At 42.6% G+C, this 60,948-nt stretch overlaps 1 protein-coding gene across 1 annotated transcript; it reads right to left on the bottom strand.

Annotated features, from left to right (window-relative positions):
- Positions 1 to 6,397: 6,397 nt before the first annotated feature.
- On the bottom strand, positions 6,398 to 29,555 carry LOC146073304 (uncharacterized). Its single transcript, XM_083180482.1, has 3 exons — positions 29,158 to 29,555; positions 28,587 to 29,101; positions 6,398 to 7,188 (listed from the first exon to the last, which is right to left on the bottom strand). Exons 1-3 carry the CDS (start codon positions 29,553 to 29,555, stop codon positions 6,398 to 6,400), a joined length of 1,704 nt encoding a protein of 567 aa, XP_083036608.1.
- Positions 29,556 to 60,948: the final 31,393 nt, after the last annotated feature.

The following is a 60,948-nucleotide window of genomic DNA, read 5'->3' as shown; positions in this document are numbered from 1 at the left end:
CACATTCACTACAACACGCACCAAAAAACAGTACAATACAAAGAACACACACAAACATTGCACAGATACAAACAGCACACTACACACACACACATTTATACGTAACACACCTTACGCACTTACACATTGGGCAGATACACACAACACACACATAACATACCTCTAACAGCACAACACACACCCACATTCACCACACTCGCACACCCAAAAAATAGTACAACACACAAAACACATACTTAAACACTGCACAGATACACAAATGCACAACACACACATACACATACTGTATATACATAGCACACCTCACACACTAACGCATTGGACAGATACATACAACACAACACACAACCACATACACTGCAACACACACACAAAAACAGTTACACACACAAACACATAAAAAATGAATTTGCCATTTATTTAACAGTCTGTACCGGCTAATAAAAACTGTACCTAATGTACCAGCTTTTCTTTTTTCCCCATATCCATCTCTGCGCACCCCGGCCAGTTGCACTGAGAAATCTTTGTCCTGGCCAATGCACCCGTTGATCAATACAAAGTGGGTACACTGCACTCACCCTGTTAATCAGTTGGATGTTAGGCACTGCTCTGCCTTAAGGGTTTCCCAGACTCTTTTGGTTCATAGATAATGTTTGGTCGATGGGCATGAGCGCTGCATGTATTTGTTTGAAGTTATGAGTGTAAGAAGTTGAAGAATAAGACTGAGATGAAGATTTTTCACGTTATAGTGTACAATTTACTCAATAAATCGTGAAATAAATATGTTTACATAGAAGTACAATCAAGAAATGAAAGTAGAATTAAAAAATAAATTCTGATTCAAACTGATAATTGTTTGGATGGGGTGGGTTGCAAAACAAATCTATAGGTGGAGGGGGTATGGATGTTTTATACACCCACAGGGGGTCCCCAGTTGATGAGAAATTTTCACTTCAGTGTCACCATAGGGGTATTTCCAATTGGGGTTCAGGTGGTCTTTTAGGGGTCCCTTTACAATCCCGTTGGTGTCTTCTCCTGGAGCCTACAGTCTCCCTCAGTGATTGACTATCATTAAGGGAGACAGTAGGCTCAATTAGGAGAGACCTATGGGATTGTAAATGGTCCCTAAAAGACCACCTGGACCCCAATTGGAAATCCTGCTATGGTGACACTGTGACCGTGACACTGTACTGAAAATCCCATCAATTGAGGACCCCCTGTAGGTGTACCAAACACCAATTATGCCCACAATATCCATACCCCCCACCTATAGATTTGTTTCGAAACCCACCCCCATCCAAACAATTATCAGTTTGAATCACAACTTATTTTATAATCCTACTGTCATTTTTTAATTGTACTTCTATGTACACGTATATATTTTTTCACAATTTATCGAGTAAATTGTACACTTTAACATGGCAAATCTTTATCTCAGTCTTATTCTTCAACTTATTACACTCCAAACCTTATCAATGCATCCATTTATGATTGTGATGGCTGGATCGGTGTATTGGCCCGTGGGTGTAGGGAAGAATTTGGCCCATTGCACCCGTTCCCAGTGGTGCATTGCAGTGGTGCGGTTAGCGTGCATCGCGTCATGATGTCATGTGGCCAGGCCCGCGCACCTGCTCCCACACTCAGTGGCTGCCCCACTGGTAGAGATGCCCGGTGCATGTGCTTTACAGATCTCCAGACCTCAGAGACTGTTGCAGGCAGGATCAGTGAGGGGAGCGGCACTGGCAGGGAGCGGTGAATTTTTTATTAATTATGGCACGGTAAGTAACCCCCACCCCGGTCTCCACGCACTCAGCGCCTTTAATTACACACCCTAGAAACTGTACCATTGATAGTATAGCTATGGAGGTGTGGCCATGTCCCTTTCTGATTTTGTACCAATTTCTGACCCTCGGATGTTGGAGGCTATGTCATAGGTGCTAAATCTCAGGAGTGGATGTGGAATTCATCAACACATACAAGTTATCAACTCAGGAACGTTGTGTTTCAAACAACACCACCACACCTGAATTCATTGCCATCATTGAGTATCAATGCAAACACATTCTAATATTATGGTGGAATCTATAACAAATTACAATCTTAGGTCTTTGGCACAGCATACTGTAAAATTACATTTTTCAGCAATTTTGGAAATAAAAAAAACCAAAGGTTTTCCCGGGCAACGCCGGGCGGGTCAGCTAGTAGTTATATATGTGTATATATATATATATATATATATATATATATATATATATATATATATATATATATATATATATATACACACACACCTGTTACGGTGCATGTTTAAAAAGAAGGTTTGATTATGTTAAATGTATGCATGAATATCATTAGTCATTTTTCAATTTGAATTTCCTCCACAGATGAGCCTGCCCAAGCAGAGGAGGGTCGCCGTAGGGCCCTCCTTAGACTGAGAGGCCTGATGAGGCAAATGCTGGTGGAAATGGACCGCATCATTGATGGCGAAATTTAATTTTTTTGTTGTGGACAGTTGTGTTCTAATAAATATTTATTGAAAGTTCAAAGTTGTCAGTGTTTTTTTCTAACATGCTAAAGTATATGTGTAACTTGTTTAAAATCTTTAAAATAAGCAAAATGTACATAGTGTATATAGATGTATGTTAGGGTCACATGCTGTAAGGGTTAATGTGTGTCATGAATGTAGTAGGAATGTGGGTCAGTATAGATGAGCATTTAATTGATTGAAATTGATAACAATCCCTTTTTTAGGAGGTTGGCTAATTGCCTAAGTGGGTCATGTGATCGCTGTGTGTACTCAGTAAAAAAGTGTGGGATTGAGCGTAAATAATCCGCATCGGGGCGTACGGACAGCTTCCCGTACGTTCTGACGCGGTAAGACCGTGCTTGTGCGGGAAGACCGTGCAAGAATCTGTACGTTTCCACCGCACACGCACGGTTTGTATGTCGTCCGTACACACGCCCTGTTCTTAAAGAGTGAGTCCATCCGAATGCGGAGGACACGTGGGCGTTTCTACGGACGAAGCCCGCACGCCGCCGCACACGTGGCGTGCGGACCGCACCGTAAGAATTTGGGAAAGTACGCACCGATCAGAATAAGGGACATGGACTGGTTATATGTTATCTGATGTAGAATTTCTTCCCCAATTCTTAAAAGTTTATAAAAAAATTTTATTGTGACTATTTGATGCTCAATATCCTGAACATGGAATGAGAGGTAGAACAAGGTTTTGATCTTCCAATGTATCTCCTTATGGTCTCTCTTCCACTCTTCAACTATAAATCTAAAACACAATTTGTGCAATTTAAGAGACATAAGGACCTTATCTAACCCTTTACCTAATAGACAAATGATCTGCATCTATCACCCAGAACACTTCCTTCTGGCCCCAAATCTCGGATTTACTATATAACCAACTCCTAGCACACACTTGTTTTCCAACATTAAGGACATCCCTCTCTGCTTGGACCAGACCAGGACCAGTGTGGATGCAGTTTCTATTGGGACTCCGATATTGGCATTGGGACTGTTATTATAATATATAATTATAGGATCGACCATCATTTACATCACAAACATCACTAAACTTATCCCCACGTGGTTAGATACTGTAACAACATATGCTTGGACTGTGCTTCTAGGAGTCAGACACCATCGGTTGTCCCATAAAATCGGTCTGGTGAGAATCACTTGGACAAGCAGAGACATTTCCTAATATACATCTGTGTGCAGAAACCTGTGTGTCATTTTATCTTTATTGTTTTAATACTTGTTTTAATAAAAACTATTTAGATATGATATACAGGCAATCTATTCTATACAATCAGTGTCTGAATTACAGGGTAGCAGCCCCTCTATTGTCTGTATCACTGGGTGATCACGTGTTGTAATATCATGTATATCTTTCCTCCTGTTGTCGGCCATGGATCAGACTATGGAACAGGAGCGTCCATGTACTATCAGTGACAGCAGTAGCGCTGATTCCAATTCTAATATCAAAAGAAAATCTGTGGGAAAGTGTAATATGGGACAATACAGGATCAGTGTTGGATAATCTCATAGAAGCCCTAAGCTCTACCTATAAGTAGTCAGGTGATGGTGAGATGTCTGATGATTATACTCATTGGTGCCCTGAGAGCCAAAAATCTCCTGTTTTATATGGGACTGGTCTTGCTGGTATATAATGCCATATGCCATATACCATGCTGTGCTACTTATGGCGGGACAAACGCCATAGGCAGGCTAGATGATGGTGGCTCCATCTGTATCTCCCCTGGTCCCATCTTCTAATATGTAGAACAATGTACAAAAGGATTTAATACTTATAAAATATTTTAGATCAGCAGCCAAAAACAGAATCATATCATTTATAAGGATCATTTTTTATTCAACAACAAGTATTATGGGGATAACTGTCAGTAACATAAATAGTAGTTGCTGATATTGTTTGAATATAGTCACTAAGTCACTTTATTTAAGTTCTTGATCATAAACATGGTAAACAATGTGTTATCAATGGGATTTTATTCATAACATGGTGTAAAAACAAAATATGTGCTGTTACCTACAGCAACCAGATATCAACTTTCATCACCTAGTGCCAGCAAGCAAACAACTGTATAATCATTGATTAATATGGGATACAGGGGACTGATGTCTTAGTTGCACCATTATACAATATAATACATAGTATATGAATCAGAGGGAGGTAAGACAGCAATAGGAATGTATGAGGGACAGAATCAGGAGGTATAATAGGGACTGGGAGGAGCTGCTGGAACTCTGTAATGGATATACAACTCTTTCCTGTACTATCCCCAGCACCAGTGTGAGCAGAACAGCTGTATATTACAGGGCACAGTAATGGCAGCCACATCGTCATTGTCTGTTATACTGCAGCTCTATTTCCTAACAGAGAGATTGTCCCAAGGGAAAAGCAGCCCTCAGCTTACTGGTCACAGCTCTCCTGTCTTTAGCAAGATGGATTTATATCAACTTATTGCCATATTCATACTGTAACATTAAAGTTACCTTCCTGAAACACATAATGTGTGATACAACGTACTTATGAAACACCTGCAACATTCAGACCCTCAGAGTGACTATGTATGTGATGAACCACTTGAGTGGTGTGCCCGGATATTTTCCGGCTCAGCTGTGCTGCCGCAAAATGAAGGTGTGCGCCAGTGGTGTCCAGGTGTGCACCACTGGTGCATCACCTCTCCGGGCACCCTTCCCCCTTCCATCCATTAAGCTCACCTCAGCTCCAGCGATTGTACACTGGAGCTCCCCTGACCCAACCACCATTAGTTCTAGTAAATAGCAGGTGGCAGGCTCGGGATGTTCAGCGCGGCTCGGGGGGACTCGGGATTTCAGGTGCCCGGGTCCTCCCAAGCCGTCCTGAGCAACCCGAGCCAGGCACATATTATGATCGGTGGCTGGGGCAGCGGCAGGGCACAGGAGCGTAAGGTTCCGGAGGAGACATGAGGTGGGGGGGAGAGATGCAGAAGAGTGGCCCACAACTCTGTGGTGGGTTTTGCTGGGGCAGGACAATCCTGCCCGGTAGGTTTGTCTTGCCCCAGAAAAACCCACCACTCAAGGGGTTAACAAGGTTTATATCTTTAGTAAAACACTTGCTGCATTAAGAGCATGGATATGGCTGATCCCCTGTGTGATTCATTTTTTTTACAAGTTACAAGTTTTGGGGTTTATTCTAATTGCCTCACACAGTTGCGAATTTGCAGCCTTGTGAGTCCACCAAACCTCACCTGCAAATGCCGGGCTGCTCTCCCCAACTTGCAGAAGGTGTTCCCACGCACAAGATGCAAATGGATGTTTAACATAAACATCCATTTGCAGGCTGTGGGGAAACACCTACATCATTCGATGGTCACCAACCATCGAATGATGTGGAAGGCACACGCACATCTAATGTTACTCAGAGCAACCTAAGACATGTGTGTGCATTCTGAAGGAAGTGGGCGGGGAGCTGACATCTAGTGATTTCAGACGCCCGCACCCACACCCACGTCATTGGCACATTAGCATGAGAACACCCAGTGTTCTCATGGGATCACCCATGAAGCGCTAAGTGTTCCCATATGACAATGGACCAGTTTTGTGCCCCCTGTCCCCCCCCCTGCCCTCTGCGTGCAAGGTTGGGTGTGAGCACATGGTTGCACGCAGCCAGCATCTGCACATGAGCAGAAATGACCCTGCACATGTGCAGATAAATAATATCAGAGCCATCTGGCTTTTCTTTAAAATGTCATCTTATGCTGTGCCAAAAGCCCAACATCGGACCATTGCAAACGAAAGGGTCCAAACGAACGGACTGGAATATGGTCCCTTGTTTCTTAGTGAAACACGTGCTACATTTATAGCATTAATGTGTTTTTATCCTGTGTGAATCCTCTGGTGAAGAAGAAGATTTCTCTTTTCTGTAAAACACTTCCTGCATTCATGGCATTGAAATGGTTTCTCTCCTGTGTGACTCCTCTGATGTTGAGAAAGAGTTGACTGCTGAGAAAAGCATTTACTACATTCGGAGCATTTATATGGTTTCTCTCCTGTGTGACTCCTCTGATGTTTAACAAGTTCTTGCCTGGTGATAAAACACTTGCTACATTCGGCACATTTATATGGTTTCTCTCCTGTGTGAATCATCTGATGTCTGAGAAGATGTGATTTACGTGTAAAGCGTTTGTCACACTCAGAGCACAGATGTGGTCTCTCTCCTGTGTGACTCCCCTGATGGATGAGAAGCTGTGATTTACGTGTAAAGCGTTTGTCACACTCAGAGCACAGATGTGGTCTCTCTCCTGTGTGACTCCCCTGATGGATGAGAAGCTGTGATTTACATGTAAAGCGTTTGTCACACTCAGAGCACAGATATGGTCTCTCTCCTGTGTGACTCCTCTGATGTGTAAGAAGCTGTGATTTACATGTAAAGTGTTTGTCACACTCAGAGCACAGATATGGTCTCTCTCCTGTGTGACTCCTCTGATGGATGAGAAGATTTAATTTATATGTAAAGCTTTTGTCACATTCAGAGCAATTAAATGGTCTCTCTCCTGTGTGACTCCTCTGATGTATAATAAGAGTTGACTTACGGGTAAAACTCTTGCTACACTCAGAACATGTAAATGGCTCCTCTCCTGTATGAATCCTCTGATGGATGAGAAGCTGTAATTTATATGTAAAGAGTTTGTCACACTCAGAACACTGATATGGTCTCTCTCCTGTGTGAATCCTCTGATGGATGAGAAGCGCTGATTTGTATGTAAAGCGTTTGTCACACTCAGAGCACAGATGTTGTCTCTCTCTTGTCAGACTCATCATGTCATAGATAAGATACAAGTTAGCTGTGGAAGGTTTCTCCCATGCAGAAAATGAGAATGTCTTTAGTGAATCCTTCAGAGGTGTATAGAAGAACACTATCTATAGTTGGCTTTATCAGAGAATAATGTCCTTTCAGCGATGTCTTCTAATGTTCTTAGAAGAATTTCTGTAACATAAAAAAATCAATATGTAAAATATAGAAATGACCGGTGTAGATCTAGATATTTTTATTTTCAAATAAATTTGTATCGCATAAAGCATGACAAGTAATCATAGATTATTCAATGCATGTGAGACTGATATATATCCATGGCAATAGGCAAACATCCAAATGGTATATCATAGCAAATACAGTGGTCAAGAAATAGCACAATATAATAGTCAGTAATGTCATTCCATTAATATACCAAATAAATATGATAGTTTGTCATAATTGAGGAATTAATACATGAAAACTCTTCCAAGAAACCTTTGTGTAGATAATAGCAGTATTGCTGCCCATAAATATATCATATCCCAACCCTGGTCCTCAAGTACCCCCAACAGTGCACGTTTTCCAGGTCACCCGGCAGGGGCACTCCTAATTCAGGCACATTTGTAAAGATCCACATGTGGAGCTTATTATGTCACTTGTGATTCTGTGTGGAGACCTGGAAAAAGTGCAATGTTGGGGTGACTTGTGGACCAGGGTTGGGAACCACTGCATTAGACGTTAAGAAAAGGGCAGGGGGTGAGAGGAACTGCACATGAGAAGGCTAAAATTACCCCCTGTCATATGTTGTAGGGAATATTTCCCAAGACACTCTGTTGTTCATACCACGTGGAATATTTTAGAGTATCTGCTATTCTACACTGGATTTCCCTTGGTAGAGTGGGAACATAACCTTCCTACATATCAAACACACCTGGTGCTAAGTGTTCTCCATTCAGAGAAGTTTCTATCCAGGCCCAGACAGATATTGGCCCCAGGATTATAGTCTATAAAGTGTAATTTGTCATAAACATAGTTCACATTTCCCATGTAGCAATGTATAGATTGAGAAGTGCGGCCAGTGCTGCTGACTGTCTGAGAAATGGAAGGGGCCCTGTCTATTATGTCAGTCCGGGGTCCCACATATTCTGATGGCAGCCCTGATCCCAATGATTGCCCATCAGCTGTGAATGGATTATAATCAAAAGCCAAAATTGACATAGTAAAGGGCAAATATAGAAGCAATGGAGGAAATATATCCTCTACAAGGACTATTTGGATACTCAAATATTGAATAGGTTGTATACCAAACCAGTAATCCAGAATCTCACAAATCAGGAGTAAATACCAAACCAGTAATCCAGAATCTCACAAATCAGGAGTAAATAGCCGTGGAATAGAGTGCTTCTATGAAGATAATTAGCTCAAAATGAGCTAAAAATGTATGGCCTTTAGTCCAGCCATCAACCATATATAAATGGTGTGTATCAGTTGAATCCCAAAGCTGAAGTCTTCTGAAGTATTTTTATGTTCTCATAATTTAACCTATACATTGAGTATTGTCAAAATAAATACATCCTTATATAGTGCCCTCTGAAACCTTCTTTTCTTTTCATTCATATATATGTATGTATACATCTGACTCTATTTTTTTGATGTAAAGTCCATTTCCATAATGTCTATTTCCATGATGCGTATATATTTGTTTACTTCAGCGTGTATTGACACGCATGTTTATGCTTGACTAACTGTCCGCCTGTTTCTCTCCTTAGCGTTGCTGGTCACCATGGTGATGGTATGTTGATATCACTTTATCGCGGTCGGCGCGATGATGTCATTGTACGGCGCCACTGCCGGTTGTACGTCCCGCCCGGCCCACACTGCACATGGGTGTCTAAGCACTATAAAGGTATGTTTGTTTGTATTATGCTTTATGTGACTTGAAAAAAGTTGTGACAATACAACTGAAACATTGTCCTAAGCCACTGTTGTTGGTCTTTATTTTCTTCTGCACCGAGTGCCGCACCATCTACAATTTGTACATTCTACATATGTGCAGGCACCGGCCCCAGCTATATCTGTATTTTTGGGAGTGCCGGACCCTTTGGATATTATATATATATATATATATATATATATATATATATATATATATATATACACACACACACACACATACACACACTTATATGTATATATATATATATATATATATATATATATATATATAAATACAAGAGGTGAAAAAATTATTTTTTATTCGAAAATTATTTTTATCTACAGTTACAAGGGACTGCGATGGGGTCGAACATGGCCCCATCGTACGCTAATTTATTTATGTATGATTATGAGTTGACCAATATTCTGCATAATTTACGATTTTCAAAATTTATTTCTCTTTACGTTCGATTTATCGATGATTTATTTTCTGTGTGGACCGGTGGGATTCAGCAGCTTGATATATTTATAGAACAGCTTAACAGCATCACAGGAACCATTAGATTTACATCTGTCAGCAGCCCTACATCGGTTAATTTCCTAGATGTGTGTGTATCTATTAATAATGGACATTTTCAAACAACCATTTATAAAAAGCCTACGGATCAGAACTCTGTCTTACTGGCAGAGAGCTTTCACCCTCAACCCCTCAAGCGGGGATTACCATTTTCTCAGATGGTTAGAATTGTGAGAATTACCTCAGACAAAGAAGATCTTATGCCAGCATTACAAAAAATGGGACTGGACTTCATACAAAGAGGGTACCACAAGGGTGAAATAGAGGAGTCAATTAACAGATGCCTGACCCTAGAGAGAGAGAGCACTTTATCCAAGGCCATTGATACTAACCCACAGGAACGCTTAATCTTCCCGACTACATTTTCGATTTCCTCACCTAAATTAAGGGAGGTAATCAATAAAAATTGGTATATCCTGGAGTCCGATCCAATCATCGGGAAGTTCTGCAAGGAAAGACCTATGTTCGCATACAAGAGAAGCAGTAACCTTAAGGACCGAGTTACCACTGCGGACATTAGCCCTATAGGCAGTAGCACGAACTGGCTATCCATGAGAACGGGAGCTTTCAGATGCAGCGGCTGTGTAAACTGTTCCCACATCATCACAGGGGAGCATTTTACGCATCCAATTACTGGTACCAGATACCCTATCAAGCATAGGCTGAACTGCGAGAGCAAGTACGTCGTTTATGTTTTAGTTTGCCCGTGTCAAAAATTATATGTCGGCAAAATGATAAGGATGGTGAAGGAGAGAGTAGCCATGCATCGTTCCAGCATTAAAAAGGCCCTGACCACCAGGGATGCCAGCACACCACCAGTAGCCCAACACTTTTTTGAGGCAGGCCATAATGTACGTGACTTTAAATTCATGCCACTGGACACCATTAAACCACTCAAAAGAGGTGGTGATCGCCATCTTTTGTTATTGAGAAAGGAGAGCGAATATATTTACAAATTGAACTCTCTTTTTCCAACAGGCCTAAATGAAGAATTGAATATGAACGTTTTCTTGTAATTTTGATAGGGGAAATGAGGGCTGCTGACATTGAGTTCGTTTACTTACCTTGGCAATACCTATAATCAACTGACCCCCATGACTGTATCATATGTAAAGTAGTTCTCCTATAGGTCTTGAACTGACCAGCATAATATATGTGTCTTATTTTTTATAGGAATGATATTATGTTACAAGACGGAGCTGTGGGGAAGTTGATGTCAGTATTCCTTACTTTGACTAGAATAGTCTAGCGACACCAGTTGTCTTATTCTAGCGTGTTGTTTGTTAGTCTTTTTTGAATACCCTTATGGGTTCACATGCATCTTTTTCCTTTTATTTAATTTGGATAGGGGAATGTGGGTGCCTGTGAAACGGCATACTGCATTTTTATGCCCACCAGAGAAATTCACTAACTGCATGCCAACAGCATTATCCCCTTTCTTACCGTGCGCTACACGTACTTCAGCCATATAGTCCTGCAGACAGTGTGGTAACGCAAATAGTTAGCTGTCATTAGCTTGTATAATATATTGATTAAGGGTATTGGCTAATAGGACACCCGGAGCAGGCGAGCGGCCAGCAGTGTTAAGACGTGACTCGTCTGTCAGTCTCCAACCTACCACCCCCAATTATTTACCCAGCACCATCATCACTGTAAGGTTTTCTACTTATTCTACTCACGAATTTATCACTATTTTATTTTTCACTCAATTTATTTGTAATTTTTCACCATTTATCACTTTGCTTAACACAGTAGAACTTTCCTCCAAAACATTAGTAGTCACCCAAGATAAGCACCAGACGGATACCTACGACAATACGATCAAACCAGTGCTGGATCGCCCAATCTCTGCCGACCTTGGAAGCTAAGCAGCAAAGTGCCTGGTAAGTACTAGGATGGGAGACCACCTAGGAACACCAGGTATCATATAATGTGTATAGGACCTCCTGGCAATTATATAATCACCAATAATAAAGATATATCACTCAGCGTAGTCTGGCTATTTTTTATTCACAGCCCCTATCACCTCATCATTCTTTTACCACTGTATATATGTATATCTACACCATATAACACTAACACAGTCACTATCATATTCAGCAGGTGCACATTATAAGGAGACCTGTGAGACACATAAATATGTAAATAATCTTATGTGTTCAACCCACTTAAACATTTAAAACTTGTGAGAATAACTTCTTCTTTTAACAAAAACTCCTTTTTAATTATCCTTTTAACTACCCTCATCTAAGCAATTCCCTATTTTAAACTTTAACCCTTTCGTCCAACTACCACAGGACGGCAAAGAACAACATGGTATATTTCAAACCACATGTGAAAATCTTAAAAGGTGTCCGAACTATGTGGGGTTAACAATATAACCATCACAGACAACTTAAACATTGAATCCTCAAACTCTCTGCATAAAACAGCATATCGCAACTCAGAATGACAGCTAGTAAACAAACTCATGCTGCAAGCATAGCCACTGATTCCATCATGCAGCACGAGTGATAATAACATTGGCTGAGGCAACCAAGCCCCCACTCCTCAATGGCTAATCATCGTAGCCATGACAGTGGACAACAACAGCCATCAATCAACAAAAAAGACTTCTGATTGGCTGTTACGTACCATATCTAAGAGGATTCCCCCACACACAGCCACACCTCCCGTGAACAAGCATCCAGCGAAACGTACGTCGGGACTGCCGATCACGTGGTGCACTCACGTGACCGGCGCACAGCTGACAGACGGGGACGGACCAGCCCGGCGGCTACTCGTGGCTCCCAGCTCGTAACAGCGATCTCCGGTAGCAAGGTAACCGCTGGATACGTCCAGCGGAACCCTTTTCACTATAATAACAGATCATACCTGCTTATTAAGTACACAGTATATGAGCTATTTTCTATGTAGGAGGGCTGGGAGACCAGGCTATACATTGATATCCACCGGCTTTATCGTGGTCATACCTGTCAAGGAAAGAGAATCTATTTTGACTTGTAAATACAATTTTGTGTCGACACTTGTGTCATCATCATTTTTTCTATATTCTTTTCAATTTTTTCATTTATTTCATGCGATCCCCATAAAGTGACCAATGATTATCACTCCCTAACCATTACCAACACAGTGGTAGGAAACTATGGGATGTATGAGGATCACAATAATTTCAAATGCATGAAATTTATCTCTCTTTCCACAGCTATCAGACAATCAGAGTCTGACATACACCCAATATCATTATTTTTGCACAGCGCTGTAAGGAGTAGGAATATTAAATCATGGGTCATAATTTTAAAATAATGAAAATAAAAGCTATATTTTAACCGAGCAATAACAGTTCAACCTCTGTCTACAAGATAAGAGTGTCCCCACCAAGAGTATATCTTTCCTCTTCTTTCCTCCCTTGGAATCTGTGTTCACATCAATACCTATAATCAGCTGACCCCCATGACTGTATCATATGTAAAGTAGTTCTATTATAGGTCTTGAACTGACCAGCATAATATATGTGTCTTATTTTTTATAGGAATGATATTATGTTACAAGACGGAGCTGTGGGGAAGTTGATGTCAGTATTCCTTACTTTGACTAGAATAGTCTAGCGACACCAGTTGTCTTATTCTAGCGTGTTGTTTGTTAGTCTTTTTTGAATACCCTTATGGGTTCACATGCATCTTTTTCCTTTTATTTAATTTGGATAGGGGAATGTGGGTGCCTGTGAAACGGCATACTGCATTTTTATGCCCACCAGAGAAATTCACTAACTGCATGCCAACAGCATTATCCCCTTTCTTACCGTGCGCTACACGTACTTCAGCCATATAGTCCTGCAGACAGTGTGGTAACGCAAATAGTTAGCTGTCATTAGCTTGTATAATATATTGATTAAGGGTATTGGCTAATAGGACACCCGGAGCAGGCGAGCGGCCAGCAGTGTTAAGACGTGACTCGTCTGTCAGTCTCCAACCTACCACCCCCAATTATTTACCCAGCACCATCATCACTGTAAGGTTTTCTACTTATTCTACTCACGAATTTATCACTATTTTATTTTTCACTCAATTTATTTGTAATTTTTCACCATTTATCACTTTGCTTAACACAGTAGAACTTTCCTCCAAAACATTAGTAGTCACCCAAGATAAGCACCAGACGGATACCTACGACAATACGATCAAACCAGTGCTGGATCGCCCAATCTCTGCCGACCTTGGAAGCTAAGCAGCAAAGTGCCTGGTAAGTACTAGGATGGGAGACCACCTTGGAACACCAGGTATCATATAATGTGTATAGGACCTCCTGGCAATTATATAATCACCAATAATAAAGATATATCACTCAGCGTAGTCTGGCTATTTTTTATTCACAGCCCCTATCACCTCATCATTCTTTTACCACTGTATATATGTATATCTACACCATATAACACTAACACAGTCACTATCATATTCAGCAGGTGCACATTATAAGGAGACCTGTGAGACACATAAATATGTAAATAATCTTATGTGTTCAACCCACTTAAACATTTAAAACTTGTGAGAATAACTTCTTCTTTTAACAAAAACTCCTTTTTAATTATCCTTTTAACTACCCTCATCTAAGCAATTCCCTATTTTAAACTTTAACCCTTTCGTCCAACTACCACAGGACGGCAAAGAACAACATGGTATATTTCAAACCACATGTGAAAATCTTAAAAGGTGTCCGAACTATGTGGGGTTAACAATATAACCATCACAGACAACTTAAACATTGAATCCTCAAACTCTCTGCATAAAACAGCATATCGCAACTCAGAATGACAGCTAGTAAACAAACTCATGCTGCAAGCATAGCCACTGATTCCATCATGCAGCACGAGTGATAATAACATTGGCTGAGGCAACCAAGCCCCCACTCCTCAATGGCTAATCATCGTAGCCATGACAGTGGACAACAACAGCCATCAATCAACAAAAAAGACTTCTGATTGGCTGTTACGTACCATATCTAAGAGGATTCCCCCACACACAGCCACACCTCCCGTGAACAAGCATCCAGCGAAACGTACGTCGGGACTGCCGATCACGTGGTGCACTCACGTGACCGGCGCACAGCTGACAGACGGGGACGGACCAGCCCGGCGGCTACTCGTGGCTCCCAGCTCGTAACAGCGATCTCCGGTAGCAAGGTAACCGCTGGATACGTCCAGCGGAACCCTTTTCACTATAATAACAGATCATACCTGCTTATTAAGTACACAGTATATGAGCTATTTTCTCTGTAGGAGGGCTGGGAGACCAGGCTATACATTGATATCCACCGGCTTTATCGTGGTCATACCTGTCAAGGAAAGAGAATCTATTTTGACTTGTAAATACAATTTTGTGTCGACACTTGTGTCATCATCATTTTTTCTATATTCTTTTCAATTTTTTCATTTATTTCATGCGATCCCCATAAAGTGACCAATGATTATCACACCCTAACCATTACCAACACAGTGGTAGGAAACTATGGGATGTATGAGGATCACAATAATTTCAAATGCATGAAATTTATCTCTCTTTCCACAGCTATCAGACAATCAGAGTCTGACATACACCCAATATCATTATTTTTGCACAGCGCTGTAAGGAGTAGGAATATTAAATCATGGGTCATAATTTTAAAATAATGAAAATAAAAGCTATATTTTAACCGAGCAATAACAGTTCAACCTCTGTCTACAAGATAAGAGTGTCCCCACCAAGAGTATATCTTTCCTCTTCTTTCCTCCCTTGGAATCTGTGTTCACATCAATACCTATAATCAGCTGACCCCCATGACTGTATCATATGTAAAGTAGTTCTATTATAGGTCTTGAACTGACCAGCATAATATATGTGTCTTATTTTTTATAGGAATGATATTATGTTACAAGACGGAGCTGTGGGGAAGTTGATGTCAGTATTCCTTACTTTGACTAGAATAGTCTAGCGACACCAGTTGTCTTATTCTAGCGTGTTGTTTGTTAGTCTTTTTTGAATACCCTTATGGGTTCACATGCATCTTTTTCCTTTTATTTAATTTGGATAGGGGAATGTGGGTGCCTGTGAAACGGCATACTGCATTTTTATGCCCACCAGAGAAATTCACTAACTGCATGCCAACAGCATTATCCCCTTTCTTACCGTGCGCTACACGTACTTCAGCCATATAGTCCTGCAGACAGTGTGGTAACGCAAATAGTTAGCTGTCATTAGCTTGTATAATATATTGATTAAGGGTATTGGCTAATAGGACACCCGGAGCAGGCGAGCGGCCAGCAGTGTTAAGACGTGACTCATCTGTCATTTGCTGTAGCTACAGCTTTGCCCGGAGCCGAGTGACGTCGGGTGGGCGGTAACTCCGTCCACTCCGACAGTTGCTATGGCAATCCTGAGCCGCCGTAAGACCCAGGTAATAGCGGAAGCGCACTACAGGATATGACGCGTGCGTGTCACGCCGCGACTTCCGGGTATGGAGACGGACAGCCGGGAATCGGGAGCAAGGGCATCGCAGGTGATCACAGGTGAGGTAAGGTGTAGTTTAATTTTGGCGGGCATCCCATCCCCTACATATACGCAGGTCAGCTTAGTATGCTGCATGCCCTTGATGAAGGAGGTAGCACTCCGAAACAGCTGTCGGGCGGATCTAGCTCATGGATAGGGATATGCTGCTTGGACTTCCATTTACAGCTCCCTCTGAAAAATTCTGATGAGTATCCATGAATTACTTTTTTGGATATGCTAAACCTGTGACCAAATTGATGTCTTCCTCTCACTAAAGAATTTTTTTTTTTTATATTTACTAAACGGTGGTGTGCTGGTTCGTTTGTCCTGGCTTGGATAAAGTTTGTGGCTATATGAAAGTGTATGCTCCAGCACCTGCACCATTTAAAACTTGAGTGTGCGGTTTCTCCACTATATGATATATGTATACATATATATATATATATATAGAAAGAGCTGGAGACCGGCACACTCACTTGCACAGACGCTTTTATCTTGCTAGGCTGGGTGCCCCCACTATAGTAATCATATAGACAGTTGTTTGGAGGTGCGGCACTCCCCGCAAATTAACAGGACATGAAGCAGTTTAAAGGCCACACTTATGTTAGTACCATTTGCAGTGGTATCCCACCACTGTTTATTGAGCTTGATACGTTTTAAAAATGGCAACCCAGGTATAACTTCTCATCCACAGAATTCTCCCCAAAATCTCCTCCTCAGCAACCCATACCGGGGTAGTGGAATAGATGGGAAAAACAGAGAACACAATAGTATAATATTGCAAACACAGTTTATTGTCACCGCAAATAATGACAATTATAATGCGTACAATGTGGTAAAATAAATGACGCTTATCTGATGCTGTTTCCACGGCAGTTCAGGTGGGCATCCAAGGCAGTTATAAAGGTCCCTTTTTAACTGCCTTGGACGCCCACCTGAACTGCTCAGGGTTACTGAGGAGGAGATTTCGGGGAGAATTCTGTGGATGAGAAGTTATACCTGGGTTGCCATTTTAAAACGTATCAAGCTCAATAAACAGTGGTGGGATACCACTGCAAACGGTACTAACATAAGTGTGGGGTGCCGTTGTGTCCATTTGTGGTGAAGGGGAAACCAATATACTCGAGATACTGCACTAGGAGGCGCTCTTCTCACCTCTTGTATTTCTAGACTTAAAAAACGGTTTCCAAGAACAGAAACCAACAGGAGATGAGCTGCCGCCCAAGAAGCAAGGGACTGTGCAACCTAAACACAGGACTGTGTTTTTGGAGACAGACATTAGGATAAGCCAGCGCTAGTACCACAAAACATACAATATATATATATATATATACATACATATACTGTATGTACATACAGGGGCGTCAACAGCAGTGTAGACCCCTGGGCATAGCAATGTATTGGGGCCGCTACCGATCCTCCAGCGGTAGAGGTGGGGGGAGCTTTGATGGCCCGCGGGTGGTAGGGGGTATTATATCAACCACTCAGCATGTAGGGCCTGGATCAGTAATTTCCACTAATTACCCCTTTACTGCACAGATGGTGGGAAATGGGGTAAGAGAAGGGACATTGGGCTGAATCAAGGGGCCCTGAGACATAATTTCCAGGGTGGTAGAGGTTGTTTAATATGCAGAGGAGGGGTGTATAGTGGAGTGGGCTTATTATTCATAATTTACTGGTGGGAGTACAGCTTGCTTGACTGCAGATATCTCCAGTTCCCAGAAATAGATTTCTTAGATTTTAATGGAAAACTCTAAGTCAAACAGAACCTAAAATATCTGACTGGGAAGAGCAATTAACAGGCTTGGATGGGGACCACTGTTTGAAGTTAGATATCTCCGGTTTCCAAGGGCTGATTTTTAAAATTCTTGTACCCATGGGAAGAGGGGACCCTCAGCTTTCAGCGTTGCCCACTTAGACTCCTGGGGGGGTTCTGGTACTCAGGAACCCCCCTGCGTGCACCACGTGAAGCTCCATTGGGCGCCATCTAGTGACAGCCAGCATGCACAACACTCCAATTCCCCCATAAAGGTGAGGAGTAGCATTAGCCTTTTATTATGTCAGATATATTATACAAATTATCCCACAGTATGATAGAGAAAATATACAGTAGATATTTTGATGAAAAATTTAATGAAATAAAGTCCCTTTATTTTTTTTATAGGAATAGCAATTTACTAAAGGAAATTTGTAAAAAAATAGGTGTATTTGTATCCAGAAATACACTCATTTTTGACATTTACTATCCCGAAAATACGCAATTCGTATTCGTATTGATGTGCTATCAATACGAATACGAATTGTCGTATCTTCGGGATAGTAAGGGGGAAATTTACTAAAGGAAATTTGTAAAAAATAGGTGTATTTGTATCCAGAAATACACATATTTGACATTTACTATCCCGAAATAATGGCAATTCGTATTCGTATTGATAACGCATCAATACGAATACGAATTGCCGTATTTTCAGGATAGTAAATGTCAAAAATGAGTGTATTTCTGGATACAAATACACCTATTTTTTTTACAAATTTCCCCCATTACCTCAATCCATAAAGGATCCTTATTTCCTTGTAAGGATATCAATATGCCTATTTCAAGCATGTTTAAATTGCTCTACTGCAGAGGTTCTCAAACTGTGGGTCCTGACCCCAAATTTCCCCCTAAATGTCAAAAATAAGTGTTTTTCTGGATACAAATACACCTATTTTTTTACAAATTTCCTTTAGTAAATTTCCCCCATAATGTGAACTTTAATGAACTTGTATATTGATTTATGAAAACTTAACTGCAATGTCACGATTAGAATAAGGCCATATTATTCTATTATATAGTAATAATAACTAATTATATATTGGTCAAATAAAATGTAATTACTAATAACAATGCAATATTCACAATAGAATAGTAAAATTGATTGTGTAATTATCAGCATAATCTTATGTATAATATAATTACCTTACTCTGGGGATTCTTCCTCTGTCTCTTTCTTACTCCTCCGTCCTCCCAGCTCTCCAACCAGTAACTGATCCAGCAGCTCCTCCATCAGCTCCCAGTGGCCTGATACAGCCTATTTATAGTCACTCCTCCCCAGCTCTCCCCAGTAGTTCCCAGGATGCCCTGCAGGAATTCTTACACTGAGAGGTGACATGTAAATTAGGGCCACATAACATTAGTATACAGTCATTCACCACAGCAGCTCCTCCTGCCCAGCTCCTTGTCTTGAAAATGAAGTGTAAATATAGCTAAAGTGACTCAATACAATGGGAAATGCTAATTACACCCTGGCAGGGTAACACCTTGTATAGTAATTAGATCACAGCAGCCTCCGACCTCCTGTTATGTCACCAAAGGGACCTTTTGTTTAGGAGTCACCTATTGTCTGGTCAGAGTTTCAGCAGAAAGACTTGTTCTACATATCAGTAATAGAAGGAAAATCACTCTCTTTTTATTGTCGCACTGTTTTAAATTTATCTCCTCTATTCACATAATAGAAGATATTAATTGAAAATAGTATTAGTGGCTATCTACATTAGGACAGCGATTATAGCCCCTATCGCCCCCGTGTACACAGCATTAGTCTGCAAATAAGATCTAAATATACGTAGTAAATAGTCCAGTTATACAGTTGCTGAATGGAAAGTCCCTGTAATTATAATCCTGTCAGCACTGGATACATATAGTTAGTATCACAGACTGTACAAAAGGGAAACACATAGATGTTACCAGTAATAATCTAATTAGGTATAAACAGTGTGTCTATAATACATTACATGCGGGCCGGTGGCAAAAGACAATGCTAAGAACACTTCAGCAATAGTAATAGTCTTATTTCATGTTTGAATGTAGCCTTCAGCCCGAGAGTAGTCACGTGACTTGATATGAGAGCACACAATTAGTGGTGTAATTACACAATTATCCCAGTGAATGTGCTTTTAGATGGAAACATCACATTTCTAGTGCAAGACAAGTAACTATGACAATATCGGGATAAAATCTCACACTGTACTGTCTGCTGTAGGTATCTTTTTCCCTAGATTATCAATCAGTGACTAGTATAATGTAAGATTATTAATTAAAGAATTTAACATAATTTGTATGGACAATTTGTATGTTACATATCCATAGAGGCAGGTAGCCAGGGAATATATTGTCAGGTAATGCAAGAGATATAATGGCGTCAGTGTCCGCCTTATTACCTGACAGCAGCTTTTATATAACACAGAGTATTCTGTACTGTTCTTCATGGCAGGTAAGTGTCCATAAATCTGTGTTTTATTGGTTCAAGGTATAAATTACTGTCTCCCCTTAGGAAAATAGTAAGAGACAGTGTAGTTATAGGAGAACAGTCTCCCCGGTGTGTCTCTCCGGACTGCTGCTGGTCACTATATATACCCAATATGCAGTGTATGGTAACAGGTGTGTTCAGAGGGGTCACCCTCCCTGTTACCAGCCAGTACCAGTGACTGCTAACTGCCACTACAAATACGAGTGGGCTTTAGTGGTATGGTGAGTGAGCGGGTCCTAGTTGCAGGGACGCGATATAAATAAGTTGAATATCTGCTGTCCCACTCACCTAGGAGGCACCTTGTGTAGAAATAGCCCAGCACAGAATGCTAACCTTCAGTGGTTGTGATGAGAGTATTCAGGGAAAAGAGGTGGGATAGGGAGGAGAGACATAGAAAAGCCTTTTACCTTTCCCTAGTGTGCTGCTGCCTTCCACATACAATTGGATTGCATTGGTGGATGGTGAGCGACATTCAAGCGGGTTTCACATTGCCAAAACCTGCTTTCAACCCGTTTTTGTAAACATGTCTTAAAACGGTTCAAAAGCCAGTTAAACCCCTTTCATATTGCATGTTGTAAAGGTATATTGCAGTTTTAATACCATTTTTGTACCTTCAGATTCAACCCGTTTCACCCATAGAAAGCCATACAATGTTATTTAAAAGGTTTTTTTTCCCCGTTTCTGAGCTGTTCAGACTGGGAAAACGGACAGGGAAAACGGCTCAGAAACGTGTAGGATCCGGCTTTTAACATGTTTCAAAATACCGGTATTCTGTAACCGGTAAATTGACAATGAAGCTTTCACACTGCAGCTGTTCCCGTTTTAAAATGGTAAAAACAAAACGGCAATATACCGTGTCAAAGCTGCAATGTGAAGCTGGTTTTAGCCAGTGGTGGGGCTGTTAAGGTGAAATAAGGTGAGATGTATGTATCAATATCTGTATGCACGTGCTAAAGCATAATGCCTGTAGAAAGGAGATATGGGGAGACAGAGAGGTACCTTTTTGATCTGGCTGATAACCCGTGTCGGAATCTGCCTGAGTTACAGATGGAGCCAGGCTCCCTCTTGCTGGCGAATTGCCAGAACTTCACCACTGGCGATCCGCCAGCAGCCCGGCTCTCCATCTGACTGAGACGCGTGTGCGGCAGGGCGATGGTAACCTGTCCGTCTCCACTTCAGGGAGACAGACAGGGTTAGGGGGGGTGCAGAGAGGCGGTGGGGACCCCGGGTGACCGCCGACAAGCAGGCGGGGACCCGGGAGAAGCGCCGTCGGAAGGGGACGCGCGTGTGTCCCCTTTCGCAGACACAGATGGCGGGTGGCGGGGGATGGCGGCTGGCGTCGCCATCGCCATCCCCTGCAAAGACAAGCCCGGCTCCATCTGTAGCTGCTGTGACATCCGCCGTGCATGGTGGTTAATGCGCCAGATGATTGTATCGCACAGGGGGCTTCCTCGGTGTCTGCGTTAGCATTTATACAATGCAATGCTGGAGTCCAATAAAATGCAGAATTATAAATGCATATTCCAGTACAATTTTTCTTTCAAAATTTTGTGCTATGAATTGCAAGAATTTATTTTGTTAAAATAAATGATTATTCTGAATTGCAGGAAGGTATGATGGAAGGTCGACGTGGGTTAGGTCGACAGGGTCATTAGGTCAACACAAGCATTAGGTCGATATGGGAAGGTCAACAGTCAAAACGTCGACATGGGGTTTTACTCTGTTTCTTGAGTTGACTTGTGCCGACAGCTGGTATTTCATGCCATACCATCCACTAGGGCAGGGCTGGGCAACACCGGACCTCCAGATGTTAATGAACTACACATCCCAGGATGCTTTGCATTAGTTTTGCTATGTGGCCATGCTGAAACTGATGCAAGGCATGCTGGGATGTGTAGTTCATCAACATCTGGAGGGCCGGTGTTGCCCAGCCCTGCACTAGGGTGTGGTGGGAGAATGGGGACGTGGTTCTATGTTTCAGTGTCCATGTCGACTATGTCGAAATTCGGGACAATTTAAAAAAAAAACATGTCGACCTTTCTACCGGAGACCTTCTGCATGTCGACCTAATGCTTGTGCCGACCTAATGACCCTGTCGATCTAATCAATGTCAACCTTCAATCATGATGACCTTCCTGCATTTCGACCTTAATGCATGTTGACATAATGCTTGTCGACCAATTTACTGTCTACCCAATGATCCCATTTCTAGGGATTTATAGGGTGGTTATAAGATGGCAATTCATATTTATTATTATAAACATTATTGCTCTCTGTGATATAAAATTATATTATTATTTCAGAAAATGCTTTCGTATGGTTCAAATATTAAAAATAGTTGTTGAACTCTATATAACAATCACATTAAATAAAATGAATTGATATCTAGAGAGTTATTTAGATGAAACTTTAAATATTCTTAATGGTTTCTCAATAGTGTTGGTCTGTTTAATTGATTTGGCACAATTATTTCTATTACATTTTTTAGCCTTTTGACACCGCGGGCTGTTGGAGCCCGGTGCTGGTTTCAAAATACGGGGGACCCCCAGATTTTTTGTCCCCCGTATATTTGGAACCAGGACCGGTCCAAGAGTCCGGGGCTGGTTTCAGAAATACGGGGGGACCCCTATGCTTTTTGTCCCCCCGTATTTTTGGAACCAGGTCCGGCTCAATGAGCCCGGGGCTGGTTATGCTTAGGAGGGGGGACCCCACGTCGTTTTTTTTTTTTTATAAAAACACTTTTACACATTTTTATTAACAGGACCATGCACAGATCTCAAGGATCTGTGCATGGTTCTGTCAAATTCGCCTGTCAGAACCTGGTCTATTTTTTTTGCGATTTTTGGTAACATTTACCAAAAATCGCACCCTATTACATTTGCGAGTTGTATACTTTATAATGGGAAAACATCTGGATGCGATTTGAAATGTGACTAAAAATCGCCACTTCCAAAAGTGCGATTTCGCGGTAAAAAGTGTGATTTTTTTACCGCGATTTTCAACCTATTAAATGTGCGATTTTCGGAAAATGTGCGATTTCGGCCGTTTTTGACCAAAAATCGCACATGTCTAAAAATCGCACCCTATTACATTTCGCCCTCTGTCTCATGGACTGATTACATATATGTGACCTGATGTTGATTATCTTCCCCAATTCTTAACCTTAGTAAGTTTATAATCCATTTTTATCTATTTAATTTTTTTTTTTATTGTGACTATTTGATGCTCAAAGTGGGATAGATTTATCTATATATCCTGTATATGGAATGAGAGGTAGAACAAGGTTTTGATCTTCCAATGTATCTCCTTATGGTCTCTTTTCCACTTTTCAACAATACATCTAAAACACAACTTGTGCAATGTTAAAGGCATAAGGACCTTATCTAACCCTTTACCTAATAGACAAATGATCTGCATCTATCACCCATAACACTTCCTTCTGGCCCCAGATCTCTGATTTACTATATAACCAACTCCTAGTACACACTTGTTCTCCCAAAATTAAGGTCATCCATTTCTGCTTGGACCAGACCAGGCCTAGTATGGATGCAGTTTCCATTTAGGACATCATTGGGACTCCTATATTGGCATTGGAACTGTTATCAAGCATATTACAAAACTGATGACGATCGACCATCATTTACATCACAAACATCGCCAACCTTATCCCCATGTGGTTAGATATTGTAACAACTTATGCTTCATCTGTATTTATTATTCTAGGTCTAAGACACCATCGGTTGTCCCATAAAATCGGTCTGGTGAGAATCACATGAACAAGCAGAGACATTTCCTAATATACATCTGTGTGCAGGAACCTGTGTGTCATTTTATCTTTATTGTTTTAATACTTGTTTTAATAAAAACTATTTAGATATGATATACAGACAATCTATTCTATACAATCAGTGTCTGAATTACAGGGTAGCAGCCCCTCTATTGTCTGGATCACATGTCGTAATATCATGTATATCTTTCCTCCTGTTGTCAGCCATGGATCAGACTATGGAACAGGAGCATCCATGTACTATCAGTGACAGCAGTAGCGCTGATTCCAACTCTACTATTGAAAAAAATCTGTGGATATAGTGTAATATAGGACAATACAGGATCAGTGTTGGATAATCTCATAGAAGCCCTAAGCTCTACCTATAAGTAGTCAGGTGATGGTGAGGTGTCTGATGTTTATACTCATTGGAGCCCTGAAAGCCAAGAATCTCCTGTTTTATATGGGACTGGTCTTGCTGGTATATAATGCCATATGCCATACACCATGCTGTGCTACTTATGGTGGGACAAACACCATAGACAGGCTAGATGATGGTGGCACCATCTGTATCTCCCCTGGTCCCATCATCTAATATGTAGAACAATGTACAAAGGGATTTACTACTTATAAAATATATTAGTTCAGAAGAAAAACAGAATCATATCATTTATAAGGATAAGTATTTATTCAACAACAAGTATTATGGGGGGGGGGGGGGTTCAACACAATTGCACTGCTGGGTATGTATAATAAAAAAGAACTCCAAGTCTAGTCTGGTACGGCCAGAAAGAAATGACACTGGACACGCTTGTAAATTGTATTATTTTATAAATGTAAAAAAGAGATAAACACATATACATACATAATAAAACTAGAACATGAATATAAAAACATATAGGGTTAAATCCCGAATAGTAAAGGGTGTCTCCAAGGTTTAATGTGAAAAATCCCAGTAATGGGAGTAACTCGGTTTAGATGTTAAATTGATTGTTAATAATCAGATAGATCGGGGTATCCTGCAGTAAAAGGTTGGTAATGCCAGTTTAGCATGTAAGCAGACATGCACTAGGTGAAAGGCAGTTCAAGTGATTATAGTAGGGTAATTAGAATTTTCTCACCCATATATTGAAGGTAGCGGGGAGCTCAATAGATTTTGGTTTAGCTCAACCCTGAAGTAGAGATACCTCCTAATTGCGGGGACCGACAGCCGGGTGAATCTGTGAGGATAGAAGTGGTAATTGTCGGCGCTCAATAGCGCTACAGCAGGCATCCCCAATATGGTGATCCGGGGGACCGGCCGTGTGTTTGATGGACACTTGTCCTGAAAAAGTTCCCGTCCACAGAGGGTACGAAACGCGTTGACGCAATACTCACACCCCCAGACGTGTCTCCAAGGTCCCGCCTCCAGCCCAACAGCAACTGCTAGCTGTTAGCCGCAAACCTGACACCGGCTTTCCACGCGGCCACCGGTTAACTTCTGTCTCTGCCACTGCAACACCAGCTCCTACAGCGCCAGCAGGACACGTTGTCACTCCGCCGAGTGTGAATTCCATCAAACACATGGCCGGTCCCCCGGATCACCGCAATTGGGAGGTATCTCTACTTCAGGGTTGAGCTAAACCAAAATCTATTGAGCTCCCCGCTACCTTCAATATATGGGTGAGAAAATTCTAATTACCCTCCTATAACCAATTGAACTGCCTTTCACCTAGTGCATGTCTGCTTACATGCTAAACTGGCATTATCAACATCTTACTGCAGGATACCCCGATCTACCTGATTATTAACAATCAATTTAACATCTAAACCGAGTTACTCCCATTACTGGGATTTTTCACATTAAACCTTGGAGACACTCCTTATTATTCGGGATTTAACCCTATATGTTTTTATATTCATGTTCTAGTTTTATTATGTATGTATATGTGTTTATCTCTTTTTTACATTTATAAAATAATACAATTTACAAGCATGTCCAGTGTCATTTCTTTCTGGCCGTACCAGACTAAACTTGGAGTTCTTTTTTATTATACATACCCAGCAGCGCAATTGTGTTGAAACCCCCCCCCCCCCCCCACACACACATCTTGTTAACCTTTCATGAGCTGAGCTAGCTCATCCAGCACGTGCAGCAGCTGGGTAATTATCTAATTGGTGTAGAACATTCAACACCTATATATTCATTTTTCTTTATTGGAGCGCCAGGAATGTGAATTGGTTGATACCACCTGGTATTAATCTCAATTTACAACCTTTGTTTTTTTGCTAACAAGTATTATGGGGATAACTGTCAGTAACATAAATAGTAGTTACAGATATTGTTTGATTATAATCACTAAGTAATTTTAATTATGTTCTTGATCATAAACATGGTAAACAATGTGTTATCAATGGGATTTTATTCATAACATGGTGTAAAAACAAAATATGTGCTGTTACCCACAGCAACCAGATATCAGCTTTAATCACCTAGTGCCAGCAAGCAAACAACTGTATAATCATTGATTAATATGGGATACAGGGGATACAGGGGACCAATGTCTTAGTTGCACCATTATACAATATAATACATAGTATATGAATCAGAGGGAGATATGACAGCAATAGGAATGTATGAGGGACAGAATACGGAGGTATAATAGGGACTGGGAGGAGCTGCTGGGACTCTGTAATGGATATACAGCTCTTTACTGTACTATCCCCAGCACCAGTGTGAGCAGACCAGCTGTATATTACAGGGCACAGTAATGGCAGCCACATCGTCATTGTCTGTTATACCACAGCTCTATTTCCCAACAGAGAGATTGTCCCAAGGGAAAAGCAGCCCCCAGCTTACTGGTCACAGCTCTCCTGTCTTTAGCAAGATGGATTTATATCAACTTATTGCCATATTCATACTGTAACATTAAAGTTACCTTCCTGAAACACATATTGTGGTGATACAACTTACTATTGATTTGCATGCAACATTCAGACCCTCAGAGTGACTATGTATGTGAGTAATAAGGTTGATCTCTTTAGTAAAACACTTGCTGCATTCAGAGCATGTATATGGCTGATCCCTGTGTGACTCATTTGATGTATAACAAGTTTTTGTGGTTTCTTTTAGTTGCTTCCACCAAACTCCACCTGAGAATGCCGGGCTGCTCACCCCAACTTACAGCAGGTGTTCCTACACACAGGCTGTGAATGGATGTTTCATAGACATCCATTCGCAGGCTGCAGGGGAACACCCATATCATTCGATGGTCAGCGACCATCGAATGATGTGGAAGGCACACGCACATCTGCTTAGAGCAACCTTAGATGTGTGTGAGAATTCAGAAGGAAGTGGGCGGGCAGCTGACAACCGGTGATATCATCTGCCCGCCCCTGTACCCGCATCATTGGCCCATTAGCATGATAATGCCCAGTGTTATCTAGGGATCACCCATTAAGTGCTGGGCGTTCCCATATGCCAATGGTCCGGTCCACCACCACCTGCCCCCCCTGCCCTCAAGGTTGTGTGTGTGCACCCATGGAACAGTCCCCTACAGATGACAATGCACATGTACAGACACATAACATCAGAGCCGCCCGGATCTGCTGTAAAATTTCATCTTATGCTGTGACAATAGCCCAACATCGGACCCCTTGTGAACGAAGGGGTCCGAACGAACAGACATGAATAAGGTCCCTTGTTTCTTAGTGAAACACTTGTTACATTTAGAGCATTAATGTGTTTTTATCCAGTGTGAATCCTCTGATGAAGAAGAAGATTTCGCTTGTCTGTAAAACACTTTCTGCATTCAATGCATTGAAATGGTTTCTCTCCTGTGTGACTCCTCTGATGTTCAGAAAGGTGTGATTTCTGGGAAAAACATTTGCTACATTCGGAGCATTTATATGGTCTCTCTCCTGTGTGACTCCTCTGATGCCGAACAAGTGCTTGCCTGGGTATAAAACACTTGCTACATTCAGCACATTTCTATGGTTTCTCTCCTGTGTGACTCCTCTGATGGATGAGAAGATCTGATTTACATGTAAAGCGTTTGTCACACTCGGAGCACAGATGTGGTTTCTCTTCTGTGTGACTCATCTGATGTCTGAGAAGATCTGATTTACATGTAAAGCGTTTGTCACACTCGGAGCACAGATGTGGTTTCTCTCCTGTGTGAATCATCTGATGTGTGAGAAGATCTGATTTACATGTAAAGCATTTGTCACACTCAGAGCACAGATGTGGTCTCTCTCCTGTGTGACTCCTCTGATGGATGAGAAGCTGTGGTTTATGTGTAAAGCCTTTGTCACACTCAGAGCACAGATGTGGTCTCTCTCCTGTGTGACTCCTCTGATGTCTGATAAGATCTGATTTACATGTAAAGCATTTGTCACACTCAGAGCACAGATGTGGTCTCTCTCCTGCGTGACTCCTCTGATGGATGAGAAGCTGTGGTTTATATGTAAAGCATTTGTCACACTCAGAGCACAGATGTGGTCTCTCTCCTGTGTGACTCCTCTGATGGATGAGAAGCTGTGGTTTATGTGTAAAGCCTTTGTCACACTCAGAGCACAGATGTGGTCTCTCTCCTGTGTGACTCCTCTGATGTCTGAGAAGATCTGATTTACATGTAAAGCATTTGTCACACTCAGAGCACAGATGTGGTCTCTCTCCTGTGTGAGTCCTCTGATGTATGAGAAGCTCTGATTTACATGTAAAGTATATGGTCTCTCTCCTGTGTGACTCCTCTGATGTCTGAGAAGATGTGATTTACGTGTAAAGCATTTGTCACACTCAGAGCACAGATATGGTCTCTCTCCTGTGTGACTCCTCTGATGTCTGAGAAGATCTGATTTACATGTAAAGTATTTGTCACACTCAGAGCACAGATATGGTCTCTCTCCTGTGTGCCTCCTCTGATGGATGAGAAGATTTGATTTACGTGTAAAGCATTTGTCACACTCAGAGCACAGATGTGGTCTCTCTCCTGTGTGACTCCTCTGATGTATGAGAAGCTGTGATTTATATGTAAAGCATTTGTCACACTCAGAGCACAGATGTGGTCTCTCTCCTGTGTGACTCCTCTGATGTGTGAGAAGCTGTGATTTATATGTAAAGCATTTGTCACACTCAGAGCACAGATGTGGTCTCTCTCCTGTCAGACTCATCCTGTCATAGATAAGATACAAATTAGCTGTGGAAGGTTTCTCCCATGCAGAAAATGAGAATGTCTTTAGTGAATCCTCCAGAGCTGTATAGAAAAACACTATCTATAGTTGGCTTGATCAGAGAATAATGTCCTTTTAACAATGATGTATTGTAATGTTCTTAGCAGAATTTCTGTATTATACCTGTAACACAAAAAAACTGAATTTCAAATATAATTGTATTGCATAAAGCACGACATGTAATAATAGATTATTCAATGCATGTGATCCTGATATATATCCATGGCAATAGGCAAACATCCAAATGGTATATCATAGCAAATACAGTGGGCAAGAAATAGCACAATATAATAGTCAGTAAAGTCATTTAATTAATATACCAAATAAATATGATGCCGTTTGTCATAAATGAGGAATTAATACATGAAAACTCTTCCAAGATCCCTTTGTGGAGATAATAGCAGTATTGCTGTCCATGAATATATCATAAGCCAATGCATGAGAAGATAAGGAAAGGGGCATGGGGTGAGAGGAGCCGCACATGAGAAGGCTAAAATTACCCCCTGTCATATGTTGCAGGGAATATTTCCCAAGACTCTCTGTTGTTCACACCACGTGGAATATTTTAGAGTATCTGCTATTCTACAGTGGAATTCCCTTGGTAGAGTGGAAACATAACCTTTCTACATATCAAATACACCTGGTGCTAAGTGTTCTTCATTCAGAGAAGTTTCTATCCAGGCCCAGACAGATATTGGGCCCAGGATTATAGTCTATAAAGTGTAATTTGTCATAAACAAAGTTCCCATTTTCCATGAATCAATGTACAGATTGAGTAGTGCGGCCAGTGCTGCTGACTGTCTGAGAAAGGGGAGGGGCCCTGTCTGTTATGTCAGTCCGGGGTCCCACATATTCTGGCGGCAGCCCTGATCACAATGATTACCCATCAGCTGGGAATGGAATATAAATGACTATGTGATCTAATGAGAAATTTATTCCTGGTATCACCAGCAGTAGTGTTCTCCTTTGTGTCCAATGTGAAAGAAACCGAGGAGAACACTACTGCTGGTGATACCAGGAATCTTTTATTTGTTCATTTGAAAAATTGAATTTAATCTTTAAGGACCATAAAATGATCTATCCATTGGAGAAAAAATTCTGATAAATACTTAATTGAGGTCCCAATCTTGAACATATATATAAGTGGAAACATACTGGCTATACTAATACCATATTTATGCCAGAAATCAAACAATTAATTGATATTCTTCAGTCTTTTCTTAAAGAAGAGAGAATATGGATCAGTAAACAGACTAGTAAAGTTAGAGCACACCCAGTGGAGAGCTCATTCATTCCTGAGCCACTAACAATAATACCAATACTGACAATTATCCATTGTTGAAATAAGGAGAAACCCCTATACAGATCAATAAAGATATTTTTAACCCCTTCCCGACATTGCCTTTTAAGGTAATTTTTTTTTTTTTTTTCCTCCTTGTGTTCAAATAAGCGTAACTTTTTTAATTTTCCGGCTATATAGACACATGAGGGCTTTTTTTTTGCGGGACAAGTTGTACTTTCTAATGGTACCATTTACTATACCGTATAATATTCTGGGGAATCAGGAAATAATTCAATGTGGGGTAAAAAAAAAAAAAAAACGCAATTCCACAATTTTGCGCTGGTTACGGTTTTTTTGGAGTTCATAGATCGTTTAAAATGATGGGTTATCTTTATTCTATGGGTCGTTACGATTCCGGTGATACCAAACTTATATAGTTTTCGTTACATTTTACCACTAAAAAAAAAAATGTTACGGTTTTTCGAATTTGCGTCGCGTCGCCATGTTCTGCGGCTTATAACTTTTTTATTTTTCCACCTACGGACCTGGGTGAGGGCTCATTTTTTGCGGGCTGAAGTGTACTTTTTAATTAATACCATTATGGGATATGGGCGACTTTCTGATCTCTTTTAGCTATTTTTTTTTGGGTAGGCGATGCGACCAAAAAGCGTAGTTTTGGCGTTGGGGATTATTTTCCGTTTACGCCTTTAACCGTGCGGGATAACTAATGTTATATTTTAATAGATCGGACTTTTAGGAACGCGGCGATACCAAATATGTTTATTTTTTTTATTATTTATTTATTTTTATTTGGGAAATGGGGAAAGGGGGGTGATTTGAACTTTTAATATTTTATTATTTTTTTTTTATTTTTAAACTTTATTTTTTTTTTTTTTTTACTTTTACTACAAGGCCCCCTAGTGTACTTGACCACTAGGGGGCGCGATCGCCTGTACTAGGTTCAGCCATAGAGCTCTATGGCTGAACGTAGTGATTTTTTTCACTTCCTATTACATCCTGCCTGAGGCAGGATGTAATAGGTATGAATACACGGACAGCACAGGGGTCTACATTAGACCCCTGGCTACCATGGCAACCGATCGGCACCCTCCGATCGCGCTGCGGGGGGCCCCGATCGGCGCCGGAGGGGGGCGCCCCCCCTCCGATCAGCTATTTAAGCACTGCGGGCGCTTTGCCCGCGGTGCTTAAAGGGTTAAACGGCCGCGATCGGCGAACTCGCCGCTCGTGGCCGTGAGAGCAGGGACATGGCTGTAATATACAGCCATTACCTGCTCTCTATCAAGCCAGCTCACTCCGTGAGCTGGCTTGATTCACCCCCAACCGACATATGACGTATATATACGTCATATGTCGGGAAGGGGTTAAAGCACCCCTGATGAAGTCTCGTAGTGAGATGAAACGAGTCAGGATTTTGTACACATTCACTATCTAAAAGAAAATCCTCTGTTAAGAAACTATTGTGGGAAAAATTACTTGTTTTAAAAGTGTTTTTTAAAATAAATGTTTTATATTTGAAAAATGTGTCTATGGACGTTTTCAGATAGGAAAGACAATTATAATTGCTGGGCGCTTTATAGCACTATTTTGGTGGTAATATATATATATATATATATATATATGGCACCCCAGGGGGTACCCCTTTTATTCCTGTACCCCCAGGTTGTTAACATTGCAGCCAATGCTGCCAGAACAGGTCCTTTCCCCTGTCAGCAGGGCTGTGAAAGGTTAATAGAGTCAGCTGGAAGGTCAGAGGTGATCCCAGCAGCAGTGTGAGAGGGAGTGTGGAGAGAGGAGAAAGCCCTGTGAACTCCTTGTGAATGAGAGCTGCAACAACCCCAGTGTCAGAGAGAAAAGGAGAGTGCTGCATAAAGACAGAGTGCAATGAGGCATGTGAAAGAAGTCCCAAGTGTGAGGAGAAGGAAGAGAGAGAGGGAGCAGACTGCAGCACCCAGAAGAGGGTCCAGACAGCATGCAGCAGTATAGCCAGAGATTCATGTGGCAGAAGAAGTCTCGGAGCTCCGAATAGCAGTGTAGTATTTTAGTATAAATTTTTGATTCTAATAATCCTTTCTTTATAGCAGCACTTAGTTTCTTCACTGGTAAATAAACCTTTTGAGCTGCTAACCATAGTAGTGTCACTTTTGTGGGTTCTCTTGGGTTGTGCCATCCCCGTCACAGGGTCTTCCTAGGAGGAGGTCGTGAAGATCTGAAGCCAGCAAGTCCAGAGTCCAGGTACGCATCACACCACACCATGTTAGTGAGCCTGTCACATATATATATATACACACACACACAAGTAACTAGCTAAGATAACCATAATGTCTGCTCCCAAACAGGGCAAAACGTGAAGCTCCATTGGGCGCCATCTAGTGACTGCCAGCATGCAAAACACTCAAATTTCCCCATAAAGGTGAGGAGCAGCATTAGCTTTTTATTATGTCAGATATATGACAGTGAGAAACAAAACATCAATGGTCAAATAATCACATTCAGAGGGATAGTAACAAGTTTGTATATCCCAGTGAGGTGATGTAAAGCACACTGTTGTTTAGTACAATCTAATTAATTATACTGATACTATGGGGGGACATTTAGTAGGATGAGAGATCGGAAAAGTGAGAGATTTGGTAAGAAAACTCCAGTTATTTTGAAGCGGCAATCATTTACACTGCAAAACCAGTTTGATTTTGCAGTGTAAATGATTGCCACTTTAAAAAAAAACTATTGATTTCTTACCATATATCTCACTTTCTAAATCTCTCATCCTATTACATTTCACCCCTATGTATCACTTAGGGCAGTATTCAATGAGGCTGATTCGCCATGTTCTATGGCGATTTTGTGCTATTTTCGGGCTGTAAGGCGATTTTTTGACTAAAACGGTGAATCACCCTAATCAATGACCAGATGGCGAATACATTTCAAGGTTATTATCGCCATGCTTCACCGAGTAGCAATCACTATATTTTTATGGTGAAGTGGAATGTGAACTTTTAAAATAAAGTGTTTTGTTTTTTACATTTGGTGTAAAAAAATCAGGAATTTTATTCTGAGAAGGGGTATGCTATTTGTATTCATGTGCTTACAGTACATGAATATATATATTTAATAAAAAAAAAAATATATATATATATATATTTTTTTTACACAGAGCAGCCAGGCGGGGGACGAGAGCCGAGCCGCTCATTAGATATTCATATATTCACTGCACCCGATCATTACATATGCAGGATCGGGTGTGTTTATGGTACATCACATAGAGGCGGGTGGCAAAAGACAATGCTAAGAACACTTCAGCAATAGTAATAGTCTTATTTCATGTTTGAATGTTGCCTTCAGCCCGAGAGTAGTCACGTGACTTGATATGAGAGCACACAATTACTGGTGTAATTACACAATTATCCCAGTGAATGTGCTTTTAAATGGAAACATTACATTTCTAGTGCAAGACAAGTAACTATGACAATATCGGGATATAATCTCACACTGTCTTGTCTGCTGTAGGTATATATTTTTCCCAAGATTATCAATCAGTGACTAGTCTAATTTAAGATTATTAATAAAACAATTTCACATCATTTGTATGGACAATTTGTATGTTACATAGCCATAGAGGCAGGTAGCCAGGGAATATATTGTCAGGTAACGCAAGAGTTATAATGGTGTCAGTGTCCGTCTTATTACCTGACAGCAGCTTTTATATAACCAAATGTAGTAATAGCAAAGCGCTGGAAATTGTTTGTCCCTGCTGCCGTCTAGAGGGGATACTCAACCCGTCTTTAGAAGTAAATACAAGGTAGACGACGCGAAGGGACACTGGATACTTGGTTTGATAAAAATCAATATAATTTTGATTACTAATACAAAAAAATTTTTAAACACTTTTAAAAAGTGAGAACACCGGCCGGTGAAATTTACATAAAACAAAATAAAACACATAAAAAAAGCCTTTATATTCAACATACTATTCACTATTCTTAGTGTGCTTTTGGTGTTTTCAGCACAAGCAGGTATTTTTCAGGTGGTTCATATCCACACTCCATCTATCTTTCACATTCAGAATGCAGATAGAAAGCAAAGACAAATATATTGCAGGCTTTTGGCTTGGTTAGGCATGGATGGGGTTAACTTCTGCAAAGCAGGGATTAACGGCAGTCTGGTACTTATGTAATATCTGGGCTCCCGTTTTTCTTATGAGAATGCTGCGCTCGCCATGCTTCGGGCACGGTGGCTCGCTGCGCTCTCCACACTATATAAACTCAACTCCATGCGTAGTTGGATAGTAGGGGTATGAAAAAATGGGGTGCATTTAACATGGGAGCCCAGATAATACATAAGTACCGGCAGTCTTTTGTGAGACAATATTAGGCTGTAGATATAAATGTTAGATCTCTCCAAAATCACACTCCAATGCAAACAAATTGCTAGTTTCCAGCCAGATGTTAATGCTCAGTCACTTAGCCATAAAAATAGGCTTTTAGTTGTTAGTAAGCTTTAGAAATATAAATGCGAAGAAAGTAAGAGTTATACTTATGCTCCGTGGCTATTCATTTTGTAATCCACTTCAGGAGAGTTTTTGTTCAATTGCCCACGCCGTGAGCGGGGTTCCCGGCTGCTCCGTTTGTCTTGTCAGTCTTGATTCTGAGATAGGACGGTTGTCTGAAAGTGCGCTAAAGCAGAACTTGATCACCTAAAGTTGGACACTTCCTGGGGAGGACTGACAGACTGCCATCATATACTGAGGGATGCTTCGAAATATATGGGACAACATTGGAGACCAACGTACCCGTAGTGGTGATATGCCATTTTTATATGTTTTTATGTGAGTGCAATTTTATAATAAATATAATTGTTGCGAATATGGAGTTGCCCTATGTATATTTGCTTTGTGTCCCCCAGGGTGCAAGAAATAAACACGAGGGATGAGCCAGAGCTTTGTAATTGGTCCTATATACGACCTAAAAGCTGTTTGCTTTGAACAGAATGTGAGTGCATCTAGAGGAATTAAAGACATGTCCCTTTTCAAAATCTTATTGTGCAGAGAAAAAGTTCAGTACACCACCTTTCAAGTATTGTGACAAGGAAAGTACTATTATTGTGTAAAGAGGTGGTGGGATAACTATCAGCAGCGCCACTGTGATGCACAACTGTTTGTTTGCGGTCTTCATATCTAAAAGCAAAGACAGAATATCCTCTATCTATTTTTGAGTTTTACATCAAGTTTTACATCAAGGAAAGATAACTTAAAATCAATTTAAGACCCAACATATCCTTTTATATCATTTTTGATTGGCATTATGGTTGTGTAAATATGTCTATAGCTGTTATAATTTAAAACACTTATTTTCCTGCTGATATGTAAAACAAGTCTTTTTGATGAAACTCTGCCCAGACAATAAAAAAAAGGTCCAATTAATCTAATTAGAATACAAAGTGTTACCCTGCCAGGGTGTAATTAGCATTTCCTATTGTAGTAAGTGACTTTAGGAATATTTACACTTCATTTACAAGACAAGGATCTGGGCAGGAGGAGCTGCTGTGGTGAATGACTGTATACTAATGTTATGTGACCCTAATTTACATGTCACCTCTCAGTGTAAGAATTCCTGCAGGGCATCCTGGGAACTACTGGGGAGAGATGGGGAGGAGTGACTATAAATAGGCTGTATCAGGCCACTGGGAGCTGATGGAGGAGCTGCTGGATCAGTTACTGGTTGGAGAGCTGGGAGGACGGAGGAGTAAGAGAGAGACAGAGGAAGGATCCCCAGAGTAAGGTAATTATATTATACATGATAATATACTGATAAATATACAATCATTTTTAGATATTATTTTAGAGATTTCATCTTATCAGTGAGTCAAGATTTATTTGACCAATATTTAAATCATTACTATTACTACAGTATATAATAGAATTATATTTAAAAGGTGCATTACTGTGAACGTTGGACCTAATTCAACATGGGCCACTATTTATTGGAATTGCAATCCTACAGATTATTGAATAACTGCACATGCGTAGCATCCACATTGCACATTGACACATGCAGTTTGTGAATAAATACCCATATACATAGCCGTCACAGATTGACTGAAAGGAAGACAATGTTTAGGAGTGGAAACATGGGGTTCTCTGGTTGTGCTTGTGAATATGCTGGGGTGCCAATGTGATCCCGGGAGGGTCTCTGATGTCAGCGATGACCACTTCCAGTCTGGCTCTTTATCAGATTATTGGAAGCTTTGGGCAACCCATACATTAGGGCAATATCACATCCAATCCTTTGTAAGTAAGCAAATATTCATACAACTGGGAGCATGAAACAAGCGTCTCTTTTACAATATTACAGAATAATTTAATTTTTCTGCCTTCTTTACAGATGTTTCAAAACAGATTATTCCATGTTTTTTTTTTAACAGGGACTGGATTGAGTCCTCTCTGAACAAGGATCTCTTAAGCCCCAAGTTTTGTGTATATGTGGGAAAGTTATGTTTATATTATACTGAGGGGATTCCAATGTAGAATACTGATACTATATAATATACCACATGGCATGAACAATGGAGAGTCTTGTGAGATCTTCCCTTCAACATTTGAAAGGGATTTAATTATAGCCTTACCTCTGTCCCAGAGTAGATACCGGAGGCCAGGGCTAGTTGTCCTGTGTGGTCAGGTTTTGTGTCCCTCTTCTTTTATTCTCATGTATTGGTTCATAATATTTTTCAGAATAGCAATACTGTTATTATCACAGCAAAGGTTCTTGGAGGTTTTGTCATTAATTTAATGAATTCCCCATTAATGTCAAACTACATCCTATTTATTTGGTATATAGGTGGACTGACAATACTGATTTATTGCACTTATTACTTGATCGCTGTATTTGCTATGATATACCATTCAGATGTTTACCTATTGCAATCCATATATATCACTCTTGCATTTATTGAATAGTGTACCATTATTATTACTACACAATAAAGTTTAATTGAAGAAAATAAAAGTATTAAATGTACCCTAGTAATATTTATAATTAAAATATTGACTTTTTCTTGTTACAGGTCAGGTAAAATACAGTTTATTAGAATTCATTGTTGAATGGACAATCTCTGATAAATACAACCACGGACGTAATTTCTGCTTACACCTCTGGAGGATTCACTAAAGCTGTTCTCATATTCTGCCTAGTGTATCTCATATAATACATGATGAGGCTGACAGAAGAGAGACCACATCTGTGCTCTGAGTGTGACAAATGCTTTACACGTAAATCACATCTTCTCATCCACCAGATGATTCACTCAGGAGAGAGACCACATATGTGCTCTGAGTGTGACAAATGCTTTACATGTAAATCACAGCTTCTCATCCATCAGAGGAGTCACACAGGAGAGAGACCACATCTGTGCTCTGAGTGTGACAAACACTTTACAAGTAAATCAAAGCTTCTCATACATCAGCGAATTCACACAGGAGTGAAACCATTTACATGTTCTGAGTGTAGTAAATGTTTTTCTCAGAAGTATCATCTGTACCAACATCAGAGGAGTCACACAGGAGAGAAACCATTTAAATGCTCTGAATGTAGCAATTGTTTTACTCAGAAGTCGCATCTTGTTATACATCAGAGGACTCACACAGGAGAGAAACCATTTACATGCTCTGAATGTAGCAAGTGTTTTACCTCCATGACAGATCTTGCTCGACATCAGAGGAGTCACACAGGAGAGAAACCATTTACATGCTCCGAATGTAGCAAAAGTTTTATCTCCAGGCCAGATCTTGTTCGACATCAGAGGAGTCACACTGGAGAAAAACCATTTACATGTTCTGTATGTAGCAAGTGTTTTACCCAGAAGTGCCATCTTGCTAGACACCAGAGGAGTCATGCTGTAGAGAAACCATTTAAATGCTTCCATGCGGCAAGTGTTTTACTAGAAAGGTAACGCTTATTTATCACATAAGAATTATTCTAATGGAATTAGTGTTGCATGTTTCTCATAAGAAAATTGTATCAGCAAAATGGCCCTCATTCTGGTTGACTAATATAGCTGCAAAGGACGCAGCTAACCGTGTTCCAGAAGACATACCCTGCTGCCCCACCAAATTGTTGCCCACTGCCACCGTATCTCCTCCAACCATGTGAAGGGGTGTGTCATGTAGACTCCTCCCCTCGCATGTCCCGCTGGTGGAGAAATCATTCAATGGTCGCCAACCAACAAATGATTTCTTCAGGCCACGCAAATTTACGTCAGTGGAAACTACCTTATATTTGGTGGGCCTGGCCGAAGACCCCCCTGCACCCCATGACATGCCATAGCATGGGAATGCCCAGCATTTGCATGGCAATGCCCATGAAATGCTGGGCATTGCCCCCTCGCCGCCTCCGGCCGCCCCCCTACTGTGCGAGTGCCATGCTGACAATGCGGGTTGGCGAGGGTGCTTGCAAAGAAGGCCTGCACATGCGCATAACTAATTATGTGCAAGCCCTAACCATCAGTCCCCTGTGCGTACTCACAGGGGGAATGAAGGAATTAGAATGAGGGCCCATATGTGTTTCCGGGAGGTCCTATATATTTATGAATATGGAAAGTGGTTTATATAACTCCATCTTTATAAGAAATGAGAGCTGTGACAGTAAGCTGGGGGCTGATTTTCCCTTGGGACAATGTCTCTGTTAGGAAATAGAGCTGCAGTAGAACAGACAATGACGATGTGGTTGTTAATACTGTGTATGTACAGCTGTTCTGCTCACACTGGTGCTGGGGCTAGTACAGGGAAGAGCTTTATATCCATTACAGAGTTCCACCAGCTCCTCCCAGTCACTATCATACCAGCTCAAGCAGCCGGCTCTGTCATCCCGATTGTGCCATTGATACAATTGCAGCGTTAAAGGCGATTCAGCAATTTATCCAGAATTTTCATTCTTACCATTTTAGCTGGTTAATATAAACATTGATTTGATTGCGCTCTCTGAGATTTTTATCTCTCCCTTTTAATGACATTTGCTTTACTGACAGATATTCCAATATTGATTGTTTTGAAATAAAAAGTGATTTTTATAAATAATATGATTCTGTTTTTGTCTGATGAGCTTATATATTTTATAAGTATTAAATCATTTTGTACATAGTTCTACATATTAGAAGATGGGACCATGGGAAATATATAAGGGGGATGGGTACTAAATCCCGGCGGTCAGAATCCAGGCGGTCAAAATCCCGACACTGGAATCCTGACAAGGGGGGATGTGCTTGCTGCGCTTGCCACGCAGTGGGCCCGGTGCCTCGCTATGCTCAGCACACTAATTTATTCTCCATCTATTGGTGTTGTGGACACCCATAGAGGGAGAAATTGTCGGGATTTCTGCTTTCGAGATTCCGGCGTCTGTATTTTTACCACTGGGATTCTGACAACCGGGATTCTAACTGCATCCCATATAAGGTGACTATCTGGCAGTAAACCCTTTTGAAGATTATTTATCATTAACATTCAGCAAATCTTTTTCTGTCTCATTGTATTGTCATTGATGAATATAAATACAGGAGCTCCCTGCCAATCAGAGATTGCTTAGGACGATAAGAGATAATTAGTATCCTCCACTCACTGCTGCCTGTCCAATGTGTCCTGTCCTCCAGAGGAACAATATACTTAGAGAGAAAAGAAACGGTAGTCCACAAGGGGTGGGCAGCCGTTCACAGACAAGGATTCCTTTTTGGAGGCACACTTTTAATTTGTTGAGAATAATGTATAGTGAATGATTTAAAAATTTACTTTGGTACTCTTTACCTAGAACGGCGCCCATCGCGGTGATCGCGACATCGCGGGCAGCACATAAACGGCCGCGACGCGATGCCCGCGATCACCGCGATTTTCCCATAGGGAACAATGTTAAAAAGCCTGATTGACCGCGATTTTGCATTCAATGCCTCAATGCCCGCGATTTTCCCATAGGAATCAATGTTAAATGGGCTACAGAGCCCAAATAGGCAGAATTAACCCTTAAATGTCCCCCCAATTTTTGTACGCCACCCCACGATCCACGCCAACCCGAAGCGTGGCGAGCGCGACCTTTTCATGCCCTACTATCCACGTCGGCGTGGAGTTGAGAATAGAATAGTGTGGCGAGCGTAGCGAGCAGACGCGGATACCTTCACAGGTAAACGCGTCGCCTCGCGGGCTTCACAGGTGTCCGCTTTTCGCCACGGATACCTGTGAAGCCCGCTAGGGGACGCGTATAACTGTGAAGGTATCCGCGTCCCCTCGCGGGGCTCGCTGCGCTCGCCACGCTTCGGGCTCGGTGGCTCGCTGCGCTCGCCACACTATTCTATTCTCAACTCCACGCCGACGTGGATAGTAGGGCATGAAAAGGTCGGAGGACGCGTACCGCCGCCCCTCGCGGGCTCGCTGCGCTCGCCACGCTTCGGGTTGGCGTGGATCGTGGGGTGGCGTACAAAAATTGGGGTGACATTTAAGGGTTAATTGTGCCTATTTGGGCTCTGTAGCCCATTTAACATTGATTCCTATGTGAAAATCGCGGGCATTGAGGCATTTTAAAGTAAAATCGCGGTCAATCAGGCTTTTTAACATTGTTCCCTATGGGAAAATCGCGGTCATCGCGGGTACCCGATTTTGATGTACCCGCGATTTACCCGCGATGCCCGCGATTTTTTACCCCCGACGCCCGCGATTCTAATCGCGGGCGCCGTTCTAGGTAAAGAGTACCTTTACTTTTAATTCCGATTGATCTAAAATAGTGATAACTCTATTAAATCATATGAAGCAAAATTAGCCGTGTAGAGTTAAACAACAATTTAAATATTTAATGTGAACAAAAAGATGGCCACTGATATATTTTAGTATATTCGTATCAAAATCAGTGGCAATTAGTGGTGTTATTCTAAATAGGCATGTCGCATAAATTATGCAAGTCTTAATTTTTAAAAGAAATTTTTAGAACCTATAATAGGTTGGCTGATGACAGATCCAGAATATGTGATTTATCTATGAATACTTTTTTATATTTAAATTTGAGAGTATAATACAAAGAGTCACATGTAGTGTACCCCCAGATGGTAGTTAGCCGTATGTTATAGACACCATCTCAGTATGGCAATGTACAGTGAGTTAGAGTCTAATCTTTCTGCTGCCCACCTTCTTCATAAAAATGAGCGGAAGGGGGGTGAGAGAAGAGTTAGATGCACTGATGGAAAATGTAGCAGGTGAGAAGAGGACACTTCTGTAAGTGGTGTTAGGTCAGCCCTGATACTGAAGCATTGCAGGGCTGAAATTCACCACCAGAAAGTCTCTCTTAGCACGGAAAAGAAAAAAATTGGAAAAAAGAGGGGGGGGGGGGGAAGGGGGGAAAATGAGAGTTTGGAAAGGAGAGGCTGAGGTATGTTTATAACTAGAGCTGATGGATCTAAATGGCTGGCAGCAGATAAAGAAATGTCTGGCTTAAAGTATGGCAGCAGATTTATAAGGATGTTCGCTCAGAGTGAGGATATAGAATATAATCTATTGCAGCCCATTAACATGCTAATTAGTTGCAGTGTCTTCACAGATGTCTGAACAGAAAGACAGACAAAAAATGTGCACAGAACTATGTACACACTAATTGCCACTGATTTTGATACGAATATACTAAAATATACCAGTCGCCATCTTTTTGTTCACATTAAATATTTAAATTGTTGTTTAACTCTACATGGCTAATTTTGCTTCATATGATTTAATAGAGTTATCACTATTTTAGATCAATCGGAATTAAAAGTTAATTTTTAAATCATTCACTATACATTATTCTCAACAAATTAAAAGTGTGCCTCCAAAAAGGAATCCTTGTCTGTGAACGGCTGCCCACCCCTTGTGGACTACCGTTTCTTTTCTCTCTAAGTATATTGGTACTTGATTCCTGGAGGCACCTCCAACGTTATAATTGTTGTATGTCATCAACTATACAGTTTCTCTAGTTGGTTCTTTAACTACATTTGACCCTCTTTTTGTCCTGTGCAGGATACTACTCCTACTTGTCTTCTCCAGAGGAACAACTCAGACTAACCAATCCCTTCCCCCAAATAACTTGTACTCCTTAATCATTGTTCCCAATATGATTTCCACCAGACAGATGACAAGTGTATTACTGCCCCCTTGTGGAGATCAGAGGCGGTGTGAATAGAGGTATATTTTCACTTCCTACAGTCCACATTTTCTTCTAGTTACATTAATATCAGGAGAAACTGCTTATACGAATGAGTCCTTACTTTCCATATGCAACATATAACTCCCAGCAATAAATGACTCTTCCAGTTTATTTTACTCACCCCTGACATATCAATAAGTGAAGCTAAAATAATAAATTATTCTGCAAGATACATCTTTATCAGTGACAATAATACACACATTTATCCACTGATTACTTACATTTGAATGAATGAAATAATTCAACATGTGCAGCATTACCATTACCCTGACCTTATAGCTATTGGTGTACAGTGATCACATGATGACAGCAGTAACACTGACTTTCTCATTCCAGTTTGTATTATTACAGCTATAATGAATGTTGGGTTTTGGGACTTATTCTGGTTCACTTGCAAGAGCAAATTCTCCCTCTAATGGACAACACCAGGTGTACTGCAGGTGGGACAGATGTAACATGCAGGGAGAGATTGTTAGATTTGGATGTGGTTTGTACAAACTGACATCTATATTGCAGTGTAAAAATAAAGCAGGCAGTATTTACTCTGTGCAGAAACACTCAAATGTAACTCTCTCTGCACATGTTACATCCGCCCCACCTGCAGTGCACATTGTTTTGTCCATTAATCAATATGCCTATTCCAAGCATGTTTAAATTGGTCTATTGCAGAGGTTCTCAAACTGTGGGTCCTGCCCAGTGGTGCAAGTAGAATTTTTTTCTTGGTGGTACTGATAGCCTCCACCAAAAATGGGCGTGGCCATGTGTCCTGAGGGAGGTTGGTCACACAAAGCTAGAGGAGTGACTAAATGACAATAGTGGCGTGGCATCAGGAGACAGGGAACAAGAAACAGGGAATGACTGGGGGTTGGTAGGCCTTTGCTTGGGGGAGAGCCGGGCAGCTTGTGCTTACAATTGTGGAGCCTGCTCTTCATGCTGTCAGTGCCGCTGATGCCTGTCAGTGTGACAGGTTAAATCAGCAGTAGCCGGTAGCTGCATACAGCACCAATCATAACGCTGGATGGGTGGGCTGCGGATGCATTCTCAAAATGGGGTTGCGACTCCATGTTGCTGACCATCAAGCTGATGACTTTTCTAATCTCAGTCAGTGATTCAAGAAGTCTGAAAGTGCTGTTTAATTGCCTGTTACTTTACACTCCTCCCATCATTTTGTGTCTGCACAATGTGCCCATGTATGTGCTGTCTGGTGACTACACACGTGATGTGATAGCCTTCTGCAGGGGACCTGTCATTATTTTTATTGTCTGATGGGGTCCCAGAGTAAAATAGTTTGAGGACCCCTTTTCTACTGTATTTGACTCTACCACCTCTTATGGGAGGCTATTCCACTTACCCACTACACTTTCTGTGAAGTCATTTTTCCTCAAATTTCCCATGAATCTTCCTCCCTCTAGTTTCAGTGCATGTCCTCGTGTTCTGTTGCTCCTCTTCCTGTGAAGAATGTCTCCCACCTGTACATTGTTTAAACCCTTGATATATTTGAAAGTTTCTATCATGTCCCCCCCCCCCTTTCCCTTCTCTGCTCTAAAGTATACATATTAAGATATTTTAGTTTTTCCTGGTGTTTTGTGATGTAGGCCATGCACCATTTTAGTTGCCCTTTTTGTACAGTCTCTAATGTATTTATATCCTTCTGGAGATATGGCCTCCAGAACTAAACACAGTACTCTAGATGAGGTCGTACCAATGACCTATACAGTGGCATTATTACTTCTTTCTTTCTACTGCTAATTCCTCTCCCTATGCAACCAAGCATCTCACTTGCCTTCTTCACAGCTTTGTTATATTGCCTACCTGCCTTTAATTCCCCTAAAATTGTGACACCTAGACCCCTCTCCTCCTCAGTAGTTTCCATTATAGTGCCATTTATACTATATTAAGTCTTTGGATTTTTGAGACCCAAGTGCATAATTTAATTTTTTTTGGGCATTAAACTGTAGTTGCCATGCTCCTGACCATTTCTTTAATCTACATAGATCATCAATCATTTGTTTTGTATGCATCTACCCTGATGCATACCTATGTATCTTCTGCAAAAAGGCACATTTTACCCTCAATTCCATTTACAATATCACCAATAAAGATATTAAAAAGCACTGGTCCAAGTACAGATCCCTTGTGTACTCCATTTGCAACCTTTCTCTCCTGTGACTGCACTCCATTTACCAATGCCCTCTTTTTTCTGTCCTGCAACCAAGATCTTATCCATACAACCATCTTAGAATCCAATCCCAATCTTTCAAGTTTATTTAACAGTCTGCAATGTGGGGCAGTGGCAAAAGCTTTACTAAAGTCTAGATAAGCTACATCTACAGCCCCACCATGATACATTACTTTAGTCACCCAGACAAAAAAACTCAATAACATTTGTTTGATATGATCTTCCCCCAGAAAACCCATGCTGTTTTTGAGCTATTTTACAATAATTTGTTAAGAGTGTTTCCATCAATTTCCAAACTACTGATGTAAGGCTCACTCGCCAGTCCTATGAAAAACCTCCAGTAGCTTTTGACTGGTTGAATAATTCTGTTAATGGTTTTACCAGCTCCCCTTTGAGCTCTTTTAGTATCCTTGGATGTATCCCATCATCCCCATTGATTTATCCACTTTTAGTTTTGAGAGTTCTGTTAGGACTTTCTCCACTGTAAATGTTCTCATTTCCCTCTCGTTTCCCCCTCATTTTTCTGAATATACTTGCAACTTAACTGGCCATTCCCCCTCTCTTTCAGCAGTGAATACTGAGCAGAAATAATTTTTAATATGATCTGCTATTACATTGTGTCTGTCAAGAAGACTTCCACTTTCTGTCTTTAGTTTTATTACTCCACTTTGTGTTTCTTTCCTTTCACTTATATACCTACAAAATGTCCCCCTTTAGAAACTGACTGGTGCATTTTCTCCTCTGCTTGTGCTTTTGTTCATCTGATTACCTTCTTAGCCTCCTTCTGTCTAACAAGATACGTCTCTTTGTCTTCATTATTTTGCATCTGTTTATATTTCTTAAAAGCCAACTTTTTTCTTTCACAATACTTGCTACTTCTTTCACTAACCACACTGGGGTGAGATTTAATAGGATGAGAGATTCAGAAAGTAAGAGATTTGGTAAGAAATCTCCAGATTTTTTAAAGCAGCAATCATTTACACTGCAAAACCAGTGTGATTTTGCAGTGTAAATGATTGCCTCTTAAATCTATTAAATCCATCCTATTAAATCTCACCCATGCTTCCTTTTACTTGTGTTTTTCCTAACTTTTCTAACACAAAGGGCCTTATTCTGGTCGATGCGGTCCATTCCGAATTCTTTCAGAGGGCACTTTTTAAGCCGTCTGCGCATGCGTAGGCAACGCTATGCACATGTTCCACGCATGGTCTCCGTACTCGTTCTCACTAATACCGTCCAGAAATGTCCTCCGAATTGAATCAGGAAATATGGGCGTTTTTGGGCGCCATTCGGACTTACACAAGGGCGTGGTTTCAAAGTGGGAAAAACTGGGCGTAAATATGGGCGTACATGAGGGAGTGCACTAACTCTGCTAGGCGTGCATTCGGACAGCACACCGACTGCAAACGAACCAACACGCATGAAATATGCGGTCTTCATAAGCAAGTTTCACTTTGCAGAGACCACTTGTTCTTGTGCTAGGCATTCGGTTCGCCCAATTAGTACGGCCGCATCTGAAACACTGTCAGCTGAACACAATACAATCCACTCCTCTACTCATTAGTCATTAATTACACTCTTTTCATTGCTTCAATTGGAAGCATTGCTGCCTAAATGGACCATAACTAAATACACAAAGATAACCTAAAACACCACTGCATGTTTGCTATTTTACCCACATTTACACTGCAAGCAATGGTCAGAAATTGCTACCAATAATATAATTTTACATGTCACTTTTACATTCAGCAATAACAGCACACATTTAGGGGTAAAAATAACATTTATTAAATTGGTGGAAAATATATGAATTTTCGTGCATGTTATTTGGATTAGGATTTAATTTATTACAATTACAAACAAACCCTTTTTATGGAGTTGCCTAATTGCATAAGTGTGTCATGTGGCAGATGTATGAGTTCAGATAATAGTCGTGAGTTTTGCGGACATCACTGCATCAGTGCGTACGGCAAGCTTCCCGTCCGTTCTGACGCTGTAGGACTGTGCAGATTCGTTGTGTGGCCACCGCACATGCACGGTTTGGATGTTGTCCAAAAACACACCCTCTTCTTAGAGAGTGAGTGTTATGACCCCTGCAGTCAGCTCTGGCGCCGACGTGGGGGGTTCTCTGCGCTCCGTCCCGGCTGGTAATGCTGTTACCCCTGCAGCCGGCTCTGGCGCTGACGCAGGGGGTTCTCCGCGGTGTCTCCCGGCTGTGACGTCGCAGCCAGGACGTCGCCGCGTCAGGGGGCGTCGCCGCGTCAGGGGACGTGGTCACGGCAACGACACACGCTCGGGGGGTCTGACGTCACGAACGGCCGGGAGTCTCACGCCCGGCCACTTCCTCAGCGCCCGCCCCGGTTGCCTAGGCGACGGGGGACGCCGGGCGGCCGGGCGGAAGAGGAAGCGCTCAACGCAGCCTCGTCCTCCTATGGAGGCGCTGCTATTTAAACCCTGATGCCGGGACACTCAGACGCCGGTTATAGTTCAGACCCAGCGTCCTGAGTGTTCCCGGTTCCTGGAGCTTGGTTGGTCTTTCTGGGTGTCCTCTCCAGCGTGATCCTTCCCTTCAGCTGGTTCCTTGCCTTGCCCTGCCCGCTGCCGCTCAGCCCCAGCTAAGTGTACCATCTTACTCATGCACTCATCTTTGTGTATGGTTACAGTCCTGCGTATTGAGTCATCTTTGTGTATTGTTACAGTCCTGCTTATTGAGTCATCTTTGTGTATTGTTACAGTCCTGCTTATTGAGTCATCTTTTGTGTATTGTTACATTCAGCATATTGGGTCATCTTTCGTGTACTGTTACACCCGTGGGGTGGTCCCATCCAGACACTGTTTTACACCAGGTTCCTAGGGTTTCTTACGGGAGCCCCTGGGTACTCTCGCCAGCAGGTGTCAGTTAAAGGTTCCCCTTGTTAATCACTGGCCTTGGCGTGTGAGTTGTCACTTACATAAGACCAGGTGGCATCGAGGTGGGAGCCTGACTAACGGGCTCCCACGAACGCGGCTATTAGTGGTGAAGCTTAGCATCCTGCACTCACGCCAATTCCATCTGGTAGCAACGGAGTCAGGTTGGCGAGGCTGCCCTCCATTCCCGGTCATATCTCCTACCAGCCAGTGCCACGTAGTGCCTCGCCAGGCAGCGTGGCACAGGAGATCCTAACATTATAACCGGCCCGATAATATATATTTGTCCTCAGTCGCGGGTCATAGTCTATCATGGATCCTTCCCAGCAGGCCTCGGGACATGCTCTGGTGGGCCAGATTCACACTCTCACACAGGAACTCCAAAAGCTCACCCTCCGGGTCAATACTCAGGAGGAACAGGTACATGGAGTCCTGTCAGCGTCTAGACGCCCAGAGCCCAGACTCGATCTCCCTGATCGTTTCTCTGGAGATCGTTCCCTTTTTTATAACTTCAGAGAAGCCTGTAAACTATATTTCAAACTGCGTCCTTTGTCCTCCGGTTCAGAGGCCCAGCGGGTGGGAATAATTATTTCTCTCCTACAGGGGGATCCCCAGACCTGGGCATTTGGGCTCCCTGCAGGAGATGAGGCCTCTCCTCCGTCAATTCTTTTTTTTCGGCCATGGGGTTGTTATATGATGATCCCGATAGGTCTGCCTCAGCTGAGGCCAATCTCCGAGCCCTTCGTCAAGGGCATGGTACGGCAGAGGGGTATTGCACACAGTTTAGGAGGTGGGCCATTGATTCCGGGTGGAATGACCCAGCCCTACGCAGTCAATTTCGTATTGGCTTGTCCGATGGTCTCAAAGACGCGCTGGTGCACTACCCATCTCCCACATCCTTAGATGAGATGATGCAATTAGCCATCAAGGTGGATTGACGGTTCCGGGAGCGTCAGAGAGAGAGAGAGTCTGGGATCTTTCCCTCATCTCCTTCGGGAGATTCTTCTGACCACTCAGGGGAGGAACCCATGCAGCTAGGGGCTACCCGCCTTTCCGCTTCCGAAAAGAATCGGAGAAAACTTAAGGGATTGTGTCTTTATTGTGGTGGGTCCGGTCACCGTGTTGTGGGTTGTCCGCTTAAGGCGGGAAAAGACAGGGCCTAGGTAACCTTGGGGGGGTTCACTTAGGCCTTACCTGTTTTTCCCCCATGGAATCCATTTATATCAAGACCACCATCTCCTTTGGGAAGCAGTTTCTGGAGGTGTCTGCCTTCTTGGATTGTGGCGCAGCTAGCAATTTTATAGACGCCACATTGGTTGAATCCTTAGGGTTCAAACCCATCCCCCTTGAGGGGTCTTTGTCGTGTGTGGTTTAGATGGCCTACCACTATCCAATGGCAGCATATCCTCCCGTACTCCTTCCCTCAGGTTGTCTATAGGAGCTTTACATTCCGAGGAAATTTCTTTTTTAATTTTTCATTGTCCGGTTGCACCTCTTGTCTTGGGTCTGCCTTGGCTAAGGAAGCACAATCCTAATGTCAATTGGGCTACGGGAGAGATTACCCGATGGGGGTCAGCATGTTCTGACAGCTGTCTCTCTCTCCCTCTTCGGGCGGTGTCTCCTGTTTTGTCTTCTTTACCCTCATCGTATCACAGTTTTCTTGATGTTTTTTCTAAAAAAGAAGCAGAGACACTGCCTCCCCATCGGCCGTTTGATTGTACCATTGATCTCGTCCCCAATGCCAGATTACCCAAAGGGCGTTTGTATGCTCTCTCCGCTCCTGAGTCCCACGCTATGGAAGATTATATTAAAGAAAGCCTAAAGAAAGGCTTCATCCGTCCGTCCAAGTCTCCGGTGGGGGCAGGGTTCTTCTTTGTCGAAAAGAAGGATGGGTCCTTGCGCCCCTGTATTGATTATCGGGCCTTGAATCAGATCACCATTAAGAATTCTTATCCTTTACCCCTCATTTCTGTGTTATTCGACCAGATTCGGGAAGCCGTTGTTTTTTCTAAGATCGATTTGAGAGGAGCATACAACCTCATAAGAATCAGGCAGGGGGACGAGTGGAAGACGGCTTTCAACACGCATACGGGCCACTACGAATATCTTGTGATGCCTTTCGGATTGGCCAATGCTCCTGCCGTCTTCCAGGATTTCATTAATGAGGTACTCCGGCCGTTTTTAGGAGTTTTTGCTGTGGTGTATCTAGACGATATCTTGATTTTTTTCCAAAACTCTGACCGAACATAGGCAGCATGTCTGCATGGTTCTCCAAAAATTATGCGAAAACCAACTTTACGCCAAGTTAGAAAAATGTGAGTTTGAAGTTTCCCAGGTTTCTTTCCTGGGCTATATCATTACTCCCAAAGGCTTTTCCATGGAGCCTAAAAAGGTTCAAGCCATCCTGTCATGGGCTCGCCCCTCTAACCTCAAGGCTGTTCAGAGGTTCCTGGGTTTCTCTAACTATTATCGTAAATTTATTCGTTCGTTTTCAGATATCGTGGCTCCCATTGTGGAACTCACTCGCAAGGGAGCAAATCCACAAGACTGGTCCCCACAGGCCGTTGACTCCTTTGAACGGCTGAAGAAAGCTTTTTGTTCTGCTCCCATTCTTCACCATCCTGACCCCCGGAAGCCGTTCTTAGTGGAAGTTGACGCCTCCGATGTTGGGGCGGGAGCCGTGCTCTCCCAGACTTATAGTCTGGATAACAAACTGCATCCCTGTGCCTATTTTTCACGGAAATTTTCCGCCGCTGAAAAGAATTACGATGTAGGTAATAGAGAGCTTCTTGCCTTAAAATGGGCCTTTGAGGAATGGCGCCAATGGCTGGAAGGAGCAGAACACGTGATCACCGTTATCACAGATCACAAGAATTTGGCATATATCCAGTCGGCCAAACGACTTAACCCACGTCAGGCTAGATGGGCTCTTTTCTTTACCCGTTTTCGATTCAACATCACCTTCAGACCCGGTCCTAAGAACATCAAGGCCGATGCGCTTTCCCGGAGTTTCCAGTCTTCTCAGGACCCGGAATTGGGGGATGAGACCATTATCCCGTCAGCTTTTATCTTGGCCGGGTTAACCCAAGATTTGGCTACCCGTGTTCTTGCTTCCCAGTCCTCTGCTCCCCGGTCGACTCCTCAGAACCGACTCTTTGTCCCCAAGGCCCTGCGAGATTTAGTTCTCAAGGATTTCCATTCCACTAAGTTGGCGGGCCATCCTGGCATCACCAAGACCCTCGAAAGTTTGTCCACAGCAGTCTGGTGGCCCTCCATGAAACAGGACGTCATCCGTTTCGTCTCAGTCTGTCCCGTATGCACTCGACAGAAATCTCCCAGAGCAGCACCCATGGGCCAGCTTCTACCCTTATCCATTCCAGACAGACCCTGGTCTCACATTTCTATGGATTTTATCGTCGACCTTCCTTTGTCTTCCCATTTTTCCACCATTTGGGTTACGGTCGATCGCTTTAGTAAAATGGCTCATTTTGTACCTTTGCGCAAACTTCCCTCGGCTCGAGAATTAGCTCAACTTTTCATTACTCATATTTTCAGACTTCATGGTCTCCCCAGAGATATTGTCTCGGACAGGGGACCCCAGTTTGTCGCCAGCTTTTGGAGGGCATTTTGTTCCAACTTGGGTATTCAGCTCAGCTTGTCCTCCGGATACCACCCTCAGTCGAATGGACAAACCGAGAGGGTTAATCAGGCCTTGGAACAGTATTTACGCTGCTTTATTGCTAAATGGCAGACTTGGTGCCGTTAGCTGAATTTTCTTATAATAATTCCTATCACGTGTCAACCAAGACTTCACCATTTTTCTGTAACACCGGTTTTCATCCCAAATGCAATTCCTTTGATGTTCCTGTTAAGTCCCCTCACTCAATTCCCTCGGCAGTTGCTGTCCTTAGGGACTCTTGGAAGAAGGTGCGTCTGGCCTTGAATCTTTCTTCGGCCCGTTCTAAAAAATTTTATGACAGACACAGGAAACCCTGCCCATTCAGGGTGGGCCAGAAAGTCTTTCTCTCAACCCGATTTATCAAATTACGTCAGAAAAGTCATAAGTTGGGCCCCAGATTCATTGGACCCTTTCTCATTACCAGACAGGTTAACCCAGTAGCCTTTCAGTTACAATTACCTCGGTCATTGAGGATCAATAATGTTTTCCATTGTTCCCTTTTTAAGCCGGTTTCCACTCTCTTTCATCAGAAACAGTCTAGGAGACCTGTGATTATCAGAGGCCACAAGGAGTTTTTGGTAGAACAGATCCTTGATTCCAAGTTTATCCGGGGTCAGCTCAAATTTCTTGTTCATTGGCAGGGATTTGGGGATGAAGAGAGATCCTGGGTCCCGGACAGACTTCTTCATGCTCCCAGACTTAGAGCAGAGTTCTTTAGGAAATTTCCATTTAAACCTGGGGGTAAGGGTTCGGTGACCCCTCCTCAAGGGGGGGGGTACTGTTATGACCCCTGCAGTCAGCTCTGGCGCCGACGTGGGGGGTTCTCTGCGCTCCGTCCCGGCTGGTAATGCTGTTACCCCTGCAGCCGGCTCTGGCGCTGACGCAGGGGGTTCTCCGCGGTGTCTCCCGGCTGTGACGTCGCAGCCAGGACGTCGCCGCATCAGGGGGCGTCGCCGCGTCAGGGGACGTGGTCACGGCAACGACACACGCCCCCCGTCTGACGTCACGAACGGCCGGGAGTCTCACGCCCGGCCACTTCCTCAGCGCCCGCCCCGGTTGCCTAGGCGACGGGGGACGCCGGGCGGCCGGGCGGAAGAGGAAGCGCTCAACGCAGCCTCGTCCTCCTATGGAGGCACTGCTATTTAAACCCTGATGCCGGGACACTCAGACGCCGGTTATAGTTCAGACCCAGCGTCCTGAGTGTTCCCGGTTCCTGGAGCTTGGTTGGTCTTTCTGGGTGTCCTCTCCAGCGTGATCCTTCCCTTCAGCTGGTTCCTTGCCTTGCCCTGCCCGCTGCCGCTCAGCCCCAGCTAAGTGTACCATCTTACTCATGCACTCATCTTTGTGTATGGTTACAGTCCTGCGTATTGAGTCATCTTTGTGTATTGTTACAGTCCTGCTTATTGAGTCATCTTTGTGTATTGTTACAGTCCTGCTTATTGAGTCATCTTTTGTGTATTGTTACATTCAGCATATTGGGTCATCTTTCGTGTACTGTTACACCCGTGGGGTGGTCCCATCCAGACACTGTTTTACACCAGGTTCCTAGGGTTTCTTACGGGAGCCCCTGGGTACTCTCGCCAGCAGGTGTCAGTTAGAGGTTCCCCTTGTTAATCACTGGCCTTGGCGTGTGAGTTGTCACTTACATAAGACCAGGTGGCATCGAGGTGGGAGCCTGACTAACGGGCTCCCACGAACGCGGCTATTAGTGGTGAAGCTTAGCATCCTGCACTCACACGCCAATTCCATCTGGTAGCAACAGAGTCAGGTTGGCGAGGCTGCCCTCCATTCCCGGTCATATCTCCTACCAGCCAGTGCCACGTAGTGCCTCGCCAGGCAGCGTGGCACAGGAGATCCTAACAGTGAGTCCGTCTGAATGCGGTGGACCTGTGGGCGTTTGTTCTTACAATGTCCGCACAGCATGGCGTTTGGTCAGCTCCAAAAGAATTCGGAACGGACCGCACCAACCAGAATAACCTCCAAAGTTCTGTTGCTTTTAGTATTGCACTTTTAAACTTTTCCCACTTCTCCTGCACTCCTTCCAAGTTCCTCAACTCTGCCAAAGAATCCCTTAGAGTTTCCTATCTCTACAAAATCAGCCTTCCTAAAATCTAACAGCTTTGTTTTTGTGTGTAATGAATCAGTCTCTGTCTTTATTCTGAACCATATTGCTTGATGGTCACTGGCAGAGCCGGCCCAAGCCTAAATGACGCCCTAGGCAAGATTTTGGCTGGTGCCCCCTAGCACCGCCACTAGTTCTGCCTCTGACCCTACTCCCCCTTCCCAGAACCATCAACCCTCATCATAGCAGTCATCATTTTGGTGCTCCTACCCGCAATATTTTAAATAGAAACAGTGCACACATTCGGTGCGCAGCCCAAACAGGGATGTGTTCTTGTCTGGGAAGGGGCATGGTCACACAATTTTACCCCCAATTCAAATTATGCCACACAGTAGTGCAACTTTATTCACATTATATCATGCGATGGTGTCCCTTATTCACGTTACATCACACTGTAGTACCACTTTACCTTATATACATTACTCCTCACATTATTCACATTATACCCTTAGAAAAAAATCCTGAGAAATATTGCATTTTAACCACTGGGCCCTCCCATCAGACTTTGGCCTGGGTAATTTGTACCCCCTACCCCTTTCTCTCAGCACCCCTGATAATACCACACCGTTATGCCCCTTACACATGACACACATTATCCTTATAATGTCCTTATCCTTCATACACACAATGACACACATTATGCCCCTTACACATATGTTGCACATTATTAATGCCCTTATACACATGACACACATAATGCCCATTACACATACGTCGCACATTATTAATGCATTTATACATGACACACATAATGCCCCTTACACATATGCCAAACACTATTGCACAACCAACCCACCCGCAGACAGCACTCGCACAGAAGCTAAAATCTGTGACCTCTGCCTCGGTTTGTATACAGATGTTTCCTCATACATCTTGTTTCAATAGGCCATGCAGCTATTTCATATGCAGATACAGCCTCACTCACACACAGAATATAGGCATGCTGCATATCATTTTAATCAGCAGAAGCTGTTGATGCCCCTAGGCATTCCAAATGCCCTAGGCAATTGCCTAGTTTGCCTATGCCTAAGGCCGGCCCTGGTCACTGGATCCTAGGGTTTCACCCACATTTACATCAGATATTCTGTCACCATTTGTAAGTATTAAGTCTAATTTTGCATCCTTATGAGTGGGCTCCCTCATCAATTGCTGAAACTTACAACAGACACCTCCCAGTTTACATCAGGTAGATTAAAGTCTCCCATGATTATTACAAGAAATTTTTTCTAATTTTAATGCCATTTTATTGATGTCCTGCAATAGGCTCTTATCAAGTTCCTCTTCCTGACCTGGTGGTCTGTAGATCACCCCTATGTGAAGAATCGCCTTCTCCACTGTTTCCATGGTCACAGTTTTTCTTCAATATTTTATATTAATGTAGTCTTTATTCTTTTTTCAACATACAATGCTAGCCCTCCTCCAATTCTTCCCATTCTGTCCTTCCTAAATAAAGTATATCCTGGTATAGCTATGTCCCAGTCATGATTTTCATTGCACCATAACTATGTAATAGCCACAATATCTAGTTCACCACTTGTCATTATTACAATTAGTTCTGGGGTTTTATATCTCAAGCTCCTAGCATTTGCACACATAGCTCTTAAAATTTTGGGTACTTGTGTATTATAGCGGCGCCCATCACATCGTATACCATAAGGCATGCAATGGTATGCGATGGGACGCGATATTGCGCGATATTGTACAATTTCATACAATTTTTAAATTGTATGACATTGTGTGTGGCATACAATGCCATCCAATGCAGTGTGATGCAATTAAAAATTGTATAAGCACCCTAAAAACGTGAACCCGAAGCATGGCGAGCGTAGCGAGCCCGCGAGGGGCGGTGGTACGCGTCCTCTGACCTTTTCATACCCCCACTATCCACATCGGCGTGGAGTTGAGAATAGAAAGTGTGGCGAGCGCAGCGAGCCACCGAGCCCGAAGCGTGGCGAGCGCACGCGGATACCTTCACAGGTGTCGGCGTCCCCTCGCGGGCTTCACAGGTATTCGCGGGGCTCGCTGCGCTCGCCACGCTTCGGGCTCAGTGGCTCGCCACACTTTCTATTCTCAACTCCACGCCGACGTGGATAGTGGGGGTATGAAAAGGTCGGAAGACGCGTACCTCCGCCCCTCGTGGGCTCGCTGCAGTCGCCACACTTCGGGTTCACGTTTATAGTGGGGGGGGTGGCGTGGGGGTGATTTAACATTATAAGCACCCATTTGGGTGCTTAAAAGCACCCTTTTGGGTGCTTATACAATGTTTCATTGCATAGGGGGCCAAAATCACGTTGCATCGTTTCGCATGCCATCGGGTGCATGGCATGTGATGCGATAAAAACATTGCGCGATGTACATCGGGGGCGCCGCTATAATACACAAGTACCGAATTTTGTTTGGGCTTCTCCTGGTGCTAGCTGTGTTCATCTTTCTGCCTATATCTATTTGGTTTTGATCAGCATTATCTTCTTTTGCAGTGGATAGGCTTCCTGTTCCATTTGCCTGCAGAGACAATACAACTAGGTTAGGGGTGAAGATTTATTCATTCTTATTCGGTTCACTGCCCCCTTTTGCAAGTGAATTTGCTTTTGTAAGTGAACCAGAACCAGGCCATTTATGTCTATCTATGTGTCTCAAAATCTCTTCCTAATTGTGTGGTCACTGTCCTCTGAAAGAGTTTACATCACTTGTCTTGTGATAAGATGTAGCAATATCAGTTCTGGGTTAGTTGATTAGTGATAAACAATAAGTCATACAAATCACTGTAGTTTCTGACACTGCTCTTAATGTTACTGTAATTAATGTATCTGTGAGTGCTGTCTCTGAGATTGCTGTCTCTGAGAGTGCTTTTTTTTGAGTGCTGTTTCTTTGAGTACTTGTTAGCAATTTTGATGTGGTTACCTGGTTGATAATGCCCAGCAGTCCTTCTAGCCTCCTGCAAACTAAGGATTCACCTTTAACAGTTAAATTTGAAGGGGCAAATTATGTCTGCCCAAACTCTGGTGCCACCAGGTCTTAAAGGGGAACAAGGCTGCTGTGGGAGGGAAGGCACTGCAAGAGGAGGGTCAGGAGTAGCAGATCACACACTATATCTGATACATGATTCAATGTGGAATCACGGGTGCAACAAAAACATCCTGTAAAATGGCATACACAATGGAGGTTATTCTGATCGGTGCGGCCAAACGTGCGTACGTTCACTATTAACGTACGCTATCCGTACGCGGCCGTTGGGGTTAAGTCCACCCACAACTCAGCCGCATACGTACGGCCAGAAACAACGTCAAAGGGGAGTGGCGTACAATTGAGCGTACGCCAACGTACACGGACGGGCCAGCCCTTACACTCCGACAACTGGCGTACAATTGAGCGTACGCCGCCGTTTACGGACGTCTCGCGTCCGTCTTCCCACCGACTTCTTGCGGAGATCTGAGCGTACGGCAGCTTGCACGGACGGGTCCCTATTGTTTTCAATGGAAAACTCAGCTTATGTCACCGCTCGTGAGAGTGAGCGTACGTCCGTGTACGCTGGCATACCCTTCACATATATGGACCTGCAAATCTTGCCTTTCAACTACAATTCTGACAATTAATTAATTATTCTATTTGTTATTCAATTATTGTTTTCTATTAACTCAATTGTCTACCTTAATAAAGACCCTAATAAAACAACATTTTAACCCTCATTACATGTATATTTGTTATGTTCTAATGTGGCATTTTTATCACTATCTATGTGTCCCCATATTGCTGTTACTTTTAAATCAAGTTATGTTGGTGTTTCTGTATATGTACTAAATTAGGTCCATAATTAGTTTGGCCAAAATGTGTAACATGTATACCTACCCTGATGTTATGTGTGATGTTTTAATCTAACAACATTAAACATTCATGCTTTTTCACTATGTGTTATTTTACTCAAAAACACACACATTCACACATCAATCATTACCCCTCACCTCAAATTACAAATATAACTTACATTACACATCTGTATGTACCTACCCTTACAAGCCCTCTAACATATTTCTGATTAAAAACACAGGCAATTTATAACTGTACATAAACTTTTATTTTGAACAAACATAATAAGGGGGGGGGGATACAAATAAATTAAATGAGGGCCTCCAGTTGCCCAAAAAGAATATATTAATAGAGGAGGGTCAGGAATATTTCCCTCATGATCCGTGCCACCTCCTCCTGGTGCTGTTCAGTGTCTGTAGTGAAGGGATAAAAAAAAAAATTAATATATAACATACACAAATGTTTGTTGTATTTGTACATAATAAAAAGTTCAGAGTTATGTGTGAAGGCCACATACATTTTTAAACTACATTGAAGATGGGTCTGCTGTAAACACAGTACTAACAAATAATATGTTAACACACACATACTGTACATAGTAAATAACATGGTACTTGTGAGTTATCCGGGCGTCCGATTTTAAAATCGGGTCGGATCGGGACATCGCATCGCATCGCATGCGACCATCGGATGCGATGCGATGCGATGCGATGCGATGACCCGATTTTTCCATAGGAATCAATGTTAAAATGGACTGAGTCCATTTTAACATGGAATTCAATGGGAAAAAGGGGTCCTTTTCATACCCCTACTATCCAAGTGGGCATGGAGTTGGATATAAACCTGTGGCGAGCGTAGCGAGCCACCGAGCCCGAAGCGTGGCGAGCGTAGCGAGCCCCGCGAGGGGACACGGAATACCGTCCCCTCGCGGGGCTCGCTTCGCTCGCCACGCTTCGGGCTCGGTGGCTCGCTACGCTCGCCACAGGTTTATATCCAACTCCATGCCCACTTGGATAGTAGGGGTATGAAAAGGACCCCGTTTTCCATAGGAATCATTTTAACATTGATTCCTATGGAAAAATCGGGTCATCGCATCCGATGGTCGGATGCGATGCGATGCGATGCGATATTGCATCGCATCGCATCTGATTGTATGCCTTAACTTAAGGCATACAATCAAAAAATCGGGAGCCCGGATAACTCACAAGTACCAATAACATTAATTAAATTACTCCTTCTTGGATTAATGTATGCTGTATCCCAATTGGTAGTTTGGTTTTGGGGGACTGTCCTCTAACCTCACAATTAGGCTGTGCTATTTAAGGGTTATGACATTGTTGTGGCTTAAGCACTCCTTACTATTTTAAATTTAGGACATTGCTGTACAAATTATAGGCCTACAGCTATGTTTGTAAAGCATGCATCCGCATGGCCTCACACACTATTAACAAAACAATCTCTACATTTATGTTGCACATCATGCTGGGAACTGGAGTTACCCAACACCTGGAGCCACATAACTACCACACCACTAATGTCGGATATCTCATTGGATGTACTGTTATGTCAATTATTCAAGGGGTGAGGCATGGCCACACTCAAAAAAAACACCAAGGGGACCCTTGTTCCTGGAGAAGGACAGGACACACCTCATGGTCGCCCTGCAGTGATATGTTGCAACTAATGTTGATGTTGGATACACATATGTTGTTGTTGTGATTGTTTATGTGTAGAAATGTGTAGGTAAACATTAGACACATTATTTACTTACGGCTACTTGAGCCATCCTGGTCGCCGCTGGTTGGGTGTGCGGTGGTTGGGGGGGTCAGGAGCAAGGGGGATGGGATTGGACTTTGGATAGAGGTAGTGGGTGTGAGTGGGGATTGGAGAGGTTTGGGGGTGGGTGGTGGAGAGGTGTAGGGGGGTTGAAAATGGGGTGGGGAGGGGGTGGGGGTAGGGGTTGGGGAGGGGGTGGGGGTTGGGGAGGGGGTGGGGGTGGGGGGTGGGGAGGGGGTGGGGGAAGGGGATGGCGAAATTGGGTGGGCCCCAGCTTGACCCATTGTCTCCTCCTCTTCCTCCTCCTCTTCTTCCTCCTCCTCTTCTTCCTCCTCCTCTTCCTCTTCCTCTTCCTCCTCCTCTTCCTCCTCCTCTTCCTTCTCCTCTTCCTCCTCCTCTTCCTCCTCCTCTTCCTCCTCCTCTTCCGGCTGCTCCTGGGCTGCCTGGTCCCGGGCTGCCTGCTCCCGGGCTTCTATGCGGGCTCTTGCCCGTGCTGAAATGTTCATGTTGATGGCATAGAAATCGAAGATTGGGTTTCATAAAAAAGGGGGAAAGAAAAATTCACATTAGTCATGCTCATAACCTTCCAAATTATCATTGCTGTGATATTTCAGACATTTATCATGCAAACTAATTGATATGCTACACCCAAAAACTGAGCAACTACTTAACCCCCCCTATACACCCCCTATACACCCCCTATACATCCATATACACCCCATATACCCCCCATATACACCCCATATACCCCCCATATACACCCATATACACCCCATATACACCCATATACCCCCCATATACCCCCCATATACACCCATATACACCCCATATACACCGCATATACACCCCATATACCCCCCATATACACCCATATACCCCCCATATACACCCCATATACCCCCCATATACCCCCCATATACACCCATATACACCCCATATACCCCCCATATACACCCCATATACCCCCCATATACCCCCCATATACACCCCATATACACCCATATACACCCCATATACCCCCCATATACCCCCCATATACACCCCATATACCCCCCATATATCCCCCATATACACCCCATATACACCCATATACACCCCCATACTCAGGAACATATTTATAAAAAGTACAGAAAACATTGCAAAAAAACGCTGTCATACTAGTAAATAAAAACTTACATCGGGCAATATGGCGGCGTAGTGTTGAGAGCACCACTGGCTGCCGCCGGCACAGGTCAGACCAGCGCCGCTCAAGTTGGGCCAGGGTTCTGTCCACGCCGGTCCGGGCGAAGATTAGCCGGCGGGCAGCATTATATGCCCGCCGCTTGTCATTATTTGACACATAAGGGCCCCTGGGCCCCAGGTGACG

This window comes from Crinia signifera, chromosome 4 (genome assembly GCF_055691185.1).
Source record: "Crinia signifera chromosome 4, ASM5569118v1, whole genome shotgun sequence".
Lineage (NCBI taxonomy): Eukaryota > Metazoa > Chordata > Amphibia > Anura > Myobatrachidae > Crinia > Crinia signifera.
The sequence above is the reverse complement of the archived record's forward strand: the minus strand, read 5'-3'. Positions and strand labels throughout refer to the sequence as shown.

What these genes read in the sequence shown, in the direction of transcription:
- LOC146073304 (XM_083180482.1), bottom strand. Translation starts at nt 29,555, where the DNA reads ATGAGTCTGACAGGAGAGAGACCACATCTGTGCTCTGAGTGTGACAAA. An exon ending in GACAAATGCTTTACACGTAA is followed by an intron (nt 29,102 to 29,157) that starts ATCACATCTTCT and finishes CATATACTTTAC; the next exon opens with ATGTAAATCAGAGCTTCTCA. An exon ending in ATGCTTTACATGTAAATCAG is followed by an intron (nt 7,189 to 28,586) that starts ATCTTCTCACAC and finishes CATATAAATTAC; the next exon opens with AGCTTCTCATCCATCAGAGG.